The sequence below is a fragment of the Arachis stenosperma genome, chromosome 9 (genome assembly GCF_014773155.1).
Source record: "Arachis stenosperma cultivar V10309 chromosome 9, arast.V10309.gnm1.PFL2, whole genome shotgun sequence".
Taxonomy (NCBI): Eukaryota; Viridiplantae; Streptophyta; class Magnoliopsida; order Fabales; family Fabaceae; genus Arachis; species Arachis stenosperma.
Window position 1 is genome coordinate 22,521,703 of NC_080385.1, and position 72,089 is coordinate 22,593,791.

At 34.6% G+C, this 72,089-nt stretch overlaps 4 protein-coding genes across 11 annotated transcripts; 2 read left to right on the plus strand and 2 right to left on the minus strand.

Moving 5' to 3' along the window:
- The first annotated feature begins 14,537 nt into the window (after positions 1-14,537).
- Positions 14,538-15,652, plus strand: LOC130949232 (uncharacterized). The gene is made up of 2 exons (XM_057878010.1): positions 14,538-14,850; positions 14,931-15,652. Exons 1-2 carry the CDS (start codon positions 14,538-14,540, stop codon positions 15,650-15,652), a joined length of 1,035 nt encoding a protein of 344 aa, XP_057733993.1.
- A 7,247-nt stretch (positions 15,653-22,899) lies between these two features.
- LOC130947772 (uncharacterized) lies at positions 22,900-26,921 on the plus strand. Of its 3 annotated transcripts, none has more exons than XM_057876476.1 (8): positions 22,900-23,106; positions 23,618-23,993; positions 24,085-24,353; positions 24,763-24,975; positions 25,059-25,151; positions 25,241-25,342; positions 26,106-26,483; positions 26,563-26,921. In XM_057876476.1, the coding sequence occupies exons 2-8, from the start codon at positions 23,645-23,647 to the stop codon at positions 26,656-26,658; spliced, it is 1,500 nt and encodes a 499-aa protein (XP_057732459.1). In that variant the 5' UTR covers positions 22,900-23,106; positions 23,618-23,644; the 3' UTR covers positions 26,659-26,921. The 3 variants fall into 3 exon arrangements, with proteins under 3 accessions (XP_057732459.1, XP_057732458.1, XP_057732460.1); XM_057876475.1 differs by having other exon boundaries at positions 23,632-23,993; XM_057876477.1 differs by having other exon boundaries at positions 23,632-23,993; positions 24,118-24,353.
- Positions 26,922-35,118: 8,197 nt separating this feature from the next.
- Positions 35,119-36,261, minus strand: LOC130949233 (protein MAIN-LIKE 1-like). Its single transcript, XM_057878011.1, has 2 exons — positions 35,732-36,261; positions 35,119-35,416 (listed from the first exon to the last, which is right to left on the minus strand). The coding sequence occupies exons 1-2, from the start codon at positions 36,259-36,261 to the stop codon at positions 35,119-35,121; spliced, it is 828 nt and encodes a 275-aa protein (XP_057733994.1).
- A 4,601-nt stretch (positions 36,262-40,862) lies between these two features.
- LOC130950530 (uncharacterized) lies at positions 40,863-50,133 on the minus strand. 6 transcript variants are annotated; one of them, XR_009073621.1, is made up of 7 exons: positions 49,793-50,133; positions 47,781-47,954; positions 46,274-46,420; positions 45,587-45,689; positions 44,743-44,923; positions 43,738-43,883; positions 41,082-43,604 (listed from the first exon to the last, which is right to left on the minus strand). XR_009073621.1 is itself a non-coding variant. In XM_057879052.1 (6 exons), the coding sequence occupies exons 3-6, from the start codon at positions 46,367-46,369 to the stop codon at positions 40,998-41,000; spliced, it is 444 nt and encodes a 147-aa protein (XP_057735035.1). In that variant the 5' UTR covers positions 46,370-46,420; positions 47,781-47,954; positions 49,793-50,133; the 3' UTR covers positions 40,863-40,997. The 6 variants fall into 6 exon arrangements, 5 of the variants coding, with proteins under 5 accessions (XP_057735035.1, XP_057735034.1, XP_057735036.1 ...); XM_057879052.1 differs by lacking the exons at positions 41,082-43,604; positions 43,738-43,883 and adding an exon at positions 40,863-41,061; XM_057879051.1 differs by lacking the exon at positions 43,738-43,883.
- Positions 50,134-72,089: the final 21,956 nt, after the last annotated feature.

Sequence of the window (72,089 nt, forward strand, 5' to 3'; positions counted from 1 at the left end):
TTCTTTAAAGGCTACTAATTCTGTGTTTGATTCCCTCTCAGCTTCTATTGAGAACTTTTGTGGAACTTTATCTAGTTTGAGATGATCTTCAAATGAATTCGCACAAATTGCATGAAGTGCTAGCTGTTGCCATGATTTGTAGGAGTTTCGATCAAGTTTATCAAGAGCTGGGATGAAAAGAAACTGTTTGTTGCTGTTGGAAAGAATGGTGGGGATAGGAACGATTTCTACTATGGATCAATTCAAGCTCTTGATACCATATTGAAATTCAGACTTTGATGAAATTGGTTTGGATATTGAAAAATAAGAAATGTTGCTAGAATGCTACGGGGTTTTGTTACATGCGCTGTCAGCATATACCTTTAGTATGTTAGGAGGCCAATGGGAAAAGTAGTCGGTTGTAACAAAGTGATAGAATCGTGCATGTATTTTAGTGTGGACCAGTGCAAATTGATACTTTTATCATGGATATGATTAACGAATGGGTTCATATCACAATAGGTATCAGTGGATTCGATGTGCTAGTGAAATAAGTGGGACGAGGGGCTTTTGGATTGAATTGTTATGAAGAAGCTAATGAAAAAAGTGACTATAGTTGTGAACAACGAAGAACAGTTGCGGAAACTGAGTGTGCGAGTACGAGCTTAAGGAGTGTATGGGCTACAAAATCGGCGGTTTTGAACGACCAGGCAGCCGATGTGATGATGGAAGAGCTGAGGGATGACGGAGAAGATATGGGCAGGTTGGTAATTCCTGAAATTATTTTAAATGAGTGGATTAATGATCATTCAAAATAAAATAAGATAAAAATAGTAACATATCAACCAATTTATGAAGGAATTGAAAAGAGAGCAGATGTGTGGGATGTGATCATATTAATTATGAAGATAATTCTGAAAATACAGTAATATGGATTTATGAAGGTAACTTTAATGGACTAGAAAGGAGGGGCAAAAAGAATAAGAAAAAGAAGGTTCTTTGTAGGCTTGGTGCTAGGCCCAATAATTCAAGGATGTCCAAAAAAGATAGAGAAAAATCTTTGGACCCGATTTCCTCAATCAACCAGTTCGGTGATGTTGGGTTGGGTCAAGAATCTGAGTCAGGCTTGATGGAAATAGAGCATGGTTTCCACGATAAGGATAGGCACGCTAGGAAAGGGTTTACGACAAGTGTGCAGGATGCTGTATCTGCAAAACTTGCGTTGGAAACCGGCGCGGAGAAGATTGAGGGAGACCGAATCGGTGTTGAAGGAGGAAAGCTAAAGACTGGCCACGACAAAGGAGGTTCAACATGGCAAGGAAAATGCACAACCCTGACGCCACCTATGTTGGGTCGTGAGATCGAGAAAGAGTTGATGGCGGAGAACCAAGCCGCTACTCTCCCGGTGGCATTGATTGGAGGGACTAGTGGGTTGGATGTGTATGTTGATGATGATGGTGCAGAAGACGTTGATGAAAGAATGCATGATAGGGATGACATTGTGAATAATAGTGGTATGGGTTCTATCATAAAAGAAACAACATTGACAAAGAGACAGGGAGAGCTATCGGAACACGATGAAGATGTAGTTGGAAAGAGGGTGGTTGATGATGGTGGTTCGGACAAGAATGAAGGAAGTAAAAGAAATAGAAATAATATTTTGGAGGAAAAAATGCTTGAAAATAGAAAAATTTGGGACCTCGCGTTGGAATCTGGTGCAATTTTATACAATGAAGATGATATTTTGGCTATTCTCTAAACACAGAATGAAGAAATTGCTCAGAAAAAAAAAGATTGACAAAACAGAAAGAGAAAGCAAGACACTGCAGGCCCAAAAATAAAAAAAAAGTGTGTAATAATTTATTAAAATAATTTGTTCTTGGAATGTTAGGAGGTTAATGGGTGATGGAAAATTGAGCATGGACAAAAATTTTAAGAAAAATTTAAGTTGAATACGTTGGGCTTGTTTGAGATTAAGTGGCAGGTAATGACGAAGTTTGATGTAATAAGAATTTGGAAGAGTGATGCTGCGTGATGAGAATATGTTGAGTCGAAGGGTGCCTCAAGTGGTTTACTGTTAATTTGGGATGAAATAATGTTTAAAATGAGTCATTGTAGAGTTTTGGTTGTGTGTTGAAGGGGTCTTACTAAAAATAATTTCAATATGCTTTTTGATGTGTATGGAGTTCATACAAGAGAAGAGAAATTTGCTGTGCGGGAGAAATTGAGTTATATTGCAGAGTTATATCAATCTTTATGGGAGACTTCAACAAGATTGTATAGGTGGAAGGGAGAAAGGATGCTGTCAGATTAACAGAATTTTAGTAAGAATTGGATAAAGGAAGATATGCAACTGGTGGACTTCTGCTTAACGATCTTGCAATTAGATTGACAGAGTTTTAGTAAGATTGGAGTGGTTGAAAATGTTTCCACGAATACAAAATTAGGAGTACAAAATCAGGAGTAAATTATAAGAAGGATGAGCACAAAAAATGATTGAAGAGTTTTTTTGCAATTTTTTTCTTTTTTAAGTTTTTTATTTGTTGGTTGTTGTTCTTACTCCACTTATTGCATTGAGCTCTCTTGTTAAAAAAAATAATAAAAAGTAGAGAAACAGTAAAGGAAATTAATTTCTTCTATCATAATGTTAACCGAGTATATTATTGTGTTCTGCATACAAGAGTGACACTACTATATAGTTGTGGAAGTAACATATTTTCCTTCTCTAACGTACTAAAATAGCAGTAGAGGTAACAAATTTTTCTAATCAACTAACACTAAATCTTGTTATTTAGTTATATCTCTCTTTTATACTTGAGTCAATTTTTCTTTTATATATGTTATTTTTTAAATAAAAAATATTAGGATTTTTAAAGTTTTATCTAAATATGATATCTGAATTTTTTAAAAAAATCATAATGTGTAAAAAATAAAAAAATGATTGAGTGTGCTTTATGATTTTCTTTTTAAAATAAAAAAAAGCATTGGATGATTTTTTTTATTTTTAAAAGAAAAAATAAAAATCGATGGTGCGATTTATGTACATCGTCATACACACGTTAAGAGCAGAAGAAAAATTCGCAGGCTGAATAATTTGGATATGAAAAACATTGTGGTGTATTGGCTGAAAATGGGGATACTGTGTGTATTACACATATCTGGAGGTGTCAGATGAAAGCACAACACGCAGGGGCGTGTTACCTGAATCACGTGGGGGCGTGGAAGCCAAGTGGCATTGTGTGGTTGAGCCAACAAGGCAGCACGCAGGGGGCGTGCTAACGTGGCAAAGGCTGATTGGCTTGGGAGGTGCAGCACGTGGGGGGCGTGCTGAGTTAGCATGTAGGGGAGTGCTGACGTGGCAAACATTGATTGGTCCATGTATGCAGCACGTGGGGCATGCTGAGTCAGCACGCGGGGACATTCTGACACGTGTCAAAGCGTGATTGGCTGAGGCAGGTGATGAGCGAATAATTTATACGCTTTTTGGCATTGTTTTTAGGTAGTTTTTAATAAGTTCAAGCTACTTTTAGGGATGTTTTCATTAGTTTTTATGTTAAATTCACATTTCTGGACTTTACTATGAGTTTGTGTGTTTTTCTGTGATTTCAGGTAATTTCTGGCTGAAATTGAGGGACTTGAGCAAAACTCTGAAAAAGGCTAACAAAAGGACTGCTGATGCTGTTGGAATCTGACCTCCCTGCACTCAAAATGGATTTTCTGGAGCTAAAGAACTCCAAATGGCGCGCTCTCAACGACGTTGGAAAGTAGACATCCAGAGCTTTCCAGCAATATATAATAGTCCATACTTTATTCGGAAATTGACGACGTAAATTGGCGTTGAACGCCAAGTACATGCTGCTGTCTGGAGTTAAACGCCAGAAACACGTCATGATCCGGAGTTGAACGCCCAAAACACGTTATAACTTGGAGTTCAACTCCAATAAATGCCTCAGCTCGTGGATAGATCAAGCTCAGCCCAAACATACACCAAGTGGGCCCCGGAAGTGGATTTATGCATCAAATACTTATTCATGTAAACCCTAGTAGCTAGTCTAGTATATATAGAACATTTAACTATTGTATTAGACATCTTTTGACAGTTTAATCTTTTGACCATTCGGTCTTTTGATCATGCTTTGGGGGCTGGCCATTCGGCCATGCCTGAACCTTTCACTTATGTATTTTCAACGGTGGAGTTTCTACACACCATAGATTAAGGGTGTGGAGCTCTGCTGTACCTCAAGTTTCAATACAATTACTATTACTTTCTATTCAATTCTCTTTATTCTTATTCTAAAATATACGTTGCACTTCAACTTGATGAATGTGATGATCCGTGACACTCATCATCATTCTCACCTATGAACGCGCGTGACTGACAACCACTTCCGTTCTACTTTAGGCCGGGCGCATATCTCTTAGATTCCCTAACAGAATCTTCGTGGTATAAGCTAGATAGATGGCGGCATTCATGGGGATCCGGAAAGTCTAACCTTGTCTGTGGTATTCCGAGTAGGATCCCGGGAATCCGGAAAGTCTAACCTTGTCTGTGGTATTCCGAGTTGGATTCCGGTATTGAATGACTGTGACGAGCTTCAAACTCCTGAAGGTTGGGCGTTAGTGACAGACGCAAAAGAATCAATGGATTCTACTCCAACTTAATTGAGAACCGACAGATGATTATCCGTGCTGTGATAGAGCATTTGGACCATTTTCACTGAGAGGATGGGATGTAGCCATCAACAAGGGTGATGCCTCCAGACGATTAGCCATGCAGTGACAGCGCATAGGACCATTTTCCCGAGAGGATGAAAAGTAGCCATTGATGCTGGTGATGTCCTACATACAGCTTGCCATGGAAAGGAGTAAGAAGGATTGGATGAATGAAATAGAAAAGTAGAGATACGAGAGGAGCACAACATCTCCATACGCCTATCTGAAATTCCCACCATGGAATTATATGAGTAACTTTTTACTATCTTATTTTTTGTTTATTATTAATTTTCGAAACCCATAACCATTTAATCTGCCTAACTGAGATTTACAAGGTGACCATAGCTTGCTTCATACCAACAATCTCTGTGGGATCGACCCTTACTCACGTAAGGTATTACTTGGATGACCCAGTACACTTGCTGGTTAAGTTGAACAGAGTTGTGTCCACACATAGCCAAGAGCCATAATAATAATTCCATACAATAACAAAGAGTACTACATTGATGTGATCACAATTTCGTCCACCAAGTTTTTGGCGCCGTTGCCGGGGATTGTTCGAGTATGGACAACTGACGGTTCATCTTGTTGCTCAGATTAGGTAATTTTCTTTTCAAAAATCTTTTTCAAAATTTTTCTTTTATTTTTCGTTTTTTTTTTCAAACTCTATTTTCGAAAAAATCAATAAAAATCTAAAAAAATCATAAAATCATAAAAATAAAAAAATATTTTGTGTTTCTTGTTTGAGTCTTGAGTTAATTTTTAAGTTTGGTGTCAATTACATGCTTTAAAAAAATTTTTTTGCAATTTTTTCGAAAATTCCATGTATTCATAGTGTTCTTCATGATCTTCAAGTTGTTCTTGGTAAGTCTTCTTGTTTGATCTTGATGTTTTCTTGTTTTGTGTTGTTTGTTGTTTTTCATATGCATTTTTCGTTTGTTAGAGTCCATGCATTAAAGATTTCTAAGTTTGGTGTCTTGCATATTTTCTTTGCATAAAAAATTTTTCAAAAATATGTTCTTGATGTTCATCATGATCTTCAAAGTGTTCTTGGTGTTCATCTTGACATTCATAGTGTTCTTGCATGCATTTTGTGTTTGATCCAAAATTTTCATGTTTTGGGTCATGTTTGTGTTTTTCTCTCTCATAATTAAAAATTCAAAAATAAAAAATATATCTTTTCCTTTTTTCTCTCCAAATTTTCGAAATTTTGGGTTGACTTGGTCAAAATTTTTCAAAATTAGTTGTTTCTTACAAGTCAAGACAAATTTTCAATTTTAAAAATCTTATCTTTTCAAAATCTTTTTCAAAAATTATATCTTTTTCATTTTTTCTATTTTTCGAAAATTTTAAAAATCTTTTTCAAAATATTTTCAAAATATTTTTCTTATCTTTATATCATATTTTCGAAAATAGGCTAACAATTAATGTGATTGGTTCAAAAATGTGAAGTTTGTTACTTTCTTGTTAAGAAAGGTTCAATCTTTAAGTTCTAGAATCTTATCTTGTAGTTTATTGTTAGTGAAGTAAGTAATTTTAAATTTTTGAATTAAATCTTTTTCAAAATATCTTTTTCTTAAAATTTTTATCTTATCTTTTTATCTTATCCTTTTCAAAATTTTATCTTTTTCAAAATTTGATTTCAAAATATCTCATCTAACTTCTTATCTTCTTATCTTTTTCAAATTTAATTTTAAAATCTTTTTCAACTAACTAATTAATTTTTTGTTTGTTTCTTATCTTTTTCAAAACCACCTAACTACTTTTTCCTCTCTAATTTTCGAAAATATCTCACCTTTTTTTCAAAAATTCTTTTTGTTCTAAATTTTAATTTTAATTACATTTTATCTCTAATTTTCGAAAATCACTAACCCCTCTTTTCTTATTCTATTTAATTATTTATTTACTAACACTTCTCTTCACCTCCCCTATCCTTACTCTTTATACAGACTATTCATTCTTCTTCACTCTTCTCCCCTTTCTTCTTCTACTAACATAAAGGAATCTCTATACTGTGACATAGAGGATTCCTCTTTATTTTCTTGTTTTCTTCTCTTTCATATGAGCAGGAACAGGAAAAAAGGCACTCTTGTTGAAATTGATCCAGAACCTGAAAGGACTCTGAAGAGAAAATTAAGAGAAGCTAAGTTACAACATTCTAAAGGTAACCTTTCAGAAACATTAGAACAAGAGAAGGAGATGGCAGCTGAAAATAATAATAATGCAAGGAGAATGTTTGGTGACTTCACAAAGCCAACGCCCAAGTTTGATGGAAGAAGCATCTCCATTCCTGCCATTGGAGCCAACAACTTTGAGCTGAAACCTCAGCTAGTTGCCTTAATGCAACAAAACTGCAAGTTTTATGGACTTCCATCTGAAGATCCTTATCAGTTTTTAACTGAGTTCTTGCAGATCTGTGAGACTGTAAAGACGAATGGAGTTGATCCTGAAGTCTACAGGCTCATGCTTTTCCCTTTTGCTGTAAGAGACAGAGCTAGAATATGGTTGGATTCACAATCCAAGGATAGCCTGGACTCCTGGGATAAGCTGGTCACTGCCTTCTTGGATAAATTCTTTCCTCCTCAAAAGCTGAGCAAGCTGAGAGTGGATGTTCAAACCTTCAAACAAAAAGATGGTGAATCTCTCTATAAAGCTTGGGAAAGATACAAGCAGCTGACCAAAAGATGTCCATCTGACATGTTTTCAGAATGGACCATATTAGATATATTCTATTATGGTCTATCTGAATTTTCGAAAATGTCATTGGACCATTCTGCAGGTGGATCTATTCACCTAAAGAAAACGCCTGAAGAGGCTCAAAAACTCATTGAATTGGTTGCAAACAACCAATTCATGTACACTTTTGAGAGGAATTCCGTGAATAATGGGATACCTCAGAAGAAAGGAGTTCTTGAAATTGATGCTCTGAATGCCATATTGGCTCAGAACAAAGTGTTGACTCAACAGGTCAACATGATCTCTCAAAATCTAAATGGATGGCAACATGCATCCAACAGTACTAAAGAGGCAGCTTCTGAAGAAGCTTATAATCCTGAGAACCCTGCCATGGCAGAGGTTAGTTACATGGGTAAAACTTATGGAAACACCTATAACTCATCATGGAGAAATCATCCAAATTTCTCATGGAAGGATCAACAAAAGCCTCAACAAGGCTTTAACAATGGTGGACGCAATAGGCTGAGCAATAGCAAGCTTTTTCCATCATCTTCTCAGCAACAGATAGAGAATTCTGAACAAAACACCTCTAATTTAGCCAATCTAGTCTCTGATCTGTCAAAGGCCACTTTCAGTTTCATGAGTGAAACAAGATCCTCCATCAGAAATCTGGAGGCACAAGTGGGCCAGCTGAGTAAGAAAGTCATTGAAACTCCTCCCAGTATTCTCCCAAGCAATACAAAAGAGAATCCAAAAGGAGAGTGCAAGGCCATTGATATAATCAATATGGCCGAATGCACAAGGGAGGAGGAGGACGAAAATCCTAGTGAGGAAGACCTCCTGGGACGTCCCTCAAGCAAGAAGGAGTTTCCTATTAAGGATCCAAAGGAATCTGAGGCTCATATAGAGACCATAGAGATTCCATTAAATCTCCTTCTGCCATTCATGAGCTCTGAAGACTATTCTTCCTCTGAAGAGGATGAAGATGTGACTGGAGAGCAAGTTGCTCAATATTTAGGAGCTATCATGAAGCTGAATGCCAAGTTGTTTGGTAATGAGACTTGGGAAAGTGAACCTCCCTTGCTCATTAGTGAACTGGATACCTGGACTCAGCAAATTTTACCTCAAAAGAAACAAGATCCTGGCAAGTTTTTGATACCTTGTACCATAGGCACCATGACCTTTGCAAAAGCTCTATGTGATCTGGGGTCAGGGATAAATCTTATGCCACTCTCTGTAATGGAGAAGCTGGGGATTATTGAGGTACAACCTGCCTTGTTCTCATTACAATTGGCAGACAAGTCATTGAGACAAGCTTATGGAATAGTGGAGGACGTGTTAGTAAAGGTTGAAGGCCTTTACATCCCTGCTGATTTCATAATCTTAGACACTAGGAAGGAAGAGGATGAATGCATCATCCTTGGAAGACCTTTCCTAGCCACAGCAGGAGCTGTGATAGATGTCAACAGAGGTGAATTAGTCCTTCAATTGAATGGGGACTACCTTGTGTTTAAGGCACATGGCCATCCTTCTGTGACAAAAGAGAGTAAGCATGAAGAGCTTCTCTCAGTTCAGAGTCAAGAAGAGCCCCCACAGTCAAACTCTAAGTTTGGTGTTGGGAGGCCATAACCAAACTCTAAGTTTGGTGTTAAGACCCCATATCCAAACTCTAAGTTTGGTGTTGGGACTATACAACATTGACCTGATCACCTTGTGGCTCCATGAGAGCCACTGTCAAGCTATTGACATTAAAGAAGCGCTTGTTGGGAGGCAACCCAATTTTATTTATCTAATTTTATTTTATTTTATTTTCTTGTTATTTTGTGTCTTATTAGGTACATGATCATGAGGAGTCACAAAAAAATATAAAAATTAAAAACAGAATAAAAAAAACAGCTGAAGAAAAATCACACCCCGGAGGAAGCACAGGCTGGCGTTCAACGCCAGTAAGGAGCATCTGGCTGGCGTTCAACGCCAGAACAGAGCATGAATCTGGCGCTGAACGCCAGAAACAAGCAACATTCTGGCGCTGAACGCCAGGAATGTGCCTAGAGGAAAAGCTGGCGCTGAACGCCAGTAACAAGCATGAAACTGGCGTTCAACGCCAGAAACATGCTTTACATGGGCGTTAAACGCCCAGAACGTGCACCACTCGGTGTTTAAACGCCAGAATGGTATGCAAAGGCATTTTACATGCCTATTTGGTGCAGGGATGGAATTTCTTGACACCTCAAGATCTGTGGATCTCACAGGATTACCTCAGGATCTGTGGACCCTACAGGATCCCCACCTACTATATTCCCACCTTACCTCCTAATCCTATTTTCACTCTTCCCCATGTCACACTTCCCAAAAATCCTTCACCAATCACCTCAATCTCTCTTCCCAATTACCCCCTTCACCACTCACATCCATCCACTCTTTCCCATAAACCCCACCTACCTTCAAAATTCAAAAACATTTTCCCACCCAATCCCACCCTAAATGGCCGAACCTGCCCTCTCCTCTTTCCCTATATATACCCTTCCATTCTACTTCATTTTCACACATCACAACCCCCTCTTCCATACTTTGGCCGCACCTACACTTCCCCTTCTCCTCCATATTCTCTTCTTCTTCTCTTCTCTTCTTTCTTCTCTTGCTCGAGGGCGAGCAATATTTTAAGTTTGGTGTGGTAAAAGCATAAGCTTTTTTTTGTTTTTCCATTACCATCAATGGCACCTAAGGCCCGAGAATCCTCTAGAAAAGGAAAAGGGAAGACAAAAGCTTCCACCTCCGAGTCATGGAAGATGGAAAGATTCATCTCCAAAAGCCATCAAGACCACTTCTATGATATTGTGACAAAGAAGAAGGTGATCCCTGAGGTCCCTTTCAAGCTCAAGAAAAATGAGTATCCGGAGATCCGACATGAGATCCGAAGAAGAGGTTGGGAAGTCCTAACCAACCCCATGCAACAAGTCGGAATCTTAATGGTTCAAGAGTTCTATGCCAATGCATGGATCACTAGGAACCATGATCAAAGTATGAACCCAAGTCCAAAGAATTATCTCACAATGGTTCGGGGAAAATACTTAGATTTTAGTCCGGAGAATGTAAGATTGGCGTTCCACTTGCCCATGATGCAAGGAGATGCACGCCCCTACACTAGAAGGGTCAACTTTAATCAAAGGTTGGACCAAGTCCTTATGGACATATGTGTGGAAGGAGCTCAATGGAAGAGAGACTCCAAAGGCAAGCCAGTCCAACTAAGAAGACTGGACCTCAAGTCTGTAGCTAGAGGATGGTTGGAGTTCATTCAACGCTCCATCATTCCCACTAGCAACCGATCTGAAGTTACTGTAGATCGGGCCATCATGATTCATAGCATCATGATTGGAGAGGAAGTAGAAGTTCATGAAGACATCTCCAATGAATTCTACAAAATAGCCGAAAAGCCCTCCACCATGGCAAGGCTAGCTTTTCCTCACCTTATTTGCCATCTATGTTACTCAGCTGGAGTTATCATAGAAGGAGACATCTCCATTGAAGAGGATAAGCCCATCACCAAGAAGATGATAGAGCAAGCAAGAGAGACCCTCCACGGTTCTCAAGAGATGCATGAGGAAGCTCATCATCAAGAAATCTCTGAGATGCCTCAAGGGATGCACTTTCCTCCCAACAACTATTGGGAACAACTCAACACTTTCTTAGAAGATTTGAGCCACAATGTGGAACAATTAAGGGTGGAGCATCATTAGCACTCATTCATTCTCCATGAAATAAGAGAAGATCAAAGAGCAATGAGGGAGGAGCAACAAAGACAAGGAAGGGACATAGAAGAGCTTAAGGACATTGTGGGTCCTTCAAGAAGAAGACGCCACTAAGGTGGATTCATTCCTTATTCTTATTTCTTTCTGTTTTTCGGTTTTTATGTTGTGTTTATCTATGTTTTGTGTCTCTACTTCATGATCATTAGTATGTAGTAACCATGTCTTAAAGCTATGAATAAATTCTATAAATCCTTCACCTCTCTTAAATGAAAAATATTTTAATTCAAAAGAACAAGAAGTACATGAATTTCGAATTTATCCTTGAATTTAATTTAATTATATTGATGTGGTGACAATACTTTTTGTTTTCTGAATGAATGCTTGAACAGTGCATATTTTTGATCTTGTTGTTTATGAATGTTAAAACTATTGGCTCTTGAAAGAATGATGAACAAAGAGAAATGTTATTGATGATCTGAAAAATCATGAAATTGATTCTTGAAGCAAGAAAAAGCAGTGAAAAAGAAGAAGCTTGCGAAAAAAAATGGCGAAAAAAATATATATAAGAAAAAGAAAAAGCAAGCAGAAAAAGCCAATAGCCCTTAAAACCAAAAGGCAAGGGTAAAAAGGATCCAAGGCTTTGAGCATCAATGGATAGGAGGGCCCAAGGAAATAAAATCCAGGCCTAAGCGGCTAACTCAAGCTGTCCCTAACCATGTGCTTGTGTCATGAAGGTCCAAGTGAAAAGCTTGAGACTGAGTGGTTAAAGTCGTGATCCAAAGCAGAAAGAGTGTGCTTAAGAGCTCTGGACACCACTAACTGGGGACTCTAGCAAAGCTGAGTCACAATCTGAAAAGGTTCACCCAGTTATGTGTCTGTGGCATTTATGTATCCGGTGGTAATACTGGAAAACAAAGTGCTTAGGGCCACAGCCAAGACTCATAAGTAGCTGTGTTCAAGAATCAACATGCTAAACTAGGAAAATCAATAACACTATCCGAAATTCTAAGTTCCTAGAGAAGCCAATCATTCTAAACTTCAAAGGAAAAAGTGGGATGCCAAAACTGTTCAGAAGCAAAAAGCTACAAGTCCCGCTCATCTAATTATAATTAATATTAATTGATATTCTGGAATTTATAGTATATTCTCTTCTTTTTATCCTAATTGATTTTCAGTTGCTTGGGGACAAGCAACAATTTAAGTTTGGTGTTGTGATGAGCGGATAATTTATACGCTTTTTGGCATTGTTTTTAGGTAGTTTTTAATAAGTTCAAGCTACTTTTAGGGATGTTTTCATTAGTTTTTATGTTAAATTCATATTTCTGGACTTTACTATGAGTTTGTGTGTTTTTCTGTGATTTCACGTAATTTCTGGCTGAAATTGAGGGACTTGAGCAAAACTCTGAAAAAGGCTGACAAAAGGACTGTTGATGCTGTTGGAATCTGACCTCCCTGCACTCAAAATAGATTTTCTGGAGCTAAAGAACTCCAAATGGTGCGCTCTCAACGGCGTTGGAAAGTAGACATCCAGAGCTTTCCAGCAATATATAATAGTCCATACTTTATTCGGAAATTGATGACGTAAATTGGCATTGAACGCCAAGTACATGCTGCTGTCTAGAGTTAAACGCCAGAAACACGTCATGATCCGGAGTTGAACGCCCAAAACACGTTATAACTTGGAGTTCAACTCCAATAAATGCCTCAGCTCGTGGATAGATCAAGCTCAGCCCAAACATACACCAAGTGGGCCCCGGAAGTGGATTTATGCATCAAATACTTACTCATGTAAACCCTAGTAGCTAGTCTAGTATATATAGAACATTTAACTATTGTATTAGACATCTTTTGACAGTTTAATCTTTTGACCATTCGGTCTTTTGATCATGCTTTGGGGGCTGGCCATTCGGCCATGCCTGAACCTTTCACTTATGTATTTTCAACGGTGGAGTTTCTACACACCATAGATTAAGGGTGTGGAGCTCTGCTGTACCTCAAGTTTCAATACAATTACTATTACTTTCTATTCAATTCTCTTTATTCTTATTCCAAGATATACGTTGCACTTCAACTTGATGAATGTGATGATCCGTGACACTCATCATCATTCTCACCTATGAACGCGTGTGACTGACAACCACTTCCGTTCTACTTTAGGCCGGGCGCATATCTCTTAGATTCCCCAACAGAATCTTCGTGGTATAAGCTAGATAGATGGCGGCATTCATGGGGATCCGAAAAGTCTAACCTTGTCTGTGGTATTCCGAGTAGGATCCCGGGAATTCGGAAAGTCTAACCTTGTCTGTGGTATTCCGAGTAGGATTCCAGTATTGAATGACTGTGACGAGCTTCAAACTCCTGAAGGTTGGGCGTTAGTGACAGACGCAAAAGAATCAATGGATTCTACTCCAACCTAATTGAGAACCGACAGATGATTAGCCGTGCTGTGACAGAGCATTTGGACCATTTTCACTGAGAAGATGGGATGTAGCCATCAACAAGGGTGATGCCTCCAGACGATTAGCCATGCAGTGACAGCGCATAGGACCATTTTCCCGAGAGGATGAAAAGTAGCCATTGATGCTGGTGATGCCCTACATACAGCTTGCCATGGAAAGGAGTAAGAAGGATTGGATGAATGAAATAAAAAAGTAGAGATACGAGAGGAGCACAGCATCTCCATACGCCTATCTGAAATTCCCACCATGGAATTATATGAGTAACTATTTACTATCTTATTTTCTGTTTATTATTAATTTTTGAAACCCATAACCATTTAATCTGCCTAACTGAGATTTACAAGGTGACCATAGCTTGCTTCATACCAACAATCTCTGTGGGATCGACCCTTACTCACGTAAGGTATTACTTGGATGACCCAGTACACTTGCTGGTTACGTTGAACGGAGTTGTGTCCACATATAGCCAAGAGCCATAATAATGATTCCATACAATAACAAAGAGTACTACATTGATGTGATCACAATTTCGTCCACCAGCAGGCAGCACGTGGGGGCGTGTTAAATGCACCCCTCTATATAAGGCAGAGCTCGATAGTATTTTGCATACTGAATAAAATTTGAGTGTGTTTTGAGTGTTCTTTGAGGCTGTTGTTAGTGTAATGGAGGACACCGCAAACTTGGTGGTGTATCGCAACGGTGAGATAATATATAAACTCATGAGGGAGTGAGGTTTGTGTCCCAGAATCCGTTTTCGTTTGTGGTTCCATGCACGATAACGTTAATGGAACTGCAGAACAGCCTCTGTCAAAGCATGGAGAACGGTACGTTAATAAGAGTGAGCAGAATTCTATACCAGAATCTGGTTGTAGTTTTTGGTGGTCTAATACAGTTTGATACCATGCCGATCACTGATGAAGCGAGTACGCAGAATATGTTTCAAATTCACCGGTAGACTTAGATGCGACACCCACAGATTGAGTCATACGTTGAGTTTGAAACTGTAGAGGTAGTAGCGGTTCAAAATGATATAGATATAGATGATGATAAAGCTGCAGTGTACGAAGGAATGAATAGTGACAGCGAAGAGGACTTTAAAGCCATTTATGAGGTCGGCAATGAAGATGAGGATAGTGATGTGAGAGTTGAGGTAGCAGTAGAGAATGTAGTGGTTCAGCCCTCAAGCAGTCAACCGATGTACGTTCCACCTTTTATGCATGAGTTAGATCTCGACACCATGCATGTCCCCGAGTTTCTGGAATATGCAAACATAGGTATGTGTTGACTAAACAATAAGTTTTTGTTAGTTTATACTTTGGATTGATAAATAAACGATGATTTCGGCTTTCTGTAGGCATTGCTGATCTTGAGGACGGAGAGTTCCGGATTGGAATGGAATACAGTTCTAGAAAGTCGGTCGTCGCAGCAATTAGAAGTTTCACTATATCTAAAGGAGTTGACTATGACGTGTATGAGTCTGAGCCACAGATATTCTGTGCAAAATGTAAGATGTACGGACATGGATGTGACTGGCTTATCCGAACCAGCTTGATACGGAAAAAAGGTTGTTGGGAGATACGCAGATACAACGGTAGGCACACGTGCACAATCAGAACGATTTCACAAGATCATTCCAAGTTGGACTCGGATACAGTTGCTGAGGCTATAAGGCCATTGGTCAAGACGGACCCGTCTATCAAGGTGAAATCTATAATTGCGGAAGTCCAATCAAGGTTCAACTATACCATCAGTTACCGAAAGGCTTGGTTGGCAAAGCAGAAGTCCATAGCCAAAGTTTTTGGTGGTTGGGAGGATTCTTACCAAGCATTGCCATGGTGGCTCTCGGTCATGGTGCAGAAGATGCCTGGTTCAGTTGTCCAAATAGAAACACGACCACTGTACAACGGGAATGAGGAGGCGCAAGGTGTAAAAATACTTCATCGTGCATTTTGGAGTTTCAATCCATGCATTAGGGCATTCAGGCATTGCAAGCCCCTGGTTCAGGTTGACGACACACACCTATACAGAAAATACAAAGGTACACTTCTAGTCACTGTTGCACAAGATGGGAACTAGAACATTGTGCCTATCGCCTTTGCCTTGGTGGAAGGGGAGACAGCTGATGCGTGGCTCTTCTTTCTTAGGAATCTGCGAATGTGTGTTGTTAGAAAAGACAGTGTGGGTATGATCTCAGACCGGCATGAGTCAATACGGGCAGCAGTAAATCGTTCCAGTGGTGACTGGCAACCTCCAAGAGCATGGTGGATGTTTTGTATAAGACACATCGGAAGTAACTTCTTAAGGGCATTCAAAGTCCCTCACTTGCAAAAACTTGTTGTCAACATAGGGTATTCAAGAACGGTAGAGGAGTACAGTATCATCTATAAGAGGTTGGAAGAGCGAGGCGAGGCATATGCCAGGTGGTGCGATGCCATTGGACTCAGACATTGGGTATTGGCATTCGAAGAGGGACATCGATGGGGTCATATGACAACAAACATTGTCGAGTGCATTAACTCAGTTTGAAGGGTGCCCGTAATCTACCTGTGTTGGCGCTGGTCCGAGCAACATATTATAGGTTAAATGAACTTTTTACGTGGAAGAGTGCCGAGACTCACAAATGCAAGGGTGCTGGATTTACTTACTCCGTATTTGCACAACAACGGATAGAAGCAAATCTGCAATAGGCTGGGAATATAGTTGTGCACCACTTTGATAGACGAAATGAGATGTTTGAGGTGCGCGAAATGACTAAGGGAAAGGTGTTAGTTGTTGATCTTGAGCGACGGACGTGTGACTGTGGGCACTTTCAGGTTGAACGAATACCATGTCGCCATGTTATTGCTTGCTGTGTTAACCAGCGTCTCGATTGACAGTTGTATATGCATGATGTGTACAAGATGACGGAGGTTCGTAAGGTATATAGATTTGAGTTCACACTATTAGGTGATCCCGAGATATGGCCTGCTTATGAGAGACCCACATTGGTCGCTAATCCTGCCCTGAGGCGAACGTCTAAAGGCAGGCCCAAACTGACCCGATACTTGAATTAAATGGACTCACGCGACATGCGTGGTCCTCGTATATGCCGTCTCTGTGGTGCTCAGGGTCATAGTCGGAGTAAGTGTCCTCAGCGTGCTGGACCGAGTGGTGCTGGTTCGTAGTTTAATACGGTCATGTTTGTATTTTTTAATTTGCATTTTGTCAGGTGATGCTTTTGAAATTAGACGTGTTTGTATTTTTCAATTGGAGTCTATCCATTGATATTTTAATGTCCGCTTAATATTGTCATTAAATGATTTCCTGAAGTAAATATACAAAAAAAGAACTATGGATTACATAAGTTAACAAACCAAACATTAAACACGATTTACATTAAATTCTGAAAATAAAATCTAAAAAACCTAAACCCAAGCTCACTTCTTTCCAATGAACCAGTTCAGTCCCTTACCCATAATGCCCTAACCGAACCGCGATGGAGTATACCTATCAGGTGGATTTCGCTCCGTCCGTAGGTCATATGGGTGACCTCAAACTGAGTCATCCACCCCCGGAGCTCCCGAACCACTTGCCTCTGTCGGAGCAGCCGACCAACTTGCATCTGTCGGAGCGGCCAACCCGCCTGCCTCTGCTGGAGCGGATGGACCAGGGTTGAACGTGTCAACAACTGCGTATGCCCGCTGACGCTGGATAAAACCACTATCACATGACGCACTCCTTGACGTGTGGTTGGAAGTACGATCCCGCAAACCATGGGCCATATCTACTGATGCCTTATGTGGATCAGCCGACACTGACGGTGAAGGGATACCACTAAAATCTGACCAGCCACCCAAACCAGCGTTGATCCAATGCTGTAGTTGCTGATCTCCGTGTCCGTCGCTGAAAAATTCAAACCAATCATGACCGGAAGGAATGGTAAGTATGGGATCATGATGCTGGCCGGACTGACCCTGGTGACTGTGCTGAGAGTGCTGAGAATGGTGGCTGCCTTGAGAGTGGTAGCTGTGCTAATAGTGCTGAGAGTTCCCGCGGAGGAGGTTGTACATATCCAATTTGACGCATCACTCGGTCCGTAGGGTGCCACTCGACACACTCGAACGACAACAACGGAGCAACGATGTCACATACCTCAAGATGGGGATGCAACTCGTCGGGAACGATCAATCCGTCGTACGGCCGCCACTCAAACTACCACGTACTATTGGTATATTAGAATCCTAACAATAATGGTTGGAAAAACGGATAAGAAGAACATAACTATTTACCTCCTGCATATAGTCTATATCATGCCTGAATGTCTTTACGGTCTTCGATAACCACGCTGTGGCTCGTTCCGAATGACTCCACCTGAAACATTATTAATAGAAAAAATTTAAATAAGTCACCATATGTCAAACATGCATCATGAATATAACACATGACTAAAATAATACTTATTACCACCTGGAAACTGTTATCTCGACTGGTGGAAGTGTTTGTCTCGATACAGGAGCAATACACGGCATTCGCTCATATGCCCAAACAAACAACAGATTCAGAGGGCCATCCATCTCCTTTGTATCATATCGTGATACACGCCATAGTGCTTTGTAAAGATGTGCGAGACATGCTGACTCCCAAATATAAGTATGGATCCGCTCAAAATCGCGTAGCAATGGTAGATATTTCGCATGGGCATATGCGGTCGACTTATCCGTGAATAGGGTCGACCCTAACAAACAGAAGATCTGACATTTGACGTATCTCCTGATGGACTCCTTAGTGTCCAACGTCTCTGCGTCTCTGATACGTCGAACCCAACCCAGCTTTGTATAGGACTTCGAAGAATGACTGATTGATGGCTCACGACCGAATATCGCTATGCTCTGACTTTGAAGGAAGTCACCACTACTATCTGTCCATTCACTAACAGGCTCTCCATTAATGGGTAGGCCGAATATATGAGCGACATCCTCCAATGTCACTGTAACCTCACCGACTAGCAATACAAAGGTGTAGGTTTCTGGCTTCCACCTTTCAACCAGAGTAGCTAACATGGGGTGAAATCCTCTTATGTCTCCAATCCTAGAGATGTGGTAGAATCCCGTGGCGCGTAAGTAGTTCTCCACCATCGGATTCTACGTCTGTGGCGGATCCAGTTTATGCACCAACAAATTCCTGTTAGGCTGCATCAACAAAGATATATGTTACATTAATTAAATAATAATCCTTATAAATATTTAATAAACATTCACATATTTATTTTAATATCTTATTTATTAAAATATTTAACATAGCTTATCTATTTATTTATTTATTTATTTATTAAAAATTTAAATTCTTTATTTATTTATCGAATAAAATATTTAATCCTTACAAAAAAAATTTATGCGATAACAATATTTAATAACATTTATCACGTATTATTTAATAATCTTTATTTATCAAATTATTTATTTTTTCAATTTTTTAATAACAATATATTATACTATTTTATACATTTTACATATTTAATTTATTATAATATTTATTTATTAATATACGCAACATACTTATTTTTAAAAAGTCAATATATTTTTTTATTCTTGAATATATTCATAATAACAAAAATTATAAAAAATTATTAAAAATTACATATTATTATTATTAACGTTTATTTTATAAAAACTATTGTTATATTCTTAAAATTTATAAAATACACAAAATAATATTTTCATTACAAAATATATATACATAAAAAAATATAAATACATAAAAAATAAAATAAACTTTAAATACAGAAAAAAATTAAAATTTGTCAACTTACATAATAGGATGATCCAAATAGTTGATAATATGTTCTTCGGGCACCATATAATTACGTACCATTTTTTTCAATCTCTTAAACTAATAATTTTTTTCTTTCGCCGTATAAATTTAACTCACTACTACTCACTACTACTCACTACACTCTCCTCACTACAACCTACACACTAACACGGGCACACTTCTTTCCTTTTCTCTTATTTCTTTGCTTCAGCAGCTGTATGATGAACAATGGGAGAAGAAGAGTGCATATATATACATAAAGGAGAGAGCTCGTGCTGGTTTCCGGAGTGGGGGGCTGTCCCCTGCATGTAGGCAGGCCTGCAACACGCCCCCCACGTGGTGCAGCAGCAGTATTAAAATTCTGCAATACTTTGCTGCGTTTCATGGGCCTCCAGGTTCCACGCCCCCGGTGTGGTGAGTCAGCACGCCCCTAGCGTGTTGAAGGCGTGCCGCCACGTTGCTCTTTCGTTTAGGCTCCACGTCCCCAGCGTGTTGAGGGTGAACTCCACACATCGGTAATATTCTTCTTTGGCCAATATTCAGTCGATACACCACCCCTGCATCCATAAGAAAAATAATTTCTGAAATTCGCAGGTATAATTTTGAATGTGTGTGTGTTTAGATTGTTTATTTAATCCTTTTAGTTGATAGACATATTAAGTTTTTTTTTTTTTTGTAGTAATGGAGATATTTGATGTGTTATGCACTTATGCATCATTATAGAATGGTGGGTGTTTTTTATTAGGTGAATTTTATGGTGTCTTTTATTATAGTGTTTAAATTGCTTAACTTATTTTTAAAAGTAAAAAATAAAATATTTAAAACAAAAAATATTTAAAACTTATTAAATATTATCTATTTTCCTTTTTTTGGTAAGTTAGGTACAATTTAAAAAACATCACAACATTTACCTTTTTGATAATATGAATAAGATTTTTTTTTTAAATCAGAAATCTCGATTTGACTTCTTTAAATGTTTATAGAAATTTGAGAATTAGATTTATTAAGGAAAGAGAAAAAATAAAACCTAAAGATTTAATTTTGGTGAGATACATAAATCTGACGGTCAAATTTATATTTTACGTCACAAATTTAATAGTCCATTTATATATGTTTTTCATATTTTAATTAAACACATCATACTTCACCAACATATCAAAAATAAAAGAGTAAAGGACATTTTCGTCATTGACCTTTTTTTTTACGAACATTTTCGTCCTCAAGCAATTGAAAATACATTAAAGCCCCTGACTTTTGAAAAACGTGGACATTTATGTCCTTCCGTCGTTTGCACTGAACGGAAAAGGCTGAGCTGGCAGAGGTGGCGCTGAGGTGGCACGTAACGGAGGACAGGTGGCATAGAGCATTTCGTAACAGGACGTATAAGTCCCTGGAGACAGAACATTTCGTAACAGGACGTATAAGTCCCTGGAGACGAAAACGACGCCGTTTCGTCTCCTCCCCCATCTGCCACTTTCTTCTTCCTTCGTCCCTTTTCCTTCCATTATTCTTCCTCAGCCCTGCCTCCATCACCGCCGCACAGCCGCGCCTCCGTCAGCCACCATCAACGCCGGCGACTTCCTCCGTCCTTCTTCTTCTTCCTCTTGCGATTCACTCAACCTCTCCGCCCAATTTGGCCATGTCCGCATCGCCGTGGAAATCATAGACTCACTTTCTGCTCTCCAATTCTACTAAGCAATTCTTCTACAAATGGCTGAAACTCCAAACGCCTCAACGTCCTTACCTAAACCCTCTACCATGGACCCTCAATCCCAGCCTTCCTAAAGTCCAAACCCAAACCCAATCCCTAATTCAAATCCCAACCCTTCAACGCCAGTGCAATCGCCTTCGATCTCAAACTTCTCTCAACAACAATCCCCTTCAATTCACAATATCTCTTCCCCTTCTCTCCCCTAATACCCTCAGCAATCACATCAACAACAACCATAACAGTAGCAGCAGCAACAGCTTCAGCAACAATCACAGCAACAACAACAAACGCAACAGAATTGACAAAGTGGGTGTTGTGGGGGAGTAAATGAAGAAAGGAAATTCTTCCTTCCATGGCATCTGAAGAAGTATCACAAAAGAAAGCCAAGAAAAAATTCAAACTTGTCACGATAATCACTTACCCAAAAGAGCAAAAAATCAATAACATTACAAAAAATCAAAACTTGTGTTGAAGGTGTGAGTGAAAAAAAAGGAACTAAAATTATGGAAAATAAAAATTACTTATCGAAAACGACAGCGAGGGAATCGAAGTTGATTGGGTCTTCAAGGAACCCCTATTTGTGCCTGCAACCAAACAGCCCTCGGTGGTACCCATTGGCACCGTGTGCTCTACCCCATCGAGCAACAATGGACCCACAACACCCACTGAAATCTGAACAAACCCTATCGCCGGACACCACCTGCTGTACGAGCTCCTCGTCGTTGGAAGAGAGAGGAGGAATCTGAGGCGGAACGTGTAGTGGAAGTTAAGGTTTCTGCGATGGCGGAGCAGGAGAAATAGCGGCGACGGCGGAGCAGTCGATTATTCCGGCGGGGCAGGGGCCGGGGTTTCTTGCGTCGTCTTTAATGATTTCTTCTTCTTCTTCTTCTTCTGCTTCGTCATCGGAGGAAGCTCGAGACGAAGCTGCAATAATGGGTTGAACAAGGCCAATGCCGAAAAATCGAGGTAGACGAGGGAGAAGAAGTGGAGGTCAGTAACGAAACGGCGTCGTTTTTGTCTCCAGGGACTTATATGTCCTGTTTCGAAATGCTCCTTGCTACGTGGCTTCTGTAACGGCCAGGTCAGCACCATCTCTGCCAGGTCAGACTTTTCCGTCCCGTCCAAACGCCTGAATTCGACGGAAGGATTGAAATGTCCACGTTTTTCGGAGGTGAGGGACTTAAATGTATTTTCCATTCCTTGAGGACAAAAATGTCCGCGAAAAAAAAGGTCAGGGACGAAAATGTCCTTTACTCAAAATAAAAAATAACATCTTAATACCTCTTATTAAAAATATTTTTTCTTTCATATTAAAAAAATTCTAAATACATGATTTTATGACAAATATTTGTGAATTGATATTCACTAACTAGTAATTTACTGTAATTAATATATTTTGCAATAGTAATGTTATATGGCCAATAAATATTATTATTTTTGGTCAACAATAATCTGCACTCAATATTTAATTTACAGATATTTTATGTACAAAAAACATATAATTTGTATCAAATTTTACACATATAAATTAATACTATTTGTATTCACATTTTTTAAAATTTACATATATATATTAATAAAATTTATTTGGTAAAAATAATTTAATATTTATGCATATTAAATAATAGCTAAAACTACTAAAAAATATTGGCCCAAGATTTTCTCATTTTGTAATATTATTACAATGATTTATCAGAGATTAAAATATAAATTTACTCAAAATTTGATAAAGGTAAAAAAACCCTTCCGTTTAGAAATTTTGAAAATAAGAAATTTGCGGGTTAATTATCCCCCAGTTTTTTCCCTGGCGGTTTACGTTTAATTTGCGGTGGTTCTAATTTTGGTGGTTTTCTCTCTAACAAAACCGCCGAGCAACGAAACTAAAATAAAACCTAAAGAAAAAGTGAAAAACACCTGGGGTCCTGCCCTATTCATTTAAACAGTCCGTCACCGTCACCGTCGCCGGCGCTACCAATTCGATTCCCACACTCGGTGCTTCTATCCTTCAGATCTCGTGCCACTGGATCTGGTTTGGAATTTCTAGATTTCTGCTTTTGTGCGATCTGCTGCTTGTCTCATTATACGATTCTTTATTTTATTTATTTTCTTTGTCTTTTTGATTCAGTCTTTCATTGGGTGGTCTTATTGAATTTGTTACGTGATTTCTTTTTTCTGTGTTAGTCTGATCTTTTGTTCTTTGATAAAATTGCTGAGTGCACATGGTTTGGCTGATAGGTTGCAAAATTTAACTGTAGTTAATCTAGTGTGCAATTTTTCTTAGGAAACGAAAAATATACAATTTTTTTTTAATAAATTACTTCTATTAACAAAAAAAAAAAAAAGAAGGAAAAAGTACTTTTATTTTAAGCAAGCAATTCTAGGCATTCCAAATAGTTTAGATTTTACATCAACTAAGACAGATAACAGTTTCATTTTAGAGCTCTAAACCTTCAGGATTATAAATGTTTTGAAAAGTTTGTACATGGAGTGGAGTTACTTGTGTAAGTTATTCAATGCATTTGAGTCTAATCTTGGAACAGTCTTAATGATACAGATTTTGTGCAGCAATGCCTAGTAATAAACGTTTGAAAGTTACAGCATCCACTACAGAGAAATCAAGCCTAGCTGTTCCACCATCGCGTAGCAGTGCCCAACCTATTCCATCATCCTGCGGTGATCTTTGTCCAGTACTTCCAGCCCGGAAGGATCCTCATTCATCACTGCCAACTCCTGGGGATGCTCGTCCATTAACACTAGTCTTTGAAAGTGGTGTTCATCATCCGCTTGGATCTAGTTCTGTTCCGTGTCATGAGTCGATTAATTCAGATGATGATGCTGAATCATTTGATGAACATGTGGCCACCATAAGTTGCGGCAGTCGTAAGAATAATGACTATTGGAAGGTTAATGTTATTGGTAAGAGTTTTGTCATTCTCAATGTTTCAACTTAATATTGTCTTTTAAATTATTCTTTTCTTTTTTTGCTTCTTTTTATTTTTTGGCGAAGATGACAAATCAGAGAAGTTATCATTGGTTTTAGATCAACATAATGTAATAGAAGAAGCTAAACTAAAGGTTGATGATGTTTTGTCACTCCCTGCGGGTAGAAAGGTGATACTTACATGCAATGAGCACTTGCAACCAATTGGTGACGCGGGTGGCCTCTTAAGCGGCTTTTTAGGAATTTTGGGAAGTGATTATAAGAAATTTCCTATATATCTTTTGTCTTGGCGTAAGGTCCCCAGAAAGGATGATGTGTACAATGACATTATAAAGGTATGCTTTATTTTATTTGAATTATATAATCTCTTTCTTTCAGCAAAAATTCTCTATGAAAACAAGAAATCACCCACCAAATTAGTCACCACATTTTGTGTTTATTTATACGTGTTTAATACATATTTTTCCAGCAGAATGATTAACCACTAAAATAATCAAACTTTTTGCAATAGAGTAATCAAACTTTTTCACAACAGAATAATCAAACTTTTTATGAACACCAAATTTAGCAACCAATTATATTATTTTTATTCATATTTTGATTATAAATGTGAATCAAATTTAATTATATTGTTGATAAAGTTTGATTATAAATGTGATTATAGGGTGATTTTGTATTCGATTTCTAGTGTCCATATAGCATGGTGGTTGTTTCAGATGTTACAGTCATTAATCTCTCTTGCAGAGGAAGTTTCATTTTGTGGATGTGGAAAACAAGATAAAACGATATATGCTGAAGAATCTAGGAAAGGTGTGGAAGGATACAAGGCATAGGCTATTTCACCAATTTTATGATCATACTTTGAGCATTGAAGAAAACATTGCAAGGCGTCCTTCTAGAATTGATGAAAATCATTGGAGATGGTTCATTGACTATCGCTTGTCAAAGAAAACACGGGTAAAAGTCAAAAGTAGACTTGATAATTTAAACTGATGTTATTTAATTAGCTCATTACTGTATTCCTTGCGATGAGACAATAGGAGATATGCAAGAAAAATGCTGAAAATAGGAAAAAACAATTATTCACCCATACTGGCGGTTCAAAAAGCATAGCTAGGAGGAAAGATGAAGAGGTGACCAATGTTATAGTTCTGTAATTGAAGTAGTTACTTTTTTTCACTTCTATCATTGAGTAAATATGATCGTGTGATTAATAATTTAGGAACGACAATGTGGGAGGCGCATTAGTAGAGGAGAGATGTGGACTATAGTGCACAAGAGAAAGGATGGCTCTTATATCCATAATGAAGCTCAGGTTATTGGTGTAAGTTTCTTAACATATTTAAATATATAGGTGCTTATCTTATTTCAGTTTATATTTGTAATATGCTTTAAACTTACAGCCTATTATTTACAACAAAGTTGTTATACAAAAGTCCGATGATTTGACCTAGTTGTGAGAAGTCTGTGAAGGTCTAAATTTTATTTCTGGAGTTATATCGTGGTCATGTATTGCAGAGTTCATTTTAACCTCAGTTATGGGAGATTGAAAGAATACTTAGAATTCAGTAATGTCTTTTGAATCATGTTCCTTTTTTGTCTCCTCTATGAAATGGATATAATCTGAAGCATTTACACCACTTGGCATCACAATTTGCATAACATGTGGACCTATAATGCGTTTTGTTCATTTTTTTGCTGTTCAGTAGCATATGCGGAAAATCTGAGTAAAATTAGTGTGTAACTGAGAGAGAAAATTGAGTAAGAATATGACATGGTTACTTTTTTGGCTACCATAAAAATACTTGTGTCTTGAAAATGCTAATGATTGAGAAGGTATCCAGAATAATTTTTTTCTGTGAATGGTCATTAATCACCCATGTGTTCTGGTATGTGCTATATGGTATTAAAAGCTGGTGCATGCATTGGAACATCGTGAATTGCCTTATTGAGTTTAGATAGTATATGCAACAGTGATAATACTCTAGTTTTGGTTGTATTCTCATTGGTACAAAAGGGTCTTTATTTCTTCTCATCTGAATTTGTTATATAAGGTATTGGGCTGAAATCTTACCTGTATATTGCAGGAAAAAATTACGAGTATTGAGCGTGATGACGCCTCCTCCAAAGCATTATCCCAAAATGATTCACTTTTTCAAGCTCTTGGAAAGGAGCACTTGGGTCGTGTTCGAGGTGTAGGTTCTGGGCCATGTCCTACTCAACTATTTGGTCAAAGTACACATCAACTGGGTCGAATGTCTTCATCAGTTAATCATGACATTCAAGTAGAGATGAATGTAATAAAGTCTCAATTAGAGGCTTCGAGATTACAGGTTCAAAATCTTGAGACGGAAATGAAACAGGAGAAGTTGAGGCGGCAAGCATTGGAAAAGGCTGTGAAATTTCTTATTGAACTACAAGGAAGCAATTTGCCACCTGAGATTGCTTCTGTGATGAATGCATTTGTATGTGTCTCAAATGTTAAAAGTGTATCTTACAGCAAATCACTTTTTTAATTTTTAATTTTTAATTTTTCTTTTTCAGGATTCAGATAAGGTGAATGGACCAGTTTCACCTGGTGCAAGGCCGTCTTCCTCAGCTAGCCACGATGCTCAAAACCATGAATCTGACAATGATTGAAAATAAGAATTGAATTTTAAAGACTTTTATATTACTTTTCTATTTAGGTGGAGCAAGAGTAGAGAATGGATGTTGAAGACTATTTTAGACAACTATGTTGACCTGGAAAATTGTTTTATTTTAAGACTAACTTGTTTGTTATATACTTTTTCTATGATATTAGTACTGGTGTGCTTATCCTCGAAACTAGTTTCCTTGTGTGAAAAATGTACCAATTCAAAATTAGCGGCGATTATGAAATGTAAATTAAAAGTCTTTTGAAACCGTAGTAGTGGTTTCAAACTACCACTAGAAGCATATGGGTGTATTATCGGCGGTTTAATATCGCTACAAATTACAAATAATCTTTGCAAATAAATCGCCACGTAAATTGCTGCAATTTGATGTCTGCTGCAGTTATTTATTCCGCGATTAATGGAAACTGTGTTGCTGCACGTACACCTAATTGAGCTTGTATTTACAACCCACTAATACAACCAACTCAAATTGTGGTCGCAAGCCCAGCCTAGCTAGCCTTCTATTTACAGCGGTGTTTTAAACTTAAAAAAAAAAAGAAACATAATCTTCTGTTTCTTCTGCCTCGCTCATTTTCCTTCTCACACGTTTTTTCTTCTTTTCTTTTTTATATTTAGTTATTTATACATTACTTTTATATTTTATTCAAATATTTTTATTTTTTTCAAAATTTTTTGTATTTGTTACAAGAAATTTTTGTGTTGATTTATAAATTTTCTGTATTTTGTATTAAAAAGCTTTTTTTTGGAAATTTTGTTAGAATTTAATTAAAAAATATTTGTTTATCCAAAATTTCTCAATCGTATATATAGACTGTGTCCAAAAGTACCCAAACAACTATGGGTATTGTTAGCACCATTTTTATGGATTATTAGATGTTTTCAAAATAGAAAATTAGATGATGCAATAAAAGAAGTGTAATGATAGATTTTAATAAATATAAAATAATATATAAATAAATATTTATTTATTTCTTTTTATATAATATATTTTAAAATGACAAGTATTGTTAATAAAATGACAAGTATATCAATACATGAAAATATCAATATTTTTTATTCAATAAAATCAATAATTATTGAGTAAAATTTTTTATTATTTTAAATAAATTCATATTAAAATGTTATTTTTAATTAGAGAATTATAAAATAACTAAATTAAAGTTCATATTATTTGACTAATGATTAGATTCTTTCATGTTAACTGTTAAGACTAAAAACATTTTAAATTACTATTTTCATTAATACGTAATAAAAAATTATACATATTATTAAAATATATTTTTATTTAAAATATTACGTATATAATTATATGGATAGGTTGATCTTTTCTAAAATAAGAAAAGTGTACTTTTCGTGTTGTTTTATTTATACTTGCAAAAACCAACCGATACAGAAAATAAACAATACAGAAAAGATACATTTCTACTAATATCTGGATAAAAATTATTATATTAAATAATAATATTTTTAACAAAAATAATTATTTTTTTTTAATTTTTATGAAACAATCGAATAATTTATAAAATAATATAAAATAAAATTTGATTATTTTAATTTTTTTATGTGATGTAATACAAAATAACATTTTAATATATCTTTTAATATTATAAAATTTTTGCTCTATAATAATTTATTTTAGTGATGGAAAAATATTTATATTTTTTATGTATCGACATGTTTTATATTTATTTATTGAAAGGTAAAATGGTCGCACTTGCCAATGTATAATATTGTATATAAAAATATAATTATTTATTTATATCATAATACGTATATAAAAATACTTCTTTCATTGTATTATTTGGTTTTCTTTTAATGAAATTGGTTTATAAAAAGGTTTAATTACTCTGTTGGTCCTATAGTTTCGCAAAATTTTCAATTAGATTCCTATACTTTTTTTCCTTTTAATTGGGTTCCTATATGTTAATTTTTTTTCAATTTAGTTCCTATTAACGTTAAACGTCAAAAAAACGTTAGTGAATTGTGAAATTAGTTTTATACCCTTAGAGACCTAATTGAAAAGAAAAAAATATAGAGACTTAATTGAAATTCGGTAAAACTATAAATATCCAATAAAAGATATTCTTATAATCCCTATTCAATGATTCTAAGACATGAAAAATATTCTTATAATCTATTTTATTTTGTCACTATCATTCTTTTGCTTATTTATATAAAAACTGTACCAAAAATACCTTCTCTTTTGTTTTTGACTTTCAAAATACCTTATCTTAAGAACCTAAAAAAAGAATGGATAAAATGAAATACAAATACTAGTAATAAGCATATATAAAATTCGGTTTTCATCCTTCAAGTATTCATTATGATAATGTAACATTTTATGTTTGTGTGGATTCATAGAATATAATTTGTGTCTTTATCATATCATGGTACACAATAAAAACCACAAGGCTATGTAATTTATGTTATTGAAATTTAAAATCGGAAAATCAGTTCTTGTGTTGCAGTCTCCCACTCCCTAAACTAGCATAGAAATCAATAATAACATTGATAACGAACGATTTTGAGTCGAGAAGAATTCTAAGAGAGCAGACTTCAGTTCATCAGTAAATATATGCAATCATATATGATTATATCAGTTTTGAATATCAATGCCATATACACAATCTTAGAGAGTAGTTAGGGAAGATGGCTGCATATAACAAGAAAAATAAAAATTAAATTTACATTATATGAATATATCACTGTAAATACAAGCTTAAAAATGTAGGGTATTGTACCTTCATATATGCATCTAAATCATGGTCCGACATTATTCCTGCTTCTTACTCTCTTCTATTTACTTTTTTCCAAAGCTCTTTCATACAAGGAAAACAAAACATCACTCAAGCCAGTTTAACTAAACATGTTTTTTTTTTCTTTTGAAAATTGAGTTACCTACTATCTTTGCTTCCACCCTTGACTAGAGGAATGAATTCTTCTAGTGTGTTTCTATTGTAAGAAATTTTCACTTTTACCTAGTGTGTGTCCTTTGTGGTACTATATATTAGCAGACAAAAAAATGCTATGACAAATTAATATAGCAATGCTTGAAAGATTCAATATGGCATGGCATGCAGATACCACTTTCAAACACCAATAATTATATAGAGAAAATTAGTAAAAAAAAAATTACAAGAAAGAAGGCTAGAGATTCAAAACCTTGAGAGAATGGTCAAGCCTTCCTGTCAGAGGCAACAATAGTGTTGTTTTGCCACTTCCTGGAGGGCGAAGCAATAAGGTCATCTCGAAAGAGAATCAACCATTGAATAAAAGATACAAATAAGTGGTATTGATTATATGAATTGAACAATATTATTGGGCCTTGTCATGGAATAAAAGACATACAGATACAAATAACTTGTGAAAGACAACACCACTCTGAACTCGTTCTGATTTTAAACTCAATCAATGTCTCTAAACAAAAGTGTATAAAAATCATCACCAAAGAAATGTCTACTTTTTTTTTCAATCTGATTGATTCTTCTCCACTGTAACCACACTAACAAAAAGTGTTTATTGTCATTATAGAAACTAAAAATTAAAAACATGAAACAGTAAATGTAGCATAAACCAATCATAAAGCCACAAATACAGATAGTAAATGAAATCATTAGAACACCCAAAAGGAAAAATCAAAATGCCGCAAATGGTAAAAAGTTTATGTTATGTGTAATAATTGTACAACACTGTAAGCTTTCACTGATAATCATAACGATAAAAAAATATATAAATAGAAGGGTACTTCATAAAGCACATTAACAATGGAACACAATCTAGGAAAATCATTGAAGGAAATGATATGAATTGCAAACAAATTCAGATCATTCAAAAAAAATAGATTTTTACGCAAACCCATTTGCATTTAAGAGAAAACAAACAGAACCCAGACAAGTACATGTTTAATAATTTACCTTTACCACTACTCAGTACTCAGTCCTCACTAGTAACTAGTAAAAAAAATCTTCCATTACTAGAGATTTTGGGTTGTCCCATAGGAATTACTCATGGAAGATCCAAGTTCAAGATAATGGCAATAAATAAGTATTTGAGACATGCATAAATCCACAGAATCAGTCATTATATTCTCAATTTTATACACTTTTCATACTGGTTGTTACTTAATAATAATGTATAGACTAAAATAAGAACCATTTCATTATATGATGATGAAAATATAACTAAAAATAAGGGATCAATCCACATAAGCATGAGTTCAGCAGTATATACCTCAACTTCAATGGCATTAAATCAGAATCCAGAATCCCCTTTAACTGCAACAACAAGTCGATCCGAACAAGCCACTGCAGCCGAAATACAATAACCAAGGCTAACCCCCAAGTCCCTGCATCCAACCTAGTCTTGGGCTCTGTCTGAAATAGAAGCCACGGGAGTAGGCGCGAGGCAGCAAAACCAGGCGCGAGAAACAAAGCGGCAGCGCGGTGACGGAGGGAAGCATGGAAGCACGGAGGCATGGAGGCACGTAGGCGAGACGCGGAGAGCGAGAGAGGGACAGAGGCACGGCGAAATACAAGGGAAGAGTAGAATACAAGGGACGAGGCACGACAGGGACGCCGAGAGGAGGAGGCGCGGCGAGAGGGCACCGTGCGGCAGATCCGGAGAGAGCTCGATGAATGGATGAAGACGTTAGGGCTAAGGATACGTGAGTGTGGAAGTGAGAAGGGTTTTTTTGGAATTTTAAAAATATAAGAGTGTCCTGCTATCCTAAAAAAGAGAATATTCGTTTTTTTAAGAGAATATTCTGTTATTTTAGATGATTTTGTCACGGTAGGGATTTAATTGAAAAAAAATTAATGTATAGGGACCCAATTAAAAGAAAAAAAAAGTATAAGGACCTAATTAAAAATTTCGCAAAACTATAGGGACCAACAGAGTAATTAAACCTTATAAAAATTATACATACAATATGCACAAAATTATTTAGACTTATTTTAAAGACACCCTCTATTTGGTACGTTTGGTTTCTTCTGTCTAATGTTATTAAACTTAACTATGATGTTAGTATTGGTGCTGGTTATTGAAGACAATAATTAATAAGACCGTTAACAGAATAATTGTAATTTGTTTCAATTATTGAAGGCCTACTCTAGTTTTTTTATATAAATAAGTAAATAAAATATATTAATTCTCATAATATGCATGTAAAGAAAATTTTACAAAAATACGCAGGATCATTTCAGGGGTAGTATTTGCGAAATGGAAATACTCGTCATCTCAGGAAAAACGCATGTGAATTGAAACTGACAGCAACAGAGCCATGTCTTGCTCGGCACTAGCGAAATAGGAGGAGGCCATTTTGTGTCTGGCGCCCACAAAATAGAAACTTCTGGTGGGACTCCTACGAAATAGTACACTTAAGGTATACCACATGCGAAATTGGTTCCTAGTTTTCCTATATAAATGCTTGTGCCAACCAGTGTGTTACCATTCACGGAAGGGACCATTCTCTTGCACTCTCTTCCAACTCCGAAATCTCTTTTCAACCTCTTTACTTTCTTTCTCTCTTAAATATTGTGGGTGCTAATTTTGCTGTGTGTTGGCTTCTGAAAATATATGCATGATCGTATATCCTAATCTGGAAGTTTCTCATACGACGGAAGGTATTATATTTGTTTGTGATGATCCACTTTGGATAATGATTCTGCCACAGACATCATTGCAAGAGCTGAAGAATTTTATTCTCATGAATACTGGAGTGGTTGGAAAAAAAAGAAATCACAAAGTTGACTTATAGAATGCCAGTTGCAGTAGCCAACTCGTTTGCATATCAGAAAATGCAGATTAAATCTGATTAGCATATTTTGATGATGTTTTCTTATCATCATAGCATTGGAAGCATCTATTCATTGAAACTTTGTGTGAATCTTCAAGATATTGGTGAAAGCTCATCTAGTTCTAATAATGTGGAGGGTATTAGAAATTTGGGATCGGCAGATTTCGTTTCAGGTCGGGATACTTGTAGGGCCCGAAGTCCAACCCCTAACGCCTTTATGACGCCGGAACCAAATACAGATAATCGCCATGCACGTCCCTTTGCTTCCAACCTCGTTGTGTTCGAATGAGGTCATCATGATGGCATGGCAGAAACGTCTGATGAAGATGAGATCAAAGATTTTAGGGGTGATGAAGCAGAAGTTGTTCCCGAAATCCAGCCGCTTTATCGCGAGACAGTTCGTCCAATTCATGTCGAATCCGGAGGTGGGACGGGGGCTGGTGGTGTATCCAGCAGCACGCCAGAACACTATCTGTCTTTAAATCTTAGAGCAATGAATTTGACTACCACAGAAGATAGACAGAGCAACTACGCTTTGTCAAGTGAAATGGAGCTCGAGATTGGGTTAAAGTTTTTCAATAGAGAAACAGCGATACTTGCTGTTAAAAACTGCAACATCCGCAAATCTGCAGAATACAAGGTAGTAGAGTCAGATCAAAGTAGGAACGTATGTCGATGCAAGCAGTTTGGGGACCAATGTCGTTGGATGGTACGGGTTGCAAAGACCAGGTCTTCCAGATTTTGGAAAATTAAAAAATACTAAGGGCCTCATAGTTGCTTGGCAAGTTCGACGTTTCAAGATCATGCTCAACTTGATAGCAACGTCATCTGCCACCATATATTTCCCATGGTTCATGCTGATGCGATCATTTCCGTAAAGGTGTTGCAAGGATCAGTCAAGTCAGCATACGGGTACAAGGTTTCAAACAAGAAGGTTTGGCACGTGAAGCAGAAGGCAATTGCTAAAATCTATGGTGATTGGGATGAGTCATACGACCAACTGCGAAGATATTTCAACGCCCTGCAGGCTTTCGTTCCAGGTATATCTGACATGTCACACTTATTGGTCTTTGTTGTTTATTGTGGTTTTAGTCATTTATATGTTTACTAAGTAAGCATTTTCATACCAGGGACAATTGTTGACCGACAAATGCAACCGTACTATGTCGGCAACACTCTGGAACGTGACAGTGTCATGTTTCATCAGGTTTTTTGGTCGTTTCCGTTGTGTGTTGAATCCTTCAAGCACTGTAAGCCACTGGTCTCAGTGGATGGAATGCACCTGTATGGTGAGTACACGAGTACCCTACTTATGGGCATAGCACAGGACGGGAATAACAACATTCTGGCCATCGCTTTTGCGATTTTTGAAAGAGAGAATACATATTCATGGTACTTTTTTCTTACCAACCTAAAGAGGCATGTAGCGACTCAATCGGAAATTCTGCTTATCTCTTATAGACATGTAGCAATAAAGTCAGCTTTAGAGTAGGATGGGTGTGGATAGAAACACAATGTTTACTATGTAAGACATATTGCTTCTAACTTTGCAACAAGTTTCAAGAGTAAGGAAGCTAAAAGACACCTAGTCAACGCAGCATATTCTAAGACGCAAGAGCAGGTGTAGTATTACCTAGAGTTAATCAGCAGCGAGGATCCATTCACATCTTCGCAGATGATGGCCTGGATCCGAGGGTTAGAGCCACCTAAATGGCTACAACACCGTGATGATAGTTGTCGATATGGTCACATGACAACCAATCTTTCTGAGTGTATCAACTCCGTCCTCAAGGGTACTAGAAATCTCCCAGTTTGTGCAATTGTCAAGTCTACCTACCATTGTCTCAATGAATTATTTGTGAACAAGGGTCGACCGGCACAAGTACAGATCGCATGTGGTCAAGTTTTTTCGCAGTTCCTGCAAAAAGCAATAATAGAAAACTGTGAGAGAATTTCCCATATGCTTGTGATGTCGTACGAAAGAGCTATGTCAATCTTCATAGTGGATGAGATAGTAGCAGTAGGGGTGCAGTCTAGGTTTCAAGTTTACCTTGAGTATCGTAGATGTGACTATGGTTACTTCCAAGCGTTGCACTACCCCTGTGCTCATGCTTTGGCTACATGCGCATTTGCAAGACTTGATTGGTAGCAATATGTCGAGGCAATGTACTAGGTTGAGAATGTTGTTTTCAGTCTACGAGATGGAATTCCCACTAATGTTGGATGAGGAGATGTGGCCCCATACGAGGGACAATGTGTACGTCCCAACCCCCACCTACGCCATACAATGGAAGGACAATCGGTGTCAACAAGGATTAGGAATGAGATGGATGAGGTTGAGTCGAGTCTAAGCAAGTGATGCGGATTTCACAGGCAACCAGGGCATATTAGGCGACACTATCCGCATATTTTTGCCACTTAGTATTCCACCTTTTTCGATATTCGTATTAGTTTTATTCGCTATTTGGTTTACTTTGTGTCGAATTATGTAATGTGTGTGTTGTTACTTTATTTCATTTTATGTCGTTCTTTTGTTTACTTTATTTTATTGTTGTTAGTATATGTGGATCCATCGTTACTAAAACTACGTATATAGATCACATTAAACCACTAATACAATATAAAATTCAACAAAAACCTATGGTAATCTTAGCTAGGTCGTAACGTATCTGCACGATCAATCCGCAGATGATATGTCTCAGTACATCGGTTAGCCCATACCTCAAACCATGCGGATAGGTGGACGGGCCACCATCCATCATCGTTGCAGGCCGATTGTCGATGGAAAATATCGATATTTAGCGGAGGGTTTGGAGGTCCTTGCTTTCCCCCAAATTGACGCAACACTCTATCAACATTAAGAATCTCAATCCATCTGAAAAATATGAGCGGCACCACCACCGTGTAAAAATCTCCATGTGGGTGGCCGAGAAATTCGGTAGGCACTCTAGACAGAATGCGAGGATTCATGTACGGTAACCAATTAAACTACACACAAAGGTATCCCCGTCACTACAGGTATAGATAAACATAAACTCGTTAAAAACACTTTAATAATGGCTTCCACCTACCTCATCCACTTGTAGATTGTCCAACCTCAGGTAGTGCCTTAGGAGGCGTTGTTCAGCATAGTCATTCTGTCCCTTCTACCCGCCCACCTAGTGGACAACAACAACAACGTTGAAATAAATTCTATTTTCAACCTTAAAGGATAATTCAAAACGTAACAACATGAAACATGTAACACCATAGGATAACATACCTCGTAGCTAATGAAAAACTATATGGCGTCGTCACATTCGGTGTTCGGAAAGGTAGTCTGTAGTATATCCATGACACAAGCAACATATGACAGCCAGCCATACCCTTGACACTGTAATCTCTTGCTAAGTACATAGCTCGATATAACCAACAAAGAATGACGCTACCCCAACTATAAGTACTGATGGCATCATTATCAGCCAATAGCAGAAGATATCGAACATGGACCGTGTTGTTGGCCTTATCCAATAGTAGCATGCCTTCCAACAAGTATAAAATGTAACAACATGCATACTGAATAAGGGCATTGTCTTGTAAATTAAGTGACATCTGTTGAAGACGATTCCTGAGCCACTTCAACTTTATATTGAACTTCGTTGTCCCTACATGGCCGGCTGGAACATCACTAAGTTCTTGACACCATTGGCATATATCTCTCTGATGGAACTTGCTCCATGCCCTCAAAGTACCAGTGACATGCTCGCCATCAATAGATAGCTCTAATTGCATTGCAACATCCTCCAGAGTCATGGTACACTCACCCCAAGGGAGGTGAAATGTGTGGGTTTCGGGACGCCATCGTTCCACAAAGGTGCTTATTAGTGGATTGTCATATTCGAAGCGCTTTATTAAAGAAGGTTGATAAAATCCTGATCATCTTAGATAAGGCTCAACCCTCTGCCGCCTAATTTTCATGTTTGGATCTGCTGGATCCGACATGAAAACATCAACAAGTGTGCCATGAGGAGTGAGAACACGTGTGGGCTGCAATAGAAAAAAAAAAGACGAAAATATAATTAAAAATACTCTAACCAAAATTACATACCAACAAAATTAGTTCTAACAAGAATACTGATAACATCAATCACCGTAATGACTAAAACTAACCTTATGAAACAAATGTGCGGCAATATGAAATTCGTCCAACCGATTAAGATTCTCTTCTACATTAAACCTACCCCACTCATCTCAATTTTTTTTCCAAAGACAATACAAAATAGTAAAGCCATAGCAAAAAATTTTTTACCACCATCTATTTTTATTAAACTCCCTTTTCCTTTCTACCGAATGATTCACTTGGTCACTCCCCCTTCACCTTTTTATATGCGTCCCAAATCCCTTTCCCTCTGTCCCTTGCCACCCAACTTAACCAATACATGCTCGTACAGAGATTGCTGATTACTGAAATTTTACAGCTTTGACTACCCATTTCGTGGCCTCCAAACACGAGTTGGCCAATTCGTGTGTGCCGCCAATGTGTTGGAGCCAATTCGCTGATGCTGCCCCTGATATGGTCCAATTCGTGTATGCCATACGTGATATACTCCATTTCGTGGTCGCCAGCAATGGTTTGAGTGTGCAGTTTTTCAGCTTGCCATGACAAAGGCATTTTATGGACACCCAGCTTAAATTAGAGGGTAAATCCATTTCGTAGGTGTCTCTCCTAAAATAACTCTACACATTCTTAAAAACCTTTATGTGCATGCGTATTTTGAAAATAAATACATTTTTTTATTTATTTATATAAAAAAGCCACCTTACTCTTATATGTTTCAATTATTGAAGGTTAACACCGTTAATAGAATAAGTGTGTGCTAACTTATAATTTAACATATCAGCGTAAGATTATCATATCATATGTTGTTGAATTTAAGGATATACTTGAAACCTATTTTAATTTCATGGACAAAATTTAAACTAAACATTAAAAATAAAATTAAAATAAAATATAAAGATTGAAAACAAAAATAAAATATACTATTCGATATATTTTTTTAAATAAAAATCATATTATTAATATCATAAAAACATATCATTTTTATTGAGACTCATTTTAATACAATAATATGTTTTATTAAAATAAAAATTACTATAAGTGCTACACAGTCTTCTCAAAATATACAGAAGGATTTTAGAAATATGACTTTTATTATATTAAAATTACTTGAATATTTTTATATATTTATTAATAAAAATATATAATACTTAATTACTTGTCATAATTATAGATTTAGATTCTCTAAATTTTGGATTTTATTTTAGAAGGTAAAGTGTGATTTTTCTCATTATTTATTTTGTAAGTAGGATCAAGAGAAAATATGAGAGAGAAACTATTTAAGGCTGAGAGATCACACTTTACTCTCGAAAATTCAAAATTTAGAGAATCCAAATTTTATAATTATATATTTGTTAGTAAATTATTAAAAGTATTACTAAAGGTATTTTCAGTAATACCTTTAAATGTTGCTGAGCTTTAGGTTGAGGTAGAGTAAATCCCCATAGTGGTCTCCGAGATTGACGTCGTGCACCAAAATCGTCTCTGAGATTCTAATTGCACCAATTACATCCCTGAGATTGAAAAAATTGTACCATAGTAGTCCCTGACCCGTTTTCTGTTAACGACGCGCTGACGTGGCTTGATGACGTGGACCTTGGTGACACGTGTCACCTCATGGTTTGGCCACATGTCACCTCATGATGATGTGTCGGTCAACGACACGTGGCATGCTAACATGGATGAGTATGCCACGTGTCACAATGCTATTTTGCCACGTGTCAGATTATGCCACGTGTCGCAATGCTATTTGTCCACGTGTCATCCACTATGTCATTGTTATATGTGCATCAAATTGGTCCCTTACTTTGCATCAAATGACTCATTTTAGTACCTGAAATTGAATGTCGTGCACCAAATTAGTCCCTTCATAAGTTTTTTCTCATTTTTTTATAAATTTAAAATTCTCAATATTTTTATACACTAATTTTAATTATATTTTTTATTATACATATTTTATAATAAATTTTTTAATTAATAATATTAACTTGTATCATTAGAGTACATGTTAACTAAAACCAAAACTTTATTATTGCCTCTTGTGCTTATTTGTATCTATTTTAATATTGTTCAAGTCATGGCTACAATAAGTACTTATATTGATTAATAGTGTAATATATGAAAAGCCACCTAACTAAGTTATAGATAAAATAAATTATTATAATCGACAGTATAAATCTATCTTATTAATTTAGTGAGAAGTTAATTATATGGGAAATCGGACATTTTTAAAATGGATGGGAATAATGAATTTATATTAGTTAATAAGTGTCTTATCAAGTATTTTTAAAATATTTATTAAAATGTTAAATATTAAAAAAATTGTATCAAGGAATATTATTATACTCTTAACTTACACACTTTATTAAATTAATATCAATATGTCACATAATTCTTTTAATAAAATATTGTAAAAAAATTGTATAATTAAAACTAATAATTTAAAAATATTTTATAAAAATACTTGTATTTAAATAACTTGTGAAAAGATAAAATTAAAATTAGTGTATTCAAATATATAATAAGAATTTTAAATTTATAAAAAAAATGAGAAAAAACTGATAAAGGGACTAATTTGGTGCACGACATTCAATTTCAGGGACTAAAATGAGTCATTTGATACAAAGTAAGGGACCAATTTGGTGCACATATAACGATAACATAGTGGATGACACGTGGACAAATAGCATTGCGACACGTGGCATAATCTGACACGTGGCAAAATAGCATTGTGACACGTGGCATACTTATCAATGTCAGCATGCCACGTGTCGTTGACCGACACATCATCATGAGGTGACACGTGGCCAAACCATGAGATGACACGTGTCACCAAAGGTCCACGTGTCGTTAACGAAAAACGGATCAGGGACTACTATGGTGCAATTTTTCCAATCTTAATTGGTGTAATTGAAATCTCAGAGACGATTTTAGTGCACGACGTCAATCTCGGGACCACTATGGGGATTTACTCGTTGAGGTATGGTGGCTGGGCCGGAATCATGTCTCTCGCGCAAGTTATAGACATTAATTGAATGCCAACCAACCACGTATTTTGTCGATTTAACTACTTTGAAGGCTATTTGGCAATTAAAGTTAGGCAACTGATTAGGTAAAGATAGAACTTAGTAGTTTGTTGTAATAGGCTCTGATTGAAAGCTTGAAACATAAAATTTGAAATTAAATGAATTAGTGAGTTGATAATTATGTTTATGCAAAATTTTGATTTTTGCAGAATTCTACTATAAAGACAGAATCTTGCAGAATTTAATTCTCAACCCACAAACAATATTTTGGAGTGGGACCAAATTTGGGTGAAATATGGATGAATCTAGTTTATTTTTACCAAATTTTAGAACTTTCTAACTTTTGTAGAAATAGATATGATTTTTAGAGGAAAAACTGCTAGAACAGATTTTAAAATTAGTTCCAAAACAGGGCAATCAGCTTCAAGAGGACATGGTTAATTCATGATAAACTTGGATTGAGGTGGAACGAAACAAATAGAAAGCTTATTTCCTTTAAGTTCTCCATACCAAATTTTAGCAGCTCATTTAGAAGTCTCTAGAATTTATAGTGATTTTGTAATTTTTTTTTATCGCAGGGCAATTTTAGTATGCTTTTTTTTTTTTAGATATTAGTTCCCCAAAATTTATAATTCCTATTTTTTTATAATTATTATTATGATAAAGATGTGTGGATATAAAAGTTGCATGTTATGCAATGTCATTTGTCGTTGTTTCCATAATGAACAAGTAATTTTTGTAATTGTGGTTGAAGCCCATTTTGCTTATATCGTGTACAGGTCAAAACAAAATTGCTGAAATTTCTGTTTAATAAGATGATGAACAGTGCTTTTATTGGTAAATTAGGCATTGAGCCTAAGAGCATAGAATCTATGAAATGAGGATTGGATCATGTTTTGGATGCGGTTATAGACTTATAGGCATAACTTGAATGCCAAGCAACCACACATTTTGTTGATATAAGTATAACTACTCTGAGGGTTATTTGGCAATTAAAGTTAGACTACCTATTAGAGTATTAGATAAGGGTAGAATTTTATTGTAGTAGGTTCTGATTGAAACTCCACATAATTGAAGCAAACTAACTGTAAAGACATTATCTATCTTAAGTTTTAAGATAATCATTTAAGATTATTTAGCTTAGCAATGGTCATAATGTAGAAACTGTTATTGAATGTAATAATGTCGAGGGTAATATATAAATAAATCAGTACTAGTATTTTGATGATATGCAATAATAGTGATCCTTTTCATTAATTCAGTGCTCGACTCTCTGTATTACTCTTTCTATACATTGTTAGTTTGTCATTGCATTTATATGGTATCAGGGTTTCAATCAATAATCCATGACAGACTATCCAAAAACACCACACATTTTTAATCCTTCAAGCAATGATGCACCATCACTAATATCCTCTGCCAACACCACCATGAGCACCCTTGTTCCCAAACCTTTCACTATATCCCTGTCTAAAAAATTAACAGAAACTAATTTCTTGACTTGGAGGCATCCTGCAATACTTACAATCTGTAGCCAAGAACAAGTGTATATAGGTAGTGATGCGGAAATGCCGATAAAAAAATTGGTAAATCTGTTTTAATAAGTTCTCCTACGTTTAAACACTAAAACTTATATGATTTGCTATATGTACCCTCTATTACTCAGAATTTAGCAAGTGTATCAAAGTTTGCGCACGATAACTATGTTTATTTTTCTTTTTGGCCTGACTATTGCTTGGTGAAATCGCAGGCTATCAAAAAAGTTTTTCCTTCGGAGTAAGCAAATTCTTGTACTTTTTTAGATGTTTACCACAAAAGACTTGTCCACCCTGGCCTTCCAATTGTAAAATCCATAACTACAACATGTCAATTACCTATTAATAAAGATTCAAATATTGATTTCAAGTGCCAATATTGTTGTATGGCCAAATCCCATAAATTGCCATATCAATTATCTACTGCATCTTATTCTTATCCTCTTCAACTAGTGGTTTCAGATGTATGGGATCCTTCATCAATTGTCTTTAAACAAGGCTTTCATTACGATGTATCTTTTATAGATGTTTATACTTGCCATACCACAATCTACTTACTTACTAATAAATCTCAAGTGTTCTTTGTTTTTCAAGCAATACAAAGCATATATGGAACGCCAAACGGGATATTCAATCCGTACTCTTCAAACGAATTACAAAATTCCAGCACTAAGAAGGCGTTGCAAATAGGCTTTCATGTCCCTATACACCACAACAAACCGGTTTGGAAGAGCGGAAGCATCGACATATTGTGGAAACTGGTCTAGCTCTCCTTGCTACTTCCTCTCTCCCTCTATCCTTTTGGGACTATGCTTTTTCTACTGCAATTTTTCTTATTAACCGTATGCCATCTGCTAACACTTCTTTGAGCTATTGTTTCAAATTGTCCCAGATTATTCTCTTCTTCGAGTTTTTAGGTGCCTTTGTCATCCTCACCGTCAGCCATATAACACAAACAAGCTTGAAATGCACTCACAACCTTGCCTTTTCTTGGGTTATTCTACTCATTAAAATGGATATATTTGTCTCACTAAAGAAGGGAAGACTATGGTTTCCAAGGACGTGGTCTTTGATGAGACCAAGTTTTCATACTCTAATCTTTTTCAATTAGACACAACATCCAATTCTCAATGTCACGCTTGTCAACATGAATTTTTGCCAACTATCACAGCCATACCACTATCTTCTATAACTCCCTCTTTGACCTTACTTTCCGTTAATCCTGTTCCTGATGAACTTCTAAAAAATATACCCACTACTCTAGAATAACCTGTCCAAACTTGAAACAACAACCATCCCATGCTCACACGGTCAAAGACTGGCCATAGTAAATCCAAAGTCCTTTAAACAACTACTTCGTCATTTAAAAACTCTTCTTTAGCTCCTCCCAAGTTCATTCTTGCTGCCACGAACTCACCACATTGGAAGAAAGCCATGATGGTCGAACAAAAAGCGCTAATGAATTACAAGACATGGACATTGGTAGAACCACCTCCCAATGGAAAAATAATTGGGTGCAAGCGAATAGTCACTATAAAGAAAAATTCAAAGGGTTAAGTCTTACGCCACAAATCTCGTCTTGTTGCAAAAGGTTTTAACCAAATGGCTGGAGTCAATTATGATCAAATCTTTTCGCGAGTGATCAAACTAGTCACTATTCGATTAGTTATCACTCTTGTTCTCTCAAAAGGATGGAGAATTAGGCAATATGACTTTCATAATGCCTTTCTCAATGGAGTTCTATATGAAACTCAATACATGGCGCAACCTCTAGCCTTTATTCATGAGAATCCTAACTTAGTAAATGAGCTCCACAAAAGCTATCTATGGTTTAAAACAAGCACGGGGTGCTTGGTATCTCACCCTCACTGCTACATTTTGAAAATTTGGGTTTGAGAGCACAAAATCATATCCCTCTCTCTTAATCAAATCAACATCCAAGTTCATCGCCTACACACTCATCCATGTAGATGATATGCTTGTCACGGGAAGTGATGATCAAGAGATTCAAGAGACTATTAACCAACTACCTCCACTTTCCTCCTAAAAGATCTTGGTGACCTAAACTTCTTCCTCGGCAATGAAGTCAATCATCACACTGACTTCTCTATCTCCCCGAACCAGTCCAAGTACATTCGAGAGTTACTATCCAAAGTCGGAATGCTCGAATGTAAAGCCAGGAATACTACTATGAATTCCTCGTGTCACTTGACATCTTTAAGGAGCATGTCATTTGAAGATCCGACTATGTTTAGGTCGTTGGTTGGAGGATTACAATATGTGACGATAAGACGAGTTGATATCACATTCACAGTGAATAAGCTCAATCATTTCCTTTCAAATCCATTAGAAGATCACTGGACTGCGTTAAAGTGCTTACTTCAATACTTTGTAGGTACCATTTCTCTTAATCTTCATTTCCATAAATCTAATAACCTTCGCTTGACTGGTTTTGCAGACTCCGATTGGGATTTGGATCTGAAAGATCGAAAATCAACATCAGGATATTGCATATATTTTGGCCCCAACCTCGTCTCATGGAAATGCACAAAACAAACCACTGTTAGTCGAAGATCAAAACCAAAGTGGGGGGAAAAAGTAGAAAACCTACAAAAAGAAAGTGTGCATCCGCCAATGAGAAAAGTCGAACTCAACTTTTGCCATAAGTAAGCTTGTAAGTTTCAGGTCATCAAGAACACCTTAATCTTTTACTATTTTCTTTCATCTTTCTCCTCCTTTCTTTTGTACGTTGATGGTCTGTACAAACAAATCACGATACTAACGTTTACGTTACATACCCCAATAAGAAGCATAAGATGCACAAGGTATAATGGCCAAATGGAGAAAGAGAACACCACCATCAGAACTAAGATCCTATTAGGTAGGTATAATGGGCAATGGCCAAATGAAGAAACAAACGCTACCATCAGAAGTAAGATCCCATTAGGTAATGTCTTAAAACAAAACTATAGAGATATTGGGAAAGACAAAACTTGCTTGGACAAGAAAATAGATGGCAAAATGTATCTATCCTAGAAAAAAACCTTCTCCAATCTTTTGTCTAATAGAAAACTTAAAAACAATTTTTCTATCTTGTCAATGTCTCCACTCACCATTGTATTGGTGCTTTTTGCCTTTCATATCCTCAGATACTTATCAGATATGGTATCGAGTAAGGCAGGTGTCTATGTAGAAAATGAATTTATATTAAAGTGATCCTACATACTACAAGTAATAATTAGGTCAGACACCCAAGTAATTAGTGCTTGGTTAGTAATGGTTATTAAATTTGCTTGTAGGCAAATGTCGTGCACCTTTCACAGCTATCGAGATTCAATGAACTGCTGCATGACTTTCTATTTATCCATTACTAACTAGTAAGATAACTATACTGGTTAATTATTGTTGTACATCATTTAGTGTCATCCTCTATATCCACTGGAGTCACAGCTCTAGCATTCAGCACCAAACTTCATAAATGTCAATGTAATATCAACATACATCAACTTTTGTTAAATACAAATTCGCATTTCAAAATCTGTTTGGTAGATAAATTACCATAGTTTCATTATATTTGGTAACTTCTCAGATATTCAAACAAATGTTTGGAACATACCTCCTCACATATGCTTGTATATCAGTACCGATGTCTGTAATTAGCTCTTCAATAGTTGTAGTACCCTCCTTATAACATTTCAATAGTTTACAAGCATCCAAAAAAGACGCAGATTTATCCGTATCTGCAACAAGCAATAAATCTTTTAACTCTTCCTTAAGATGCTCCATTAAAACAACAGCTGCATCGAACCAATGATAGTCAGATAATTAATATAACCAAACAGTTTGAGTAGCGTAGTACACATATTTACCTAAGTACTAGCAAAACTGGAATGATATTCAGGAACTTGTTATTAAGGACTTGTACTTAGTTACAAGTAATACCGCGAAAACCAATTTGTTGCTATTCTAAATAACTTGACGCAAATCAAGAAGACTTATGATTTATTAATTCTCACCATTAAGCTATTCAACTTATAAATATGGAGAAGTCAGGATAGAGGTTATAGTCCTTCAATTATTTCAAGAGATGCATGCAAAAGTCCTGTTAAATGATTAACTTAATCTATTCCTATTACACACAGACATACTGAGAAAAATCTGAGCCAGACCATTAAAGGAGGCTACACAAAGTCCTACTCTACAGATATGCTTTTTTCTCTTTCTATATTTCTTTTTTTGTTTTCCAAAAGAAAAACATAGTAATAATGCAAAATATAATAAAAATACTTGAATCCTGCCTCAACTTAAGTAAACAGAATGTATTATATAAGAAGATGGAACAAGAAAAAGAAGATATATAAATCAACTCAATAGAAGCATAGGAAAACTGCACGCATAATCAAGGAACAGTACACATATAAGAATACAGAAAAGCATGATCTTGAGTAACAAAGTCATACCAATGGCTCGAATAATCTTAAGGTTGAATTTCTTAGCCAGGTCAGCATAGCCTATTGTTTTTGCACGCTGAAAGATCAGCAACTTCAAGCTAATTAACATATCCTGCAAAAATGCCAAACTTTGAATATCATTATAAAGAAATTCCAGAACAAATCTTAACCTGGAACCGGAAGTGGCAGGGCACACTCTAGTTATCAGACATTACGAGTCAACAACAAAACCAATCAAATCTCATGGACTGGATTTGCATACGAAACTCAGTCAAAATGGCAGGCTCTCCATGAAAAACATTTCAACTCACTATTATCTAATTCGATACAAGTCCACTTTTTACCTTTTCTTACGAATACCTCATCTTAGTCACATGTACTTTCTTCCATATTTTTTAATAATTTATAATTATTTCTACCAAAAAAAAAGGAGGATGATTGTGTTAGACTTTTGATAGCCAACATAAAACTCTGTTGAATCACAATGAATTCTACCAAAATAAGATATGCCAACAGGAATTTACCGATTATGACAATTACTCAAAATATTTAAAATTTTTAACTTAAACATGAGAGCTTTACCTTGACACCTATTTTCTGGTGAAAAACATAACTCAACAAAAATACACACACAACGAGAATCTAAAATAAAAGAGAATTGATATTATCCTTAAAGATGATGAATAAAATCCTTACAATCTCAAGCTCTGAAAGGGAGCAAAGCCAGATCAAACATTCAACCTCCAACCTGCTATCTTTACCCCCCCTAACCATAGTTCTCAATCCTCCCATGAGGTGTTCCTCATAGTGATGATCAAATCGAGAAATGAAAGATCCCAACTCCTGCTAAAAATTATATTTAAAGATAAATCTAGAATCTTTTTTATTGAAAAAAGAGAACAGGATAGGATTATAACAAGAAAAATCAACATCACAACTAATATGAAAGATCAGGTGTTCTTTATAGTGATGATCAAATCGAGAAATGAAAGATCCCAACCCCTGCTAAAAATTATATTTAAAGATAAACAATTTTAGAACCCTTTAAAGAAAACAGGATAAGATTATAACAAGTGAAACTATCAGCATCACAACTAATATATAATATTAGAAAACCATGTATGAATAATAACAGGGTAGATTCAAATAGCAACATGTAAACCTTATTCGTTTTTGGGGTCAACCATATAACTCAAATTCCATTGCATTGTATGATAACAAACAAAACATTGATCTATGTCCATGAAAATTTGATGTCATTATACGTTAGATATTGCCTGACTAACACAAATGCACCCTTTTTGTCAAGACATGGATAGGAGTGAGTATTCAACCCAAAAAAACATATGTGCCCTCCTATTATGGCCTAAGAATAATACTAACCAAAAGTAAACACAAACAATATCAAGTAGAAAATTGGCAATGTAGGAGTAATTGTTGCATTGAGTGTTAGTTTGTTAACTATAAATGTTAACATTCAATTGGGCAATACACTCTTATTAGAATTAAATGTTGGAGCATAATTAATCATGATCCATGTAAAGGAAAAGAAACTACAAAATTACAAGCTCTTTGGCAAAGATTTTTTCAAATGCTTGAAAAAAGATATTGAAAGAAAATAAAAGCATTGTCCAAAACTAGATGAGAAAGGAACAAGCATGCACAAATTTGTCCATTTCCTTCAAAAGTTTCAAGGGCACAAACCCACTTCCTTTCGGCCTCCGTGCGACCCAAAAGATCTTCTCTTTAACACTTTCAGCTTTCTGATGAAGGCTTTCAAAATTTAAACCCCACTAAGATAGTAAGATGCAAAATTACATCATACTAAGACTGATCTATCACTTTTAGTTAGAAAAAAAAAAAAACAAAAACAAAATTAAATTGTGTAGTGCCACCTAAAGCATGAAAGTCTCTGCACACCTAAATCAGTCTCATTTAAACAAAATAATAAGTACAACACAATCAGAGTATTATAGTAACATAATACCAAAAGCAACAACACAATCAGACAACAATTTCAGAAAAGTTTATGTAAATTGCAGGAAAAAAAATTCCAAAGAACTGAGGACAAACAAAACATCAGGAAAAAAAATAGAAATAAAAGATTGTGTGGTGGTGTCATGAATCAGTTTAACATGAACCAACCTTTAGAAATTAAGTAATTAACACAAGAAAATGGCATGTAAAAGGTAGAAAACCATGCCTTTACAGAACCGAGTGAGAGCAGCGACTGGTAGATGCTGTGACGGCAAGCGCATACCAGAAGCAGAACAAGGCCAGAAGGGCTGAAGGGAAGCAGAATAAGAAGCAGAAACAGAAACAGAATGCGGCAGGAGGCAGAGCAGATCCGTGGGGAAGTTTTAGGGTTGGCTGACACCTGTGTGTGTGTTACGCAAGAAACCAAACATCAAACCATTCATGTTACCAGACTAGAGGTTAAACCAGTAATATTAAATTATAAATAAACACACAATAATAAAAACATGCTCTCTTTGTAAATTAAAAAATACATACAAATTCAAAATCAACTAAGCCTCATATTTTCATAGTTTTATGAAGCAACTCTCAAGTCTCAAACATGGTCATCAAAAACAAATCGTAACCAAATCAGTCATACGACAGGTTATTGGATCACTGGTTCCACAAATGGCTTACGAGTTGAATCGGCTAACCCGGTCACAATTAAATAAAAATATAAAATAATAAAAATAAAATTAAAATTAGAATTTAAAATGCTTGTCCTCAGAAACACATTAATAACAATCAAGTATCAATTCTTAAATATAAATAATAATGCAAAAATAGATAATAAACTAGTCACTAGTATAAAATATTTTCATAGTTTAAATGAACACGAGAGCAAAAGATAACGCAATCCATAAATCAAGTCCAAGGGGTGGTCTCCAGCATGTTTCTTAATCAGATAATGCAATCCATAAATCAGGTCTAACTTAAAAACTTTTTTTTTTTTGATAGTTGTACTTCCCCAAAACACCCAAGCATAGGTAGAGGGAAAATAAAGAGCATCAAAACAAAGTCTTGACATCAGGAAAAATCTCAAAGTAATTACCTAAAACAAACTCATTAAACTCACGGGATTTCCAACAAAGCAATGTTTATCCCATAATAATCAAATTTAAAAGTATCAGAACTAGATATCACCTAACCTCATTTACCTCTACTGGTTTAAATTCCAAATTCTATATTTTCTTGTCTTTTATTCGTATTGGATCTAGGAGAATAGTTTAAGAGGGTGATTGCAGCAGATGCCTAGCATAGATGGCATATCTGTATGGTTCAAGTCCCAGCTAAAGCTGGATGTAGTTTAAGAACCCATAGTGTGTGTAAGTGAAGGGTGTGTGAGTAGTGTATAATGACAAAAAAAAAAGGTGATTTATTTCGCCATCTCCTGGCTGTTAGTACCAAGGTTCTGAGAACCGGATTGGTCATCAAACCGCTCTAGTCAATGGTTTACTAGTTTAACTGTGGTTCAACTGAAAAAATCGTTTTACAGTAAAATAATCAATAAACATCTTAATATAATTAATTAATTATAGTCTAATATAAATCTTAAAATATCTTCTAAATTTAAAACACTACATGAAATGTTATTAACCAAATCTATATGATCTTATTAAAATACAAACTCAAAAGTTAAATAGTTAAAAAAAGTATCTAAATAGGATTAATAGCATCATTCGAAATAAGAGCATTGGCAGACATTATTATTGACAAGAGCATTATTATCGGCAATTGCTTCTTGATTACTACTATAATCCATATCTGAAATAAATAAATCAATCAAAAATAAAAAACAGCAGCACAACCAGAAATCAAATAATCATCCATAAGACCATAACTGAAATCAATAAGGCAACACCAGACCACACTAATAGAAGCTCTCAAAGCATAAATCCAATAAAAAATACCATTACCAACAGCAGAACAGACTGAACAAAGCCAGGAATCAAGAACAATCAGCAACAAAAATTAATAAACAGCAACAACTAATCACCCTAAACCAAAAAAAATTCAAAACCAGTATACTCAGAAATTTAAAAAAAAAAAGCAGCAACAGAGTAACAAATCCATTTTTAGCAATAATTTCAATAACACAAAATCAATTATTTGATTTCCATTCACAATTTCACATTCAGAAATCACTAAACAGAGCATAAAAGGAATAACCAAAGAAGTGAAAGTAGTGCCACTAACCTTTGACGGAGAGCAGGACGGCAAGTGGCGAGACGACGGCGACCGGCGAGATGAACGCGACACGACGACGAGCTGCTCCAAGACTCGAACAGAAGCCAGGAAGGATAGGGATGACGTGCCGAGCTAGAAGAGAGAGCCTGGGTGGGGAAGGAGGAAGCCGCGGAGGCACCGACAACCACGGACGGCGGCGGCAGAGCCGTTGAAAAAGCTAGGATTTTGGTTTGGGAGGATTTTTGAGCTTTGCTTCTGATTCTGAGTTTGTCATTCACGAATGAGGGGGGTGTTGGGGCCTTGGGGAAGGGGGTAACACACTGACGCGTTGGGTTCTCTCCTTTTTTAAAAAAAAAAGTCACCCTTCAAGAACTTTCAGCGGTTTTCAGGCAATTTTCAACTGGATGGTTACAGATAGTGGACCCCACTATGTTCATTGTCAGTTCGACCAATCGGTTTGGTTCAATTTTTAAAATCATGGTTAGTGCTGGATTCATAATTACAAGAATAGAATCGGTGATCAAACTGATCTGACTATTAGTTCATTAATTTATTGGTTTAATTAATAAGTTATTAGTTAAAACAATAAAATCGATCCTATATAAATAAAAGATATAAAATAGTCAAAAATCTAAAATTAAAATTTAAAATAGATATCTTCACTAATATTTTAAAAACAATCAAATTCAATAAATTATAATCAACAAATTAATTCAGTTATCATTACATAAGTATATAAAATTCTAATATTTTTCATAATAAAAATTTTTAAATTTTATTTTCATACTAAAGACTATTTTTTATTTTAATAACTAACTAATTAGTTTATATTTATTATATTATTTTTATTAAAAAATAATATTTAATAAATATCATATAATTATAAAAAAATAATAATATTGTAATTAATAAAAGTATTTAATATTTTTATTTATATATGTTTAATAACATTTATATTAATAATTATAAATAATAAAAAATATAATTAATTTAAATATAATTGAGTATAAAATTAAAATAATATGGAATAATATAATTTAGTAGTAAGAAAAGTATACAAAAACAAAAAAAATTTAAGTTCAGATTACATCTTTAATAATTTTAAATTTTTTTACGGATTTCTATCAATTTTGAACAATTTTTATCAGTTTTAATTTTTTTTTTACTAAAAATAAAAAGACTCAAATCTACAACTTTTTAAATGTATAAAAAAAATTATACTATTTGAACCATAATTATTTGGCTTATCGGTTCTAATCTTTAAATAATCATACACTCTAACATATATTGATGATATTACATTTATTCACTTTTTTATTTTACATATTGGGGAGATAATGGTGTATAACACGGTTATGGGCATCCATGGTGCTTCACGCAGATGTGATGGCTGCGATGAAGAAATCGGACGGTCCGATTTGATGCTAATAATCAGACGGTCCGATTAGAGGCTAGGACTAAGAAGATACACAAATCAAACCGTCCAATTTATACCTCAAGCCACGTGTCGCGCATGCAAGTCTCTCCCACCAAGATGTATACATGCGTTTACTGATTGAATGCCTCCATTCTCTTTCACTTTCAAGCAGCAACGAAAATCTCTTCTCCTCCAACTCCACCTCCAGTTTCATTCTTCCAGGCCTTCCATTGATAAAGCTTTTATTTAAAAAAAAAATTGGAACACTCCTTTTTAGTAATGTCTAGAAGAAGAAGAATAAAAGATGTCAATCATTCCAAACTCCACATTGTTAATTATCTTGATTATCCTAACTATATAAGTTTTTATTTTAGAAAATTTTATTTTAATTAAAATAATAATTATGATGTTAGAAATTAGTAGTTTATTATGATGATAATGTTAGAAATTAGTGTAGAAATAAGTTTTAAATATTTTAATTTGATTAAAATAATTTTAGAAATTAGTAATATTAGATTATAATGCAGAAAATAGGGATTAGTGTAATAATATTATTTAGAAGAAAAGATTATGGTACATTATGATAATAACTTAATTATTGTTATTAATAGAATAATTGCAGTAATAATAATAATAATAATACTGTTATTAAAAATGGAGATATGATAAATAAAATAATTAAAATTAATTATTATTAATGAATTTATTGAAATAATAATAATAATAATAATAATAATAATAATAATAATAATAATAATAATAATAATAATAATAATAATAATAATAATTGTTATTTACTATTGATGGTTTAATTATTATTAGAATACAGCACTAATATTAAGATTGGTAGTACGTGTGATAATAAATAATTTAATTAGTATGAATTGTTAGTAATAAATAATTTTTTTGTAGTAATAATATTTATTATTAAGCTTTCGTAGGATAGTAAAATAAATATTATGAATTGAAAATTATTAAATTAATTATTTTTGTTATAAGTATAACATAAATATTTAATAAAGGATTAATAATTGATTTATTGTTGTATGTATGTTGTTAGAATAGAATTGAATAGCTACTTGAGTATTAGTATATAATATAATAGTTAGTTATTTAGAAGTATTGTTATTATTATTATTTTTATTAATTGTGGATATGTTTTACTGGTTATTTGATAATGAAAATTTGTCTGTTAAATTTAATTTGTTAATTAATTAATATTATGTTTGTGTTTAGGGTTCTAGAATGTTGCAATGTGATCACTATATGCCGCCGGATCGGTACAATCCAATAGTAGAGTGGTATTTACGGGACACCGGCTTTTATCATGTTTCACATATTGGAGTTGTCCAATGTCAGTCGGCATTGGTTAATGCTCTGATAGAGAGATGGTGCCCTGAGACTCACTTTTTATTTTTCGGTTGGTGAGTGTGTCATGACTGGAGGATGTGGCGTTAATTCTTGGTCTTCCAACGAATAGTTTGCCAGTTACGGGACCGATACTGAGCAGTTATAAGGCGTTAGAGGCTGAATGCTTGGATCAGTTTGGTGTTGCACCTAGGAAGGCAGACTGCAGGGGAAGTTTCATCAAGTTGACGTAGTTTCGAGCATTGAAAGACCAATTAGTGTTAGTTGATGATATCCAGATTCAGAGGTACGTGAAGTGCCACATAATATTATTGTTTGGGACCGTTCTGTTTGGAGATACGTCTGGAGCAGGGATGCACTGGAAGTTTCTGCCGTTACTCCGTCAGTTTGCCGGGATCATACAGTTCAGTTGGGGATCAACTTGCCTGGCACACCTGTATAGAGCATTGTGTAGGGCAACGCGTGTCGACTGTAAGGAGATTGATGGTCCACTGACACTCTTGCTTGCCTGGGCTTGGATCCGTCTACCATTCATTAGCCGATTCCTAGCAATCCCCGAATCTTTTCGATTGCAAATAGGTAAATTTAATTACTAAATGCTTTGAAATAGTGTATTTTAAATTGTATTGATAAATGTAAATTAACAAATTGTCTGATGTCAGGTGGCATAACTGGGAGCGTGAGAATCGGCTTTACAGATTTTGTACCCTTGATCACTATAGGAGAGATCTGGATGTTTTGCAAAAAGGACAGGTTTGTTGTAATAAATAAGTAGTTATTTTCGTTTAGCCATATTATTATTCAATGTGTAATCCTCGGTTACTTGCATAATGTGTGCAGTTTGTTTGGGAGCCTTATGCAATTGGTCGGACCGATCCAGACGTGATTCCTCCTAACATCCGTCAGCATTCGGCTATTTAGAGTGCCAAAGTTCTGCTAATATCTTTTGAATGTATTGAGTGGCATGCATCTGATAAACTGAGGAGGCAATTTGGCTTGACTCAGGGCGTTCCTCATCAAGAGCGAGACCTAGGTGAAGCACACGGCGAAGTTCTGATAGGTCCGAAGAATCAAGATTGGTCTGGAACCCACTCATTCTGGGTTATGCATTGGATGAATCAGTATAGTCATGTTCTTGTCGAGCACACGGTGTCCTCACAATATTAGGCAGATATCTACTTGCATTGGTACCGAGGTACATATGGTGACCACTTGCATCTGTCACAGATCGAACCGCAAGAGAATCAACACGGTGATCCTATGCATAATCAGGAGAATCAACAAGTACAACCACCGCCACCACCATCGCCACCGCAACCACCACCGCCCCCCTCACAAACACAGGCACAACAAGAGCCTGAGCAGTTCACTCCATACATTCCTGACATGCATTCTGCAGATTACTTGACACCACCAGTACATCAGCAGTATTGGAGTGTCCCGGCACCAAGAATCAGGTGAACAGGATTCGTTTAGCCATCTACTTGGATTCATGACTCTTGTGCCAGGTTACTCATATCCAGCTTACGGAGACATTCCCACCGACTAGAGGGCTCAACCGAGTGGGATTGCTCCAGGTAGATTGTCATTGGATACGAGACCTCGACAACTCACTTCCTCTGGTACTTCCAGAGGTAAACTTTCTGTTGACTCAAGTATGAGTAATGATGCCACGAGGGGGATCATACAGAGTGAAAATTCATGTCGTGTTCCGATGAGTCTCATTCTAGAGAGCTACCAGCCAGTTGATGAGGACAATGATGACTTTCTGGTTGATCATCCAGATGCGGATGAGGATGCGGATGAGGATGAGGATGAGGACAACGATGAGGATGAGGAGGATGGTGAGGATAATGATGATGGGGGTGATGGTCTGGATGATGGTTCAGTGCCTACTGTAGGTAAAATAATTTGTTGGTTAGGTTTGATTTGATTTTATTAGTTGGTTATGGAATTTGTTGATTAGTTGTTTATTGAATTAGTTGGTTATTGATTATTTGAGTTGATTAGTTGATTTGATTAGTTGGTTATCGAATATTTTCATAAGTACAACCACTAGCGAAAAAGGAAAAGGATACAACCTTAGAAAGTTACTAAGGCCCACACCATCACGTGTCACAACATGCTGTCGCAAGTTACTAAGAAAAAAGTGACAAGCCTCAGATGTCTCTCCCTCGACTATCGCAAATGCAATCGGCACGATGTTGTTGTTGCCATCCTGTGAGACTGCAACCAACAAACAACCCTTATATTTTCCATACAAATGAGTTCCGTCTACTTGCACTATTGGCTTGCAATGTCTGAATACTCTAATACAAGGGTAATAACTCCAGAAGACTCGGTGTAGTACACGAATATTAGGAACCAAGTCATCTCCCTGATACGCATGCATTGTTTCAAAATGAACGACTGCGGATGACTCCTTGTGACACATGGCCTCAAACCATATCGGAAAGGCTTCGTACGAAGCTTCCCACCCTCTGAAAATTGACTCCACTACCTTCTGTTTTGCCAACCATACTTTGTGATAACTTATGGTGTAGTTAAACTTTGCATGTACTTCCGCAATCAATGATTTCACCCTTATAGACGGGTCAACTTCTACCAATGACTTTATTGCTTCTGCAACTGTGTTGGAATCCAGCTTCGAATGATCTTGAGAAATGGTGGCCCTAGTACAGGTGTGACTACCATTGTACCTCCTTATCTTCCAACAGAACTTTCTGGACATTTTGCTCACCCTGATCAGCCAATCACATCCTGCACCATACTGGGTGCATTTAGCATAGAATGTCGTTGGTTCTGACTAATGCACCCGATAATCTACACCTCTGCAGATTGTATAATCTTTCATCACCTTAATTACTGCCTCCCTAGAACTGAATTCCATTCCCACAGTAAATTTACCATCTGGCATAAGGGGAAGCTCTACTGCAATCACATCACAAATTTTAGAGTTGTCATAACTAATAATCTAATAAACTTATAATCATAGAACAATGGAAAACGTAGTTGTCAAAACCGAACCGACAATCGAACCAGTCAAGTCACTGGTTGAACCGATTTACCTAGTCCTATGTAAATAAAAAATAAAGCATAGTAAAAAACTTTCACTAACATTTCAAAAATATCTAACTATTCTAAAACAATATGAAATAGGAACAATAGTATTTTGTTAATTTTACGGAGTTTGACCGGCTTTAACCGGTTCACTCTGGATTTAACCGGGTTGCACCGGTTCGTTGCCTTGTGCGATCTTATCATGGATCAGACCGGTCTAAGATCCGATTTACTGGTTTTTTGGTCAAACTGGCTAGTCCGGTCGAACCGGCATTCCAATCCGATTTTATCAACATTGACGGAAAATACTACATTTCTCAGCCTACATGTTCACTTCATGATTAAACATTAAACAATTACTAATTACATGCTATATTTTGCCTATTTACCGTTGTCTTAACTATTTGTCCTAAACTCAAAACCCATGCACAAATCATACTTTAACAAATCTTAATTTAAATTGATAGCGCACCTGCATTTACATATTAAGAAAACTCCGGTGCATGCATGACCTCCAAATCCAACGATTGCATGAAACTCGGCTCCACAAACGGCTGCTGGTTTGCTAATGCATTTGCCACATCCGCCACATCTACCACCATAGCCTCGTCAGCTTGATCTTCGTCTACACCCGGATCAATAACCTCGTAGTTACTTTCGAACTCTTCTTCACTATCACTGTTGTAATCTTCCAATTCAATATCTCGGTCCGCTGTAGATTGCTCGAACTCGATATACAGTTCAATGAACGATATTTGCGACCAACTTTCAAGATACACTGAAAATATTTCTTGCATGCTCACTTCATCGGTCACGTATTTCGTTTGAAATTGCACGAACCCACCAAAGACAGATACAGGATATCTGTACAGAATACACGACACTCTCCTAGATATTTGAGAATCCATCTTCTCACAAATGACACATTTTAATTCTTCAAATGATAGTGTGAATGGAATAATAATATCCAACGGATTTATACACACAAATTTTACTCTTTCCAATGTTTGTAATAAAATTTGGCCATAATAATACACTTTTAATCTTACTCTATCATCCATGATAATAGAGAAAAACAGATCTACAAATAAGAAGAAGAGTTCTGCAGAGGAGAGATTTAGAGACTTGTAGGACCGGAGAAGAAGAAAATGAAATGGGCTGGTCACCTGGTAGGTACATATATATATGTATATATATATATATATATATATATATATATATATATATATATATATATATATATATATATATAAAATCTGTAGTCCATATTAATATTTTGTTGTTTTAATTCTGAAACTTCTCTTTTTAACTTTTTTATGTCTTCTTTGAGAGAATTAAGGGAAACTTCTTCTTGTGGGTTTTTAAAACGATTATAAATTTCTTTTATTTCTATTGGTCTTATTTCTTGCTTACTTTCTTCTTCTTTTTTAACTAATTCAGCTAATTGTCTTATAAACTCATCCCTTAATGGTGTATCTTCTAACTTGTTAATTATTTTGACTAGTGTAGAAGTTTGTTCTTTAGTTAAAACATTTACAATTTTTTCACAGTTTCTACAGTTACATAATCCTATTCCTAAACAATTATTATTATCCTGTTCCTCTTTTTCACTATTTCCTCCTGAGCTTTCTTCTTCTGACATAAAGTCTAATTGTTGTATAAAAAAGTTTTCAGTTTCAGAAGAACCCACATAACTTGATTCTTCTTCTGACTCTGAATTGATTAGTATAGCTGTCAAAGCATGCTTAATTTCTTTATTTTCTATTTTATTTATTTTTTGTTCTGTCGTACATTTATTAGCATAATGTCCTTGTTTTTTACATTTCCAACATGTTACTGATTTTTTCTTATTAGAAAATTTAGGTTTTCCTTTAGGGGTTTTATGGAATTTTTTATGATATTTCTGTTCATAATAAAGGGGTTTGTCTATATTATATTTATGTTTTTTATAAAATTTTTTCTTTTTAACTTTATGCTGTCCACTAGGTGCTTTTTCAGGAGTTATTCCATATTGATAGCAGAAAGAGCCAAGCTCTCTTTTTCCCGTGATACTTTTTTGTTTTATTTTCTGTTGTATCTTGGTATCTGTGCATATTTCTATACCTGTTTGTACTATTATATTATGCAATTGTCCAAAAGTTAATGAATTATAGGGAATCTGGGTCCCATACTGTGTTTGTAATTTTTGTAATACTTTTTCAGAGAATAATTTTGGTAAGGTTGCTACGAACCTTTCTTTCCAGAAAGGTGCATGTGCATCATCTCTTATCATAACTTTTGACATAAAAACATCTTTATACCATCTATAATCAGACATGGTTGGACATCTTAAATTCATTAATTGAGTTTGTATTCTATCTTTAAAAATACTGGGATCTCCTACAAAGTTTTTAATAATAGTATATATTAATGTGGATGTAGCGTCTGATGACTGATCTTCTTGTTTAATGCTATTAATTATTAATTCTTTTTCTTGGATACTGAGAAAATTATCCCACCAACCTTTTAATTGTCCTGTAAATCCTTGGGTTATCATAATTGCTGCTTCTTTATCAGAGGCTTTTCTCATTTTATAGGCAGTTGCAGCCATAGTCATATTACACATTTGATCTAAAATGGCTTGTTCACTTAATCCATCTATATTCCATTCTACTAAGTCTGATCCTGAGAAACTATTTTTTACTAATTGTGTTCGCTCTTTTAGGCCTACATCTACTGGTGATGGTCTAGGATAATAATTTCTGGTTTTAGGATAATCTCTTTTATAGGATATTTTATTTAATTCTAATTCTTCTTCCTTTTGTAATGTATTAATTGTTAATTTTCCTAGACTAATACTTCTAAGTTTTTCTTTTAGTTCTTCGACTTCTGTTTCTACTTTAGATTTTAAACTGATATTATCTAAACTTTGTAATTTATATATAGGTTTTTCTATGGGTTTTTCTACCTTAATGACCTTTTCCATATTTTCCATTCTTCCTAATTGATTTTTCATTATATCTAACATGGTATTAGTAAAGTTTAATTATTGATGTAATTTCTTAATATCTCTTTTCTCTATATTTCCTTCTGTATTGCTATCTTTATAGGGTGTTGCCTCAACTTCTAGATCTTTTCCAACTGGTATTTTAATAGTTTCCTTAGGAGGATATTCAGATTCTATTATTGATCCTGAACTTGTTTTCCAAACAACAGTTGGTTTTGTTAGAGGACATAATTTCTTATCGGGTTTAGAGTGATAATTAACATACCAATCAAAGAAGTATAAGCTAATTCTATTTTCTTTCATGAAATCATAGAATAGTTCTCTTAGTCTAATAACCTCATTTTCTGAATGGTTGGTAAAATACCAATCTCTTAGTGGTTTATTATAATCAGCATTAAAATCTTGTCTTATCCACTCTTTATCAATCTTAAATGGTTCTTCTTTTATAATTACTGATAAAACTTGTGATTCTCTTGGATCAAATTCTGAAGGTGATTTATATATAGCAGTGGTTATATGTGGCCTTCTGTTGTCAATTCCTACAATATCATCGATATTTCCTATTGATGAATTATCTATAGAATTTCTATGTCTAATAGTTTCAACATTATCAGGAATTCTTAATGATTGGGATCTATTCATTCTAATTCTAATATCAGGTCCTTCTCTTATTATTTCTCTTATTCTAGTATTTTGTATTTGTGGTTCTTCAATACCATCAGGTATTATCCATTCTTCAGGCATTCGACTTTTTAATTCTTCATGTCTTAATCTTCTAGGTGTTTGTATATTAGATCTTTTTAGATTTGCATGCATAATTATCGTTTCTTCTTTTAAGGATTGTCTTAATGCTCTAAAGTCATAATCAACTTTAGTAATTTTATAATATATTCTATAGATTATTTCGAATGGATCATATTTCTCATTTATAATGGTTTCATCAGCTGTTACTTGCAATTTTAAGGCTTGCCAGGTATAGTCATTTTTTAGATTCATAGCATAATTTGGGTAACAATTAAAAAAAACTGGTCCATCATGACAGTTACTTTCTAATATTCCTATTAATGAATCACTAAAATTTTGTAATCTGGTATCTCTTAAGGTTAATAATATAGGCAGATTAATTTCTATTCTAAAATTAGGTTTTATGGCTACTTGTATTAATCCTATATGGATGAAGTTATATCCTTTACTGCTATGTTCTTTCAATTTATCTTCTTCTAAGATGGTAATAATTTCATTACTACTCGTTCCTGGTTTACAATATTCTAACATGTGAATTTCATAATTTCTTCCTTCCCAGAAGTTTCTCTTTTTATATATTTTATCTTTATCTACTATAGGTATATTCCAATTATGAAAACTTTCTTCTAATTTAGCTATTTCTAACTCATTTTTAGTTCCAGAGGTGGAGGCTTCATCATTATCTGTTTTTATTACTAAGGAATTATTTTTTCCTAGATTTAAACGACTCATCGTTCTCAATAAACTAGCCATTTTATGGTTAGAACTTTGTGAGCTACGGGACCACCCTCGTTAATCAACGGATTCACTGCCTTTCTAGGACTTACAACCGGGACTACGATTTGGGCTGACCAACGTATTAACAGTTCTCACTGCTACTTCCAAAGTTGTAACTATAAAATTTTTTAGTTTATCAAGAAGACTTGTAATAAAAATCCAGTTAAAAATAATTTCTTTATAATGTTATCAGATACCTTCCCCTTGGGTAGGCTCTGATACCACTTGTAAAGGTTGGGCTATTATAGGTTGATTTGTTTCTTGTAAAGGTTGAGGTTCTTGTAAAGGTTGAGGTTCTAGATCTTGTACAGATACTGTAGGTTGGGGATTGCCATCCATTCTTTGAACGTTATATACATGTATTCTTGATTCTATCTCTAAAAGTTGTCTCATGCTTTGTATATGTAAGTAATGCATCCTTCTAACATAATGAATGCGTTTATTCTTAATAGTTTGTCTAGCGGTTTTTACTGATTTTTTGGTTTTAATTTGTTGTAGAAGCTTTTTGGTTCTAATTATTTTCTTGTCCATCTTTTTTATTTCTACTTTTAATTCTGAAGATTCAGTTATTAGTTCTCTTATTTTTCTATCTATTGCCATTACTCTTGTTTTCATATTTCTTCTAACTAATTTTAAAGATTTAAGCCTCTTATGAAATTCTTTCATCTTACAAGAACAATAACTGAGAAAATAAAGAAAAGAAAGATAGCAAGCTTACAGAGATGAACTTGTACTTTTATTGCTTGCAAAGTTGATACACTTCTTGAAGGTGATTACAAATACTTGGAGAATTTATAAGAAGATATAAGAGTAGAGAGATTTCTTGAACTTTCAAGTTTTTTGATGATCTTGAATGAGTGAGGCCTTTGGTATTTATAGACCCAAAATGGTGACTATTTGGGTACTATTTGCCTACAGTATTGTTTGCTTTTATTGTTTGCTGACATTTACTGTTTGCTTTTACTGTTTGCCGACATTCACTGTTTGCTTTTACTTTTTTACTTTTTATTTTTTACCTTTTCTTCTTCTTTTTTTTTTTTTACATGATTGGGCTTTTACATTGATTACATATACAATACTTTGTTACATCTCAAATGGGTCTTGTGAGTCTTGATAGTAATGAGTTGGGCTGGACTGGACCTCTTCATCTTCTCCAAGAGGCACGGTCTGTATTGCTTGTAAAGAGTTTTGAATATCTTCTTCTGAAGTTGCTGCAGCTAAAGCTGCCATAATTTGTCTCTTTTGTGCTAAAAATTGAGTTTCTTTTTTGTACGCTATTTGTTCTTTGGTGGTGCTTGAAGCTGTTGTTGCTGGGCACTTTTGTGATGCTGTTAACCATTGATCAATAGCTGCTTTTCTTAGCAAATTTATATCATATTTGTTCCACCATTTAATTTTTATTACTCTTACTAGATATTGTATGCTTGGAGATTCTACATATGCTGCTGAATCATATTCCCAGGTCATAATCCAGCTTATTCCCATGGCTGCTATGAATGAAATAAATTTATATTCTTGTAGGAATGATGACTTGCTTTTAAAATATTCATATGCCATACTGGCTTCTTTTGGGAAGAAAGTTTTCATTGGTCCAAAGTTTTGGAACCATGCTTGAAACCATTTAGAAAATTGTAATGATATCCCCTTTCTAAACCAAATGAACCAGGAATGGGGACTTGGTGATAGAAATAAAATATGATTCCAGGCTTCTTGGTAATCATAGTAGGTATAGTTCTGAGGTTCAAATTTTAATGAGAAGCTTTTAGACTGATATGGGGTATTTCCCACTCTTGCAAGGATAATATTTTTATAATTTTTATTTTTGAATAAATAGGCTGCTTAATGTTGGAATCTTTGTAATGTGTTAATTCAATGGATCCGGTGTCTACTAATATGAATTCATAAAATTTTTGGGTTTTTTGTGGGTTAATAGGAATATAATGGAAAGTATTTGGGAAGATGGTCTTGTATAAGGTTTTTCTGTCTTTCTTGAACTACTCTTTTTCAATAGTTAATATCTTCATAGGATTGAGTTTCTCATAATAAGGAAATTGTTCTTTCAAGGGTTGAGTATTATAGAAGTCAGATGGTTGTAATAATGTGACTTTATTATTAGTAGTAATTAAATGGCTCTTAGAAGGTGATGACGATGATGGTGTTACTTTTACAACCTGTGACATTGTTATAGGCCTTAATGATAATTGTTTTGCTGGTACAACCGTAATAGATAATTTTGTTTCTTTTATTTGGCCAAAAGGTTGACCATAATCTTCACTGGAGGCTGCTTTTTGCTCCATTCTTTTTCTGCAAAAATTCTCTAGTAAGAAAGTTAGGGAGTGAATTTAGTTCTCCTTTTATATGTTCAATAGTAAAATCAAAACATGATAAAATAGCTTGCCATCTTGCAAATATTTGTTTTGAGACCAAATTTTTGACATCATTTTCTAAAACATTTAGGGCTGCTTTACAATCAGTTCTTATTAACAAGGTTTTATTAAATAAATCTTCTTGAAATTTTGAAACACATAATACTATAGCAAGTATTTCTTTTTTAACTGTTGGATAATTCTTTTGAGCTTGATTCCAGATTCCTGAATGATATTTTACTATTTGTTCTTTTGAGCTATTAGGAGGTATTTGTTTAAGAATTCCTCCATATCCTAATTCTGATGCATCTGTTTCTACAATTAGTTTAGCCGAGGGGTCTAGTATACTTATGCAAGGTATTATAGAAGTCATTTCTTTTGTCCATGGAGGTGGATTTTTTCTTAATCTCTTATAAAGAGGTTCGCAAGTAACTCTTATACCAGGTAAGAATTCTGCTACATAATTTAAACATCCCAAAAATCTTTGTAATTGTTTTTTGTCAGTTATTTCATTTGGAAATTTATCTGCAAATTCAATAGCTCTTTTAATAGGTACTATGGTTCCTTGATAAATTTCATATCCTAAGAACCTTACTTTAGTTGTAAAAATTTTCATTTTCTTTTCTGATAAAACTAATCCCTGCTCTTTTATAATATCCATAAATTTTTCTAGATGATATATGTGCTGCTTTATTCCTTTTGAGTATACTAATACGTCATCAAGATATACTATAGTAAATTCTATATGCGGGTAAAATATATTATTCATTATTTCTTGAAATTCGCTTGGAGCATTTTTTAATCCTTGAGGCATTACATTCCATTCATAATGTCCAAAAGGTACTATAAAAGCTGTTTTATATCTATCTTCCTCTTTTACTGCAATTTGATAATATCCTGATTTTAAATCAAATTTTGAAAAGATATTTGCTTTATTTAATCTTTTAATTAAATCACTTTTATTTGGTAAAGGATATCTAATCCATTTTAATACCTTGTTTAGAGGTTTATAATTGATAACTAATCTTGGAGCACCTCTTTCTATTTCAGATGCTTTCATCAAATAGAAGCCTGTACAACTCCAGGGTGATTTTGAAGGCCTTATTAGTCCCTTATCTAGATATTCTTGTATTTCTCTTTTACAGTATTCTAGATACTCTTTGTTCATATGTATCGGCTTTGCTTTTGTTGGTATATCTTTTTCATTAAACCCATCTTCATATGGTAAAGCTATTTCATGTAATTTTCTATGTTGAAAAGCTGTGGGATTTAAACTACATCATTATTTTTTAATTTTTTCTTTAATTGCTTTTATTTTATCTTGTATTTCTGGAGTTTGTAATTGTTCTTCTATTCTTTTATGTGTAACTTCTTGGTTTAAGTAGTTAATTTGTCTTGTCTTCCTTTCTATAATATTAACTTGACGCGGTAAGTGTTGTAAACTTTTCTCTAGGCTCAAACAATTAATTTGTCTTACTTCTGTTTCCATTACACTAACCTGTGTAGATAGGTGTTGCAACATATTGAGTTCATGCTGTTTTGGTCTTGTGAGAAATTCAAAATGGACAGGATGATTGGGGATTCTTGTATAAGTTATTCCGTCGACATCGACATTAAAGGGATATAATAATAAAGTAAAAGGATTTCCTAATATAACTTGATGAGATATATTTCTGGCTAAAAAGAATGTAGTGGCAAAGCATACTCTATTTTTACAAATTTTTGCTTTAGATAACTTATAGTCTATAGTCATTTTGTCATTTTCTGCCATTAAGACTCTTTCTGTAGTTTTCTCATAATATTTTGTGGGTATTAATCCTTCTTGTATACAATTAACATCAGCTCCTGAATCTACCATAGCTATTAAATCAAAATTTTCTTCTCCTACTATTAAAGTTATCGTAATGAACCATTTTTGACTTACTAATAATGTTAATATATTTATATAATTTTCTGTACCTAGGTTAATATAATTCTCGGGAATTGTTATATTACTAGTCCCTTCATTATTTTGCAAAGATTGTTCTTGGATTTTTATTATGTTTTCTCCTTCTATTTTTAGTAATCTGTAATCCATATTAATATTTTGTTGTTTTAATTCTGAAACTTCTCTTTTTAACTTTTTTATCTCTTCTTTGAGAGAATTAAGGGAAACTTCTTCTTGTGGGTTTTTAAAACGATTATAAATTTCTTTTATTTCTATTGGTCTTATTTCTTGCTTACTTTCTTCTTCTTTTTTAACTAATTCAGCTAATTGTCTTATAAACTCATCCCTTAATGGTGTATCTTCTAACTTGTCAATTATTTTGACTAGTGTAGAAGTTTGTTCTTTAGTTAAAACATTTACAGTTTTTTCACAGTTTCTACAGTTACATAATCCTATTCCTAAACAATTATTATTATCCTGTTCCTCTTTTTCACTATTTCCTCCTGAGCTTTCTTCTTTTGACATAAAGTCTAATTGTTGTATAAAATAATCAATTCAGAAGGGACTAGTAATATAACAATTTCCGAGAATTATATTAACCTAGGTACAGAAAATTATATAAATATATTAACATTATTAGTAAGTCAAAAATGGTTCACTACGATAACTTTAATAGTAGGAGAAGAAAAATTTGATTTAATAGCTATGGTAGATTCAGGAGCTAATGTTAATTGTATACAAGAAGGATTAATACCCACAAAATATTATGAGAAAATTACAGAAAGAGTCTTAATGGCAGAAAATGACAAAATGACTATAGAGTATAGACTATAAGTTATCTAAAGCAAAAATTTGTAAAAATAGAGTATGCTTTGCCACTACATTCTTTTTAGCCAGAAATATATCTCATCAAGTTATATTAGAAAATCCTTTTACTTTATTATTATATCCCTTTAATGTCGACATCGACGGAATAACTTGTACAAGAATCCCCAATCATCCTGTCCATTTTGAATTTCTCACAAGACCAAAACAGCATGAACTCAATATGTTGCAACACCTATCTACACAGGTTAGTGTAATGGAAACAGAAGTAAGACAAATTAATTGTTTGAGCCTAGAGAAAATTTTACAACACTTATCGCGTCAAGTTAATATTATAGAAAGGAAGACAAGACAAATTAACTACTTAAACCAAGAAGTTACACATAAAAGAATAGAAGAACAATTACAAACTCCAGAAATACAAGATAAAATAAAAGCAATTGAAGAAAAAATTAAAAAAGAATTATGTAGTTTAAATCCCACAGCTTTTCAACATAGAAAATTACATGAAATAGCTTTACCATATGAAGATGGGTTTAATAAAAAAGATATACCAACAAAAGCAAAGCCGATACATATGAATAAAGAGTATCTAGAATACTGTAAAAGAGAAATACAATAATATCTAGATAAGGGACTAATAAGGCCTTCAAAATCACCCTGGAGTTGTACAAGCTTCTATTTGATGAAAGCATCTGAAATAGAAAGAGGTGCTCCAAGATTAGTTATCAATTATAAACCTCTAAACAAGGTATTAAAATGGATTAGATATCCTTTACCAAATAAAAGTGATTTAATTAAAAGATTAAATAAAGCAAATATCTTTTCAATATTTGATTTAAAATCAGGATATTATCAAATTGCAGTAAAAGAGGAAGATAGATATAAAACAGCTTTTATAGTACCTTTTGGACATTATGAATGGAATGTAATGCCTCAAGGATTAAAAAATGCTCCAAGCGAATTTCAAGAAATAATGAATAATATATTTTACCCACATATAGAATTTACTATAATATATCTTGATGACGTATTAGTATACTCAAAAGGAATAAAGCAGCACATATATCATCTAGAAAAATTTATGGATATTATAAAAGAGCAGGGATTAGTTTTATCAGAAAAGAAAATGAAAATTTTTACAACTAAAGTAAGGTTCTTAGGATATGAAATTTATCAAGGAACCATAGTACCTATTAAAAGAGCTATTGAATTTGCAGATAAATTTCCAAATGAAATAACTGACAAAAAACAATTACAAAGATTTTTGGGATGTTTAAATTATGTAGCAGAATTCTTACCTGGTATAAGAGTTACTTGCGAACCTCTTTATAAGAGATTAAGAAAAAATCCACCTCCATGGACAAAAGAAATGACTTCTATAATAATAAAAATAAAAAATGCAGTAAAAGAAATACCTTGCATAAGTATACTAGACCCCTTGGCTAAACTAATTGTAGAAACAGATGCATCAGAATTAGGATATGGAGGAATTCTTAAACAAATACCTCCTAATAGCTCAAAAGAACAAATAGTAAAATATCATTCAAGAATCAAGCTCAAAAGAATTATCCAACAGTTAAAAAAGAAATACTTGCCATAGTATTATGTGTTTCAAAATTTCAAGAAGATTTATTTAATAAAACCTTCTTAATAAGAACTGATTGTAAAGCAGCCCCAAATGTTTTAGAAAATGATGTCAAAAATTTGGTTTCAAAATAAATATTTGCAAAATGGCAAGCTATTTTATCATGTTTTGATTTTACTATTGAACATATAAAAGGAGAACTAAATTCACTCCCTGACTTTCTTACTAGAGAATTTTTGCAGGGAAAGAATGGAGCAAAAAGCAGCCTCCAGTGAAGATTATGGTCAACCTTTTGACCAAATAAAAGAAACAAAATTACCTATTACGGTTGTACCAGCAAAACAATTATCATTAAGGCCTATGACAATGTCACAGGTTGTAAAAGCAACACCATCATCGTCATCACCTTCTAAGAGTCCTTTAATTACTACTAATAATAAATTTACATTATTACAACCATCTGACCTCTATAATACTCAACCCTTGAAAGAACAATTTTCTTATTATGAGAAACCCAATCCTATGAAGATATTAACTATTGAAAAAGAGTGGTTCAAGAAAGACAGAAAAACCTTATACAAGACCATCTTCCCAAATACTTTCCATTATATTCCTATTAACCCACAAAAAACCAAAAAATTTTATGAATTCATATTAGTAGACACCGGATCCATTGAATTAACACATTACAAAGATTCCAACACTAAGCAGCCTATTTATTCAAAAATAAAAATTATAAAAATATTATCCTTGCAAGAGTGGGAAATACCCCCATATGAGTCTAAAAGCTTCTCATTAAAATTTGAACCTCAGAACTATACCTACTATGATTACCAAGAAGCCTGGAATCATATTTTATTTCTATCACCAAGTCCCCATTCCTGGTTCATTTGGTTTAGAAAGGGGATATCATTACAATTTCCTAAATGGTTTCAAGCATGGTTCCAAAACTTTGGACCAATGGAAGCTTTCTTCCCAAAAGAAGCCAGTATGGCATATGAATATTTTAAAAGCAAGTCATCATTCATACAAGAATATAGATTTATTTCATTCATAGCAGCCATGGGAATAAGTTGGATTATGACCTGGGAATATGATTCAGCAGCATATGAAGAATCTCCAAGCATACAATATCTAGTAAGAGTAATAAAAATTAAATGGTGGAACAAATATGATATAAATTTGCGAAGAAGAGCAGCTATTGATCAATGGTTAACAGCATCACAAAAGCGCCCAGCAACAACAGCCTCAAGCACCACCAAAGAACAAATAGCGTATAAAAAAGAAACTCAATTTTTAGCACAAAAGAGACAAATTATGGGAGCTTTAGCTGCAGCAACTTCAGAAGAAGATATTCAAAACCCTTTACAAGCAATACAGACCGTGCCTCTTGGAGAAGATGAAGAGGTCCAGTCCAGCCCAGCTCATTACTATCAAGACTCACAAGACCCATTTGAGATGTAACAAAGTATTGTATATGTAGTCAATGTAAAAGCCCAATCATGTAAAAAAAAAAAAAGAAGAAGAAGAAAAGGTAAAAAATAAAAAGTAAAAAAGTAAAAGCAAACAGTGAATGTCGGCAAACAGTAAAAGCAAACAGTAAATGTCGGCAAACAGTAAAAGCAAACAGTACTGTAGGCAAATAGTACCCAAATTGTCACCATTTTGGGTCTATAAATACCAAAGGCCTCACTCATTCAAGATCATCAAAAAACTTGAAAGTTCAAGAAATCTCTCTACTCTTATATCTTCTTATAAATTCTCCAAGTATTTGTAATCATCTTCAAGAAGTGTATCAACTTTGCAAGCAATAAAAGTACAAGTTCATCTCTGTAAGCTTACTATCTTTCTTTTCTTTATTTTCTCAGTTATTGTTCTTGTAATATGAAAGAATTTCATAAGAGGCTTAAATCTTTAAAATTAGTTAGAAGAAATATGAAAACAAGAGTAATGACAATAGATAGAAAAATAAGAGAACTAATAACTGAATCTTCGGAATTAAAAGTAGAAATAAAAAAGATGGACTAGAAAATAATTAGAACCAAAAAGCTTTTACAACAAATTAAAACCAAAAAATCAGTAAAAATCGCTAGACAAACTATTAAGAATAAACACATTCATTATGTTAGAAGGATGCATTACTTACATATACAAAGCATGAGACAACTTTTAGAGATAGAATCAAGAATACATGTATATAACGTTCAAAGAATGGATGGCAATTCCCAACCTACAGTACCTGTACAAGATCTAGAACCTCAACCTTTACAAGAAACAAATCAACCTATAATAGCCCAACCTTTACAAGTGGTATCAGAGCCTACCCAAGGGGGAGGTATCTGATAACATTATAAAGAAATTATTTTTAACTGGATTTTTATTACAAGTCTTCTTAATAAACCAAAAAATTTTATAGTTACAACTTTGGAAGTAGCAGTGAGAACTGTTAATACGTTGGTCAGCCCAGATCGTAGTCCCGGTTGTAAGTCCTAGAAAGACAGTGAATCCGTTGGTTAACGAGGGTGGTCCCGTAGCTCACAAAGTTCTAACCATAAAATGGCTAGTTTATTGAGAACGATGAGTCGTTTAAATCTAGGAAAAAATAATTCCTTAGTAATAAAAACTGATAATGATGAAGCCTCCACCACTGGAACTAAAAATGAGTTAGAAATAGTTAAATTAGAAGAAAGTTTTCATAATTAGAAAAAAGTTTTATAATTAATCTGCCTATATTATTAACCTTAAGAGATACCAGATTACAAAATTTTAGTGATTCATTAATAGGAATATTAGAAAGTAACTGTCATGATGGACCAGTTTTTTTTAATTGTTACCCAAATTATGCTATGAATCTAAAAAATGAATATACCTGGCAAGCCTTAAAATTGCAAGTAACAGCTGATGAAACCATTATAAATGAGAAATATGATCCATTCGAAATAATCTATAGAATATATTATAAAATTACTAAAGTTGATTATGACTTTAGAGCATTAAGACAATCCTCAAAAGAAGAAACGATAATTATGCATGCAAATCTAAAAAGATCTAATATACAAACACCTAGAAGATTAAGACATGAAGAATTAAAAAGTCGAATGCCTGAAGAATGGATAATACCTGATGGTATTGAAGAATCACAAATACAAAATACTAGAATAAGAGAAATAATAAGAGAAGGACCTGATATTAGAATTAGGATGAATAGATCCCAATCATTAAGAATTCCTGATAATGTTGAAACTATTAGCCATAGAAATTCTATAGATAATTCATCAATAGGAAATATCGATGATATTGTAGGAATTGACAACAGTAGGCCACATATAGCCACTGCTGTATATAAATCACTTTCAGAATTTGATCCAAGAGAATCACAAGTTTTATCAGTAATTATAAAGGAAGAACCGTTTGAGATTGATAAAGAGTGGATAAGACAAGATTTTAATGCTGATTATAATAAATCACTAAGAGATTGGTATTTTACCAACCATTCAGAAAATGAGGTTATTAGACTAAGAGAACTATTCTATGATTTCATGAAAGAAAATAGAATTAGCTTATACTTCTTTGATTGGTATGTTAATTATCACTCTAAACCCGATAAGAAATTATGTCCTCTAACAAAACCAACTGTTGTTTGGAAAACAAGTTCAGGATCAATAATAGAATCTGAATATCCTCCTAAGGAAACTATTAAAATACCAGTTGGAAAAGATCTAGAAGTTGAGGCAACACCCTATAAAGATAGCAATACAGAAGGAAATATAGAGAAAAGAGATATTAAGAAATTACATCAACAATTAAACTTTACTAATACCATGTTAGATATAATGAAAAATCAATTAGGAAGAATGGAAAATATGGAAAAGGTCATTAAGGTAGAAAAACCCATAGAAAAACCTATATATAAATTACAAAGTTTAGATAATATCAGTTTAAAATCTAAAGTAGAAACAGAAGTCGAAGAACTAAAAGAAAAACTTAGAAGTATTAGTCTAGGAAAATTAACAATTAATACATTACAAAAGGAAGAAGAATTAGAATTAAATAAAATATCCTATAAAAGAGATTATCCTAAAACCAGAAATTATTATCCTAGACCATCACCAGTAGATGTAGGCCTAGAAGAGCAAACACAATTAGTACAAAATAGTTTCTCAGGATCAGACTTAGTAGAATGGAATATAGATGGATTAAGTGAACAAGCCATTTTAGATCAAATGTGTAATATGACTATGGCTGCAACTGCCTATAAGATGAGAAAAGCCTCTGATAAAGAAGCAGCAATTATGATAACCCAAGGATTTACAGGACAATTAAAAGGTTGGTGGGATAATTTTCTCAGTATCAAAGAAAAAGAATTAATAATTAATAGCATTAAACAAGAAGATCAGTCATCAGACGCTACATCCACATTAATATATACTATTATTAAAAACTTTGTAGGAGATCCCAGTATTTTTAAAGATAGAATACAAACTCAATTAATGAATTTAAGATGTCCAACCATGTCTGATTATAGATGGTATAAAGATGCTTTTATGTCAAAAGTTATGATAAGAGATGATGCACATGCACCTTTCTGGAAAGAAAGGTTCGTAGCAGCCTTACCAAAATTATTCTCTAAAAAAGTATTACAAAAATTACAAACACAGTATGGGACCCAGATTCCCTATAATTCATTAACTTTTGGACAATTGCATAATATAATAGTACAAACAGGTATAGAAATATGCACAGATACCAAGATACAACAGAAAATAAAACAAGAAAGTATCACGGAAAAAAGAGAGCTTGGCACTTTCTGCTATCAATATGGAATAACTCCTGAAAAAGCACCTAGTGGACAGCATAAAGCTAAAAAGAAAAAATTTTATAAAAAACATAAATATAATATAGACAAACCCCTTTATTATGAACAGAAATATCATAAAAAATTCCATAAAACCCCTAAAGGAAAACCTAAATTTTCTAATAAGAAAAAACCAGTAACATGTTGGAAATGTAAAAAACAAGGACATTATGCTAATAAGTGTACGACAGAACAAAAAATAAATAAAATAGAAAATAAAGAAATTAAACATGCTTTGACAGCTATACTAATCAATTCACACTCAAATCGGACCATCTGACCGCCTGCATGGCCATTCAAATTTTTTTGAATTCAAAAATCGAACAGTCCGATTACTAAATAGCTTGCCCAAAAATATTTGAAACCCAGAAATCGCTGGGTCCGATTTGGTTG

What these genes read in the sequence shown, in the direction of transcription:
- LOC130949232 (XM_057878010.1), top strand. Translation starts at nt 14,538, where the DNA reads ATGCGACACCCACAGATTGAGTCATACGTTGAGTTTGAAACTGTAGAG. An exon ending in TCTGGAATATGCAAACATAG is followed by an intron (nt 14,851 to 14,930) that starts GTATGTGTTGAC and finishes GGCTTTCTGTAG; the next exon opens with GCATTGCTGATCTTGAGGAC.
- LOC130947772 (XM_057876476.1), top strand. Translation starts at nt 23,645, where the DNA reads ATGCCTAGTAATAAACGTTTGAAAGTTACAGCATCCACTACAGAGAAA. An exon ending in GCTTGTCAAAGAAAACACGG is followed by an intron (nt 24,976 to 25,058) that starts GTAAAAGTCAAA and finishes ATGAGACAATAG; the next exon opens with GAGATATGCAAGAAAAATGC. An exon ending in CTTCTGTGATGAATGCATTT is followed by an intron (nt 26,484 to 26,562) that starts GTATGTGTCTCA and finishes TTTCTTTTTCAG; the next exon opens with GATTCAGATAAGGTGAATGG.
- LOC130949233 (XM_057878011.1), bottom strand. Translation starts at nt 36,261, where the DNA reads ATGACTCTGGAGGATGTTGCAATGCAATTAGAGCTATCTATTGATGGC. An exon ending in AGTTTTTCATTAGCTACGAG is followed by an intron (nt 35,417 to 35,731) that starts GTATGTTATCCT and finishes CATTCTGTCTAG; the next exon opens with AGTGCCTACCGAATTTCTCG.
- LOC130950530 (XM_057879052.1), bottom strand. Translation starts at nt 46,369, where the DNA reads ATGGGAGGATTGAGAACTATGGTTAGGGGGGGTAAAGATAGCAGGTTG. An exon ending in CCCTTTCAGAGCTTGAGATT is followed by an intron (nt 45,690 to 46,273) that starts GTAAGGATTTTA and finishes GCATTTTTGCAG; the next exon opens with GATATGTTAATTAGCTTGAA. An exon ending in TAAGATTATTCGAGCCATTG is followed by an intron (nt 44,924 to 45,586) that starts GTATGACTTTGT and finishes GGTTCGATGCAG; the next exon opens with CTGTTGTTTTAATGGAGCAT.